The 64,980-nt window shown below is 36.8% G+C and overlaps 6 protein-coding genes and 1 long non-coding RNA gene across 10 annotated transcripts; 3 read left to right on the top strand and 4 right to left on the bottom strand.

Annotated features, from left to right (window-relative positions):
- Positions 1-6,886: 6,886 nt before the first annotated feature.
- Positions 6,887-17,619, top strand: ache (acetylcholinesterase). Its single transcript, XM_046851906.1, has 5 exons — positions 6,887-7,181; positions 11,845-13,295; positions 13,434-13,626; positions 13,765-13,943; positions 15,062-17,619. The coding sequence occupies exons 2-5, from the start codon at positions 11,900-11,902 to the stop codon at positions 15,181-15,183; spliced, it is 1,890 nt and encodes a 629-aa protein (XP_046707862.1). The 5' UTR covers positions 6,887-7,181; positions 11,845-11,899; the 3' UTR covers positions 15,184-17,619.
- Positions 17,620-18,834: 1,215 nt separating this feature from the next.
- Positions 18,835-32,009, bottom strand: LOC124388001. Of its 2 annotated transcripts, none has more exons than XR_006926313.1 (5): positions 31,276-32,009; positions 27,315-27,426; positions 21,541-21,663; positions 20,694-20,828; positions 18,835-19,512 (listed from the first exon to the last, which is right to left on the bottom strand). It is a non-coding gene; the product is annotated as an uncharacterized LOC124388001 (long non-coding RNA). The 2 variants fall into 2 exon arrangements; XR_006926314.1 differs by lacking the exon at positions 31,276-32,009 and adding an exon at positions 27,686-28,231.
- Positions 19,643-23,956, top strand: zgc:92664 (uncharacterized protein LOC436695 homolog). 3 transcript variants are annotated; one of them, XM_046852618.1, is made up of 6 exons: positions 19,643-20,402; positions 20,638-20,732; positions 21,113-21,214; positions 21,470-21,690; positions 21,899-21,973; positions 22,954-23,956. In XM_046852618.1, the coding sequence occupies exons 1-6, from the start codon at positions 20,382-20,384 to the stop codon at positions 23,016-23,018; spliced, it is 579 nt and encodes a 192-aa protein (XP_046708574.1). In that variant the 5' UTR covers positions 19,643-20,381; the 3' UTR covers positions 23,019-23,956. The 3 variants fall into 3 exon arrangements, with proteins under 3 accessions (XP_046708574.1, XP_046708573.1, XP_046708575.1); XM_046852617.1 differs by having other exon boundaries at positions 19,645-20,402; positions 21,869-21,973; XM_046852619.1 differs by lacking the exon at positions 21,113-21,214 and having other exon boundaries at positions 19,667-20,402; positions 21,869-21,973.
- Positions 32,010-33,255: 1,246 nt separating the features above from the next.
- si:dkey-6n21.13 (P2Y purinoceptor 3) lies at positions 33,256-35,762 on the bottom strand. The gene is made up of 2 exons (XM_046852215.1): positions 35,537-35,762; positions 33,256-34,788 (listed from the first exon to the last, which is right to left on the bottom strand). Exon 2 carries the CDS (start codon positions 34,640-34,642, stop codon positions 33,359-33,361), a length of 1,284 nt encoding a protein of 427 aa, XP_046708171.1. The 5' UTR covers positions 34,643-34,788; positions 35,537-35,762; the 3' UTR covers positions 33,256-33,358.
- Positions 35,763-36,103: 341 nt separating this feature from the next.
- Positions 36,104-40,616, bottom strand: si:dkey-6n21.12 (schwannomin-interacting protein 1). Its single transcript, XM_046850728.1, has 7 exons — positions 40,041-40,616; positions 39,424-39,643; positions 38,013-38,119; positions 37,844-37,931; positions 37,556-37,705; positions 37,316-37,433; positions 36,104-36,776 (listed from the first exon to the last, which is right to left on the bottom strand). The coding sequence occupies exons 2-7, from the start codon at positions 39,631-39,633 to the stop codon at positions 36,676-36,678; spliced, it is 774 nt and encodes a 257-aa protein (XP_046706684.1). The 5' UTR covers positions 39,634-39,643; positions 40,041-40,616; the 3' UTR covers positions 36,104-36,675.
- A 1,170-nt stretch (positions 40,617-41,786) lies between these two features.
- LOC124388150 (ribonuclease kappa-A-like) lies at positions 41,787-43,987 on the top strand. The gene is made up of 3 exons (XM_046852851.1): positions 41,787-41,963; positions 42,337-42,419; positions 43,574-43,987. Exons 1-3 carry the CDS (start codon positions 41,886-41,888, stop codon positions 43,704-43,706), a joined length of 294 nt encoding a protein of 97 aa, XP_046708807.1. The 5' UTR covers positions 41,787-41,885; the 3' UTR covers positions 43,707-43,987.
- Positions 43,988-44,237: 250 nt separating this feature from the next.
- On the bottom strand, positions 44,238-54,146 carry LOC124388151 (polyunsaturated fatty acid lipoxygenase ALOX12-like). The gene is made up of 15 exons (XM_046852852.1): positions 54,010-54,146; positions 50,945-51,088; positions 50,456-50,657; positions 50,283-50,364; positions 49,254-49,376; positions 49,008-49,114; positions 48,542-48,714; positions 47,607-47,720; positions 47,322-47,525; positions 47,141-47,227; positions 46,345-46,514; positions 46,097-46,218; positions 45,801-45,901; positions 44,699-44,869; positions 44,238-44,417 (listed from the first exon to the last, which is right to left on the bottom strand). The coding sequence occupies exons 2-15, from the start codon at positions 51,086-51,088 to the stop codon at positions 44,238-44,240; spliced, it is 1,980 nt and encodes a 659-aa protein (XP_046708808.1). The 5' UTR covers positions 54,010-54,146.
- Between the last annotated feature and the right edge of the window lie 10,834 nt (positions 54,147-64,980).

The raw sequence follows: 64,980 nt of genomic DNA, 5'->3' as shown, positions 1-64,980 counted from the left end.
ACACATACCAGAAATATGAAGATATATACAACCATGGACTTATTAAGTAACATTCCCTTAGCTTCATTTAGTATATGTGTTTCCAAAGAAGTAAAGTTCACCTGGTATCTAATAGATGCAAAGAATATATTTCTTGACTTTATCTATTATTGTTCATTATTTTGCTAGAAAATTTCATATACAGAATTTTTTTTTTACATACAATAAAAATCACGCGTACCGATGGGACACAGTTATTGTTAAGAACTGTTGTTTTCATGGTAAAAAAATAATAATATTATATGTGTGTTCTGGAGCATTTTTTTTCTCTGTGTTTTTATGGTTTTTCCAAGTTCCCCAAGCTTTCTCCCACTGTTTAAAATATTTATCTAAATTACATTACCTATAGTAGAGAAAGTGTGTGTTTGTGGTTTCCTGTGATGAACTGATCATCCAATCTGAGTCAATTCTGTTTCATTGCACCTAGCTTTATGAGTATTGTGTCCAGATCTATCACAACCATTCCGAAATGGGGGTTTGGTGGCACAAGGACTGTGTGCCACTCTTTTTATGTTGCGTTTTTGCCTTGAGGGTTTTACAGATGCACACTATTGCTTCCAGTTGTGAATATGCCATATTCTTCATGACGTGTGTTCTTGGGATAGGCTCTAAATCGATCACGACCAGGATAAAATGTATGTACTGAAGAGTAATGTCCAAAGGTCCTACATAACATTAATAAATGGGTGGAAATTAATAGGCAGTCCTGCTTTGATAAAACAAGAAAATATAAAAGCAAGTATTTAATGATTCTTTATATAACAGAGATTTTGTTAATTGAGAATAATTGCTTGGTCAAACCAAAATATCTTTACCATTGATCTTACACAACACAGTTTGTATAAATGATTTTAATATTTAGAATTATTGTAACTCACAGGGCATTACTTTTTTCTTCTTTTTTTTTTTTTTTACGAAAATGTGATTCCTTTTAAATTTCATGAAAGCCAACATTCAATAAATTTTTTTAAGCATATAGCACTTCAGAACATATTTAGTAGATTGTTTTATCTGGTAATAATAATAATAATAATAATAATAATAATAATAAGTTTAATTTATATAGCACCTTTCCCAAGCTCAAGGACGCTTTACAGGGTACAATATTTCAAGGCAGATGAAATATAATGAACATACATGAATATAAACATATTCGTCGGACATTTGCCCAGGACGAAGGATCACATGCAGCTGCATGAGTTAATAACAGAGACAACACAGACACAAAAACATACAGAACAAGAGAAAGAACACTACATAGTACATGAAACATACACCACATTTCTGGTAGGCATCTATTAACTCATTTGTCCAATATATACCTCAAACCAGTTGTTTGTTTATTGTTTATTATGTTATAAGATAAATACACATAATTTGGGACTTAGTGAATTAGTGGTGTGGGTCGATACAATAGCTAAATCAGTTTGGAAAGAGTGTAGAACGAATGTTGAAAGAGATAGTATTATGATATAAAGGCTTAAAAATCAAATTATATGCCTGCAAAAAAATCTTCACTAAGTCTATGGCTGTAAGGCAAATATATTTTCGGTCACCTGGTTGATATAAAAAGTGCTATTACACAATATTGTATTAAGGAGTACCAACAAATCCACCAAAAACAGATGTGAGTATGCTACTCACCTATTGATATGAAAATTATCAATATACTTGTAATATTTGTTAAAAAAAGATAATTGTAAAGCACATAATTATAATATAATTAAATATAATGTTAAGGCTCCTAGTCTTTGTATACCTTGTATTTGATTGATAACACAATCTAATTCTGATGCTAATATGTAGGTAAGCACTTTTTTTGTGACTTGTCATTTAAAAATTTGGTTAAAGCATCAGTTTTACTGTAAATTTGCAATTATGATGCTAAAACATGAAATGTAGGTTTAGGGCTGCTACATGAATAATGATTAACACAACTTGTTGGGCAAATTAAACAATAAAAAGATTTTATTTAGATCAGACTGCGTAAAATTAATATATTAAACATTTTTTTTTCAAAAATTTTAAAACTAATGAAACAATTCAATCCAATATCCACTCTGATAGTGATCCAATATTGGTCACCGCATGGTGGCAGTATTGAGTTTGTGTGGGGACAGACAATTATAATATAGGAAACAATCAAATAAAACAAAACATGTATCATGAATTTGTAATTAGATTTTGTGGTACTTGTTTTGTCACAGTTCTATATGCGAATTAACCCTGTCTTTTCCACTATAATTTTTATTTGAATCATGGATGCTTCATATGACTTGGAAGCAGACTGAGAGAGTGATTGGTGTGTCCGCCTAATTACTAATAGCCCAGCAATTAGGTAATAGCTTTGGATCAGCAACCTGCTACTTTTAAAGACCCTAATATTGATTCTTCTGAGCAAGCTTTTTCTTCCCTCTGTCATCAGGTATGTATGTATTCTCATTATTCTCTCTCTCTCTCTTTCTCTCTTTCTGGCTTGTGCATGTTTTCTGACTTGTCTTGGAGCTGGATAGTGCAGGAACTACAAAATGCAATAAGGCATCCTTAACTGCTTAGGGCACTAAAATGGAGTCTTGCTTTTTACTACATTAATATGGCAGACCCAGCAAACACAGCAAACCCTCTATGTCCTGTTCTTTTTGTTATTTGCCACAATGGCCTTGTCACCTCATATATATATATATATATATATATATATATATATATATATATATATATATATATAGATAGATAGATAGATAGATAGATAGACAGACTTGATTATTTGTACTTACGGGGTGATAATTTATTTATTTTTTTTTTTCAGCAACCATTTTTTATTTTAGTATATCTTCTCAAGGGACAATACTATAGAAATGAAACTTGGATGTAGTTTAGAGTATTCAATGTACAGATTTACTTTTCTATGAAAATAATTCAACATACAACCATTAGAGTCAAAATAGCTGGCAGCAAAAGTGAGTACATCCTAAGTGATAACAGCTGTACGTCATTTAAACCATGCAAAGCCTCATGTCCTAGTCATGATGTTTTTGTCTGTTTGATAGGACCATATAAATTTGTGTTTCTTGCATTAGAGCAGTTAAAATTTGGTGCTTTGAGTACAATCTCTCATATTGACCACTGGATGTTTAACATAGCACCTCATGGCAAAGAACTCTCTGAGGATTTGAAAAAATGAGTTACAGTACAGTGGTCAGGGTCATACAGAGATTTTCCAAGACGAGTTCCACTCTGTACAGGACTAAGGGTCAATCATAGAATGTGTGTCCTCGTGCTGTACATCATGTGCAGAAGCCGGCTTAAAAAACAGCCACATGAGTGCTGCCAGCATTGCCTTATAGGTTGCAGAAGCGGAAGGTCCACTTGTCAGTGCTCGGACCATATGCCGCACACTGCAAAAAGTTTGTTTGCATGGCCACCGTCCCAGAAGGAGTCCTCTTCTGAAGCTGCCTCACAAGAAAGGCAAACTGTCCAAGAGCATGAATTACTGGAACCATGTCCTGTGGTCTGATGAGACTAAGATAAACTTGTTTCTTAAAATGGTTTCCAGCATGTGTGGTGATGCCCTGCTGATGAGAAGCAAGAAAATTGTGTTTTAAACATGTTGCACATTGACTTCTCTAAAATATGTCCAAGTTTCATTTCTAAAAAAGATTCTGAAGAGAAGATATACTAAAATTATTCTCTAAAATATTCTCAATTGTCCCTTCAGATGATATCCATAAATTGATTCTCACTTTCGTGAAATACACACACACGTATTTTATATATATATATATATATGAGCTCTCTCATGAGCTCCCTCAGCATTCTGCTCCTTCTAATGTAATTGGTAGTTTTGGTGGTTAGATCAGGTAGAATTAATTCTGTTTAAAGGGGTTTACACCATAATTCAAAGTATGCAGAGGCACATAATCAATATTTAAAGTATTTAGACTCTGAGGGTGATTCCATTCAGCCAAGCAACCCTGAATTTTTGCAGAAAAAATATGTTTGGTAGTAAGTGTAAGTGAAAATGTAAGTGTGTTTGCTGTGTATTTTATTTTATTTTATTTATTTATTTTTTTTTTTTATTTTACTTTATTTTATTTTATTTTGTTTGTATAATCAGCTTTTGCTTTGAAAATTAAAAAGAAATGCCTTTGTATGATTGAAAAGTACTGAGCAAGGCTACTGTTATTAGCTACACTCAGAGTTTCTGCCTTTTTAATGTTTTTATTATTGATTACTCCCAGAGTTTATTTATTGCTACAATGAATATGATGGCTTTGTGTTCATTATAAGTAAGTTGAATTTTAAATATGAAACCATTTTTTAAATACGGCAAACGATATATATTTTTGTTTTGTTTTTAACTGTGCCCTGACTGAATCATTAAAGGGCAGCATTAGAGCAATCTGTTTTAGGCATCTGAAATATTATTTATACATTAATACAAAAATCTCTGATTCATTCCTGGTTTATTAAAAATTATTTACCATATGAAAGCTTGTCCAGCTTGGCAGCACTAACAGTTATATTTTTTAATATTACTAATATCTAATACAATAAAATTAGGCTTACATGTTTAAAGGCTAAAACATTGTCACTATTGTCAGAAGAATGAGGGAAATTATTGCCTTACAGCAGCAGCAGGCTACACAAACCGTAGATGGAGAGAAATAAAACAATATTTTTAAGTAATTGTAATTGATATAAATAAATACAATATTGCAAGTGATGCTACAAAAAAAACAGAGTGCACACTGGCAATTGAAAAAGAAAGAAAAGAAAAAGAAATTAAATGTGCAACATGCAATGATATTACGTTCAGTTTATGGCTTTACAGTTCAGCGGTAACACTTTATAGAGTCTATAAAAGTCTTTGATGTGTTATTGTGCACTTGGTGCACTTGAACTATACATGCATGAGATGTTCTCTATATGGAATATGGTTCATAATGGTAACAGCTGAAATAGATGCAAATTAAGCTGTTTAATTATAATATACATGTTCTCCTTGAATGTAATTTTGATCACAGCTTTGAATTTCATTTAGAATATTTGTTCCTGTTTTGCTTTTTTTTTTTTTTTTTAGAAATAGCTGTAACTGATTTTATATTACCTCTATTGTAAAATCAGATTTTCATGATCTTAACAAGTGTTTATATATTTCGGTGAATAAAGAAAACTATTTTGGGATGTAATCTGATTTTGATAAGCTGGCATGTAGGTAATTGGGTGGACCAGTTATAAAATAATTCAGTAATAAATGAAGGCATGGTAAAAACTGTCCGGTCACATACCAAGTGCCATATAAATGCCTTTCAAAAACTGTTCCCTCAAAATTCTTTTAAAACTGTAATAGCTAAAAGAGCTACTGTAATAATATGCTATATAGAGAGCATTGATTTGGAACTGTATTTAATTTAGTTTCTGAGTATACTTCCTTTTTAATGATTTTCAAATTGAAAATGACACCACGTTTTATGTCACTTGTCAGAGACAACATTATATTATATATTGTCACTGTTACTTTATTAATAGTTAAAACCTAAAAGGCTTGTAAGTTAGGAAATGAATAATTACTTTATGTGGCCCCTAAACAAGCCCTATGTATGCCATTCATAATCGTTGTATCTTTGTTTTTACAAAGCAGCAGCATTTATTCAAACTTGAAGGGATATGAAAGGTTTTTGCTACTAAATGAAACCTTCCAACAATCCTCAGTTAATCACTTTGGGTCGACTGATCTGTTGCTCCATTGTTTTATTCTTATTTTAAAAATAAAACATAATAAAACAGTGGAAAATACTTAAGGGTACACAGTGTGCTTCATAATAAATCTGATTACCAGTTTATCTCCAGGACATCGCTGTATTTCTGATGAATGCCATGTGGGTTACTAAATAATCAAATGTGTGGTGGGGGTTTTCTTTATAATAGTCCAAACAAAAATGTATAAGGTTTAAGACTATTCAGTTTCGGCAGTTCTTTGAAAAGAAGAGGAAATGTATAAGAAAAAAAAAGGGCTTTTGATTGTTAGTTTATTGTGACATGACATGAATAGGAAAATGTGTATTTTTGTACATTTTAGATTTTAACCTAATGGTTTTGTGGCCAATTATTTTCAATAGTAACGCATCCAACAACAAAGTTAAAATACCAAGTAAAAGAAACAAACTATGTTCAGGATCCAAGGTTGTGGTGTCAAAGAAGAAGACTTTATTCAGCAAAAATAAAGCTAGGCAGTTCCATTGAAGTACCCATAGACACGGTCAACACACAGTCTTGATACACCCTCTTCAGCCATCTGTGTAACACCCATCTTTTTTGCTTTCCAAACATTCCATTATCTGCCATCAACTCCCAGGTTCTTTTCAATATGGTGGTGGGGCCCAGTTATTATTACATTTTTTTTTTTTTTTAAATAGCACGTAATTCACGTATGGCCTCTTCATGACCCTCTATCCTGGCCACCACTTTAAATCTTGGCTGTCTATTCTTTTGACACGTTTATTACTCTTGACAAATCACCCCTCAAGAACAAGATATGTTGTTCCCACTACTGCTTCAAGTGTGCTGATTCTAATAACACATTAATCACCTCTTGAAATATACTGATTAGGCTTTGTACCGCAGAAATAGTGTTCATGCATGACAGAAACACACAAGAACTAAAGATGCTGCTAGGTAAAAAAAAAAAAAAAAAAGTACTGCAATGGTAGTCGCTGATTGCACCTATTTCATTTGTTTAAAAAACATCTTGTCTACTCTATTAATTATATGGATATGAGAACTGGGTGTTCTTTTCTCGCGAGAATTCGTTGCTGTTTTTTTTTTTTTTTCAAGTAGTCTCCCCCTATCGACACAGCAGTGCAGTGCAGGACGACTCGCCCCTGCTTGAATTCTCTGCGAGAGAGGCGACATCAAGCGTTTAAAAGGCCAACAAGGCAGTAATTTTGGTCGTGACAGAAGAGGCAGTGATTCTCTCTGTCTCCTCTACACCCACTCTCATCAGCACAGCCATCATTCCGGCTTGTTCCGCTCAAGGACAGTAGAAAGAGAGTGCGCGCGCGAGAGAGATAGATAGAGAGAGAGCGGAAGAGAAGAGAGGAAAGAGGAACAGAGCAGTCCGCCTCGCCAACGGGAGTCGCCAGGTACGCTTTATTCACTTTAAGCCTTTACATCAAGTTGTGGGCGAAAGTGAACACAGCGCAGAGACGCGATAAAGCGCAGCGATAAGAAGGAGCCGCGTGAGCGCGCGTGCGTGCCTGGAGCGCGTCTTCACTCACGCGCTATTGCCTGTGCTTAGTTGAGGTTTGCGTAGATCCGCGTTTGTGAAATCGCCGACGTTGTCATTTGATCGACCAGATGTAGCTGTATGTTGAAAACGTTGGGTATTTTTATTTTATTTTTTATTTTGTTTAATAGCCTCTGGACTAATAGGACATTTTTCGTGAGATGGCCCAGTGCACTAACATTTTTTCTTCTAAATGTCATTACAACAAATAATTTAAAATGAAAAATATTTCTGCTTGGTTATTTATTAGTAGTAGTACTAATGTACACACACTAGTTGAAATCTCAGCTCGTTAAATGCGCAATGTATGTCACTTATCAGTGCATATCTTTTTAAAAGGTTCACTGTGAATTAACTTGACGTGTGCATATGAAATAATGCGTGGACGTTCGCTATAAAAAAGCACGCATACACGCCTGGGTTTTGAGCTTGGACTAAAAAAAAAAAAAAAAAAAGGCTTCAGAAATCACACACGAATGCACGATGTGACGGATGTGCCCGCGCGCCCTGTGATTTTATTTATTATTTATTTATTAATTTATTTTTGCAAGGCTGGATGGATAGATGGAAAGTAGCCGTAGCTTGCTGCAGAAATCAGGCGGCTCGTGAACACACCCCAACGCACGCGCACTCGGAGACTCTGCGCTCTAAAATTAAGTGTTGTTTACCTCGAGCACCTGTCTCACATCCTTTCCAGCTCGTCTGGACCTGAACTGCTTAATAAGATGTGCACAAAATGAAGAGCCTTCTGGAAAGCCCATCTATATGGAGTGTACATTAGTGTCGTCTAGACCCAGATTTATTTATTTTTATTTAGTTTGTTTTCAAATGTGTTCATTCTAAAGCTTCAGTCAGAATCCTGTTTTATATATATTTTTTTCCATCACAGCAATGGTGTTAATCATTTTAATTATAGCCCTGTACTGTACTGCTGACATGACAATCTGGCCAGCTGTGGCACGAAGCACAAAACAGAAACATCCCAGTGAATTGTGTTGATCAGTAGGTCAGTGAACTGTAAGTCATTTGAGGGAGGATAGCATATGCTCGCATTTACTGGTAAGGCTTATAATTTTTGCGCAAAGTACATTCAACTGCAAAGATTCTTGCATCACTTAACCTCACTGAAATGTTTAGTATTAAACAATCACCAACAGAAAGCAAAAATGCACAAAGACTAAAGAAAATGTAGGCAAAAATGACAAGTAAATCTGCATACTAAAGCGGCCTACTACATTCACTACACCCGCGAGTGTCGACCCAGAAAGTATATTTTAAAGAATATGTTACTTTTTTTAAATTTTTGACACAGAATAAATTGACACGTATAATAAAGGCTATTTATTTATTTGCATATCAGTATAGTGTATTGTGCCATAAATATTCATGATAGTATCAAAATGTCATATCACCCAATTTTTAGCGTGGGAGGATATGATTGCGCGCTAAGATGATGCAATGGGCAGTATGGCCTGTTAATTCTGATGCTAACCACACACTAGGCATTATAAGTCACTCTTGCAGTGACAGCAAACAGCAGTGTTGTAAATCATATTTTACTAAAGGCTGACTAAGATAAAAAAAATTAAAAACCAAAGTACAGATGCTCCTTGGCAAGGGATTTCTTGTAGAAAACATTCAAAATGAACACTACTCGATCAGTGTGCTTTTTATTTTACTCTGATTTACTTAAACAATGTGATTGGTTATCTGCTTTTGGTCACCAAGCTAAGTATCCTACTATGATAATCATTGTACTTGCTCCACTGGCATCCAAGTGTTTATTCTGCAAGGAAAGAGGCAGACTAGGCGTAGAGGGGAAGGAGAATGTATGGATATGAACGTGCATATTACAGCATGTAATCCCAAGCTGAAAGTGAATCCCCCTGTGAACTTCATACATAGATTCCAGGGTCTAATTTGAGCCTCTCTTCCATGTCTATCTCCCCTGCTCATTCCCCCTTTACCCCTGTCTCCAACTAGCAGCTGTTCTTCTGGATATTAATAAGTCCATTGAGAGACACTGTCAAGCACCCCTGTTTCCTAGTCCCCGGGGCACCACCACAGTCACTCTGTTTTACTGTCGTGTCGAGTACAAAGTAGTCTAAGGAGTGTTTTTCTAAAAAGGGTATAGTGTTAAGGCTAGACGAACCGAAGGGGGTTATAAAAGGGGGCAAGATGGGCACAGAATGGAAACCAGGTGACATCAATACACATACACTGTCTTAGTCCAATATACTAGAAAAAAAAGACTCATCTGACATATGAGAGGCTTCACACATCACATCTGAGATGTTCCTGGCATGGTTACATTAAACAACTCTATGTAAATAATGTTTTCTACACATGCTTCTATTGTGCTATTAGAGACAGATCTTTGCAAGTTATATCTGCCCTCTTGAATAAATGTATTAGAAAAGCGACCTTAAAATGTATGCATACAAAACTTTGCAAATGTGCTCCTTAAATCAAAGGCACACAAAATCAGATATAGACAATAAATTAGGATCAAACATACAGAGTCCATCAGCTAAAAGAGAGAAATTCTACTGTTTATGTGCCTGTTGGCAAATCATTTCATTCTTTCCCAGTCAGCTAATGTACGATGATGGGACCAGTAAATGAAATCCGCTGTAGTGGGCCATGGAGCGACATTTGCTAACAAAGTAACTCACTTTTTTTTCCCTCTACATAGCTACAAGCATGGTTAGTCTAGGACCATGGCCACACAGATTGTCTGTCTATATGTGTTGACAATGTAAACAATGGACTACTTGCACAAACATTTCTGTTCCTGCATTTCCATTTAATTCACTACACTTGAAATGCAGTATTTTTAGTTGGTTTGTACAGAAGCTTCAGAAGGTGAATGTCTGAACAGTGGAATTCATTGTACATGTAAGGATACAAAGTCTCTTTTAGCATGCTAAAGAAAGTCAGCTTACTTTAAGAGAAACTGCGTGCTTCATCATGAAGTCTCTGAAAGAGAGAGAGTAACTATTGAGAGAAACAAACACCTAAGCTAATGTGCTCATACCGTTTACTACAAAATAGTTTTGCAATGCAAATGGGGTGAAAAAATATTGCTCATGTACACATTTTTCAGAATTGTTGCATTTCTTCTACGAAATCCCTACCAGTCCTGCATTCCCATAGTCTTCTTTAGTGTGTGAAATGCAACAGATCAATGCACACAGAAATAAACAAAGCTGCATCATAAGAACTGGTCTACCCTCCCACATTGCACTCTCCCACATTGGGTCATAAGTGTCTTACAACAATCAGTCAATTTCTCATATGTCATATTGTAGTAAATGTAGAAGCAAATGTAGAAGGAACTTTTGAACATGTCTCAATAAATTCAGTTTCTTGTGGTTAGTTAGGAAAATAGAATCAGTTTTATTTAGCTAATTATGCTTGATGTCTAAAAGTGGTGGAAATTAAACATTCACCAGAAACTGCTGCCAACATGACGAGGATCATAATTGCACAAGTGGGGAATATAAAGTCTTTTGTTCTGAGGACCCAATACACATGTACCATACAAATTCGAGGTGTACATTTGCAAAATACACACCGAAAAATCTGTCTGACATAAAATGTATGTATGTTGACTCATATAATCCACATAAAATGTTTTGTATGTAAAACGCATGCAGGTGTTCTGACATTATGTCACAGCAGTTGCAATGGTAATAAAGTAAGAAACGTATAAGTATTTACACAATTTATTGCTTTAAAATAGTAAAAAAAAAATTAAATAATAATCCAAGAAGAGGGTATGCTACACACTGGTAAAAAAAGGGCCCTGTCCCACAGTTAAGATATATAGCTGTGGAATTAAAAATTTGCAAATTTAGCTCTTAAAATGATGTGCTTAGTTTAACCATTTGAAATGTTTTCTGTTATATTGTGAATAAAATAGGGGATTATTCAATTAGCATTCTGTTTAATTGCCATTTTAAAAGTTTTAATTGGGTGCTTGTTATTAACCAAATCCATACCCACATTGGATTGTTAACAAGAAAACCCAAACCTTTCACCTACAAATGTCTAACCCTATGGTGTGCTTGGCTGTTCATCCAACTGAGGACAGGCAAAGGGGAGAGAAGAACAGAAATAGAGTTTCCCCACACAGCTGCAGAAAAAGTCATGTACCCTCCCCCTAACCATGCCTCTTAAACTAATCCAGTCATCATGGCAACCACACAACACATAAAATATAAACAACCCCACAGGTGTATGTGAGTGTTAAGGCCATATAAGACATTTCCATCAAACAAGTGTTCTTAGGTTATGCTGAATGGGGGATCAGCAGTCACATAGAGAGAACTTTTCTAGTGTTTATAAAACCATTTTATAGCACTCAAGACCTTTTCCCCTTTTTTTGTCATATTATTCATCATTTAATAGCATTTGCTTAGGACTTCATGACACATTAGACATCTTTTTCTCATATTTACAATACTTTTATTGTTACAATACTAGTGTTTTTATTATAACCTTATTGTCTTCTACAGATAATTTTCTGAGCTGGGCCTGGAAAACCAAAGTTACCCGAAAACATAAGAGATCATGAAGAGCTTACTTCTCAATATTCTCATTATTTGCTACATCCATCATTCCTTTACTCAAAGTGATTCTGAGCTTATTGTAACAACAAGATTAGGTCGTGTCCAGGGTATACGCTTGCCCCTCCCAGATCGAAGCCATGTTGTTGCCTTTCTGGGAATTCCTTTTGCAGAACCTCCTGTAGGAAAAAAGCGCTTTAAACCAGCTGAGCCCAAAAAGCCGTGGAATGATGTGTTTGAAGCCACAGATTATCCCAATGCTTGCTACCAGTACGTGGACACTTCATATCCTGGTTTTTCTGGCTCTGAAATGTGGAACCCCAACAGGATAATGAGTGAGGATTGCTTATACCTAAACGTCTGGGTTCCTTCTTCCCCTCGGCCACACAACCTCACTGTTATGGTGTGGATATATGGCGGTGGCTTCTACAGTGGATCTTCCTCACTAGATGTCTATGACGGTCGCTACCTGGCACATTCTGAGAAGGTGGTGGTGGTCTCTATGAACTATCGAGTGGGTGCTTTTGGGTTCCTTGCCCTAAATGGCTCCTCTGAGGCTCCTGGAAATGTGGGACTGCTGGACCAGAGAATGGCACTCCAATGGGTCCAGGACAACATTCACTTTTTTGGAGGCAATCCTAAGCAGGTGACCATTTTTGGGGAGAGTGCAGGTGGAGCCTCCGTTGGCATGCATCTTCTGTCTCCAGAGAGTCGGCCCAAATTCACTCGTGCCATTTTGCAAAGTGGTGTGCCAAATAGCCCTTGGGCTACTGTTAGCTTTGATGAGGCCCGTAGGAGGGCTACTAAATTGGCCAGATTGGTGGGCTGTTTTCATGATGATGACACTGAGCTCATTGACTGCCTTAGGAATAAGCATCCACAGGAGCTTATTGACCAAGAGTTCATGACACTCCCATATAGTAGCTTGTTCCGTTTTTCATTTGTGCCTGTGGTTGATAGTGTGGTGCTCCCTGATACCCCTGATGCCATGTTAAGCTCAGGCAACTTCAAGGACACTCAAATTCTTTTGGGTGTAAACCAGGATGAAGGGGCGTATTTCTTGGTTTATGGTGCACCAGGTTTCAGCAAGGACAATGACAGTCTGATCTCAAGGGAGGACTTTATACAAGGTGTTAGGATGAGTGTTCCTCATGCCAATGATATTGGATTGGAGGCAATTATTCTTCAATACACAGACTGGATGGATGAAGACAACCCTCTGAAAAACCGTGACGCAATGGATGACATTGTGGGAGACCATAATGTAATCTGCCCTTTGCAGCACTTCGCAAGGTCCTATGCTCAATACAGTTCTAATGCTGCCCAGCCTGGGACAGCAGGTCAAGGAAACTTTGGTTGGAGCAATTCAGGCCCAGCAAGCAACAGTGGCCACTCACAAGGTAGTGTAACAATGTTTAGAAATGATACTTTCAGGTTGCACTTTAGAGTTACTTTATGCATAAACTGCTACTGCTTTACTGCTATAAAATATGGTTAAATGGCATTTGATTTTAATCTCACACATTTTTGTTGTTTAGTCGCTGTGTACCTCTACCTCTTTGACCATCGGGCATCTAACATGGCCTGGCCCGAGTGGATGGGTGTACTCCATGGCTATGAAATTGAATTTGTGTTTGGCCTGCCTTTGGAGAGGAAGCTTAACTACACTGCAGAAGAGGAGAAGCTCAGTCGGCGTATGATGAGATACTGGGCTAATTTTGCTCGCACTGGGTGAGTGAAACTCATGATTGAGCTTATATGTGAACGCAAATGGTTGCTGTGTGCATAAATGGGACTGTGTGTGTTTTTTTGTTTACCGTAAGTTAGGAGTGCCACTATTACATTTGACTCTTATATTTTCTTACCAAGCAATCCCAATGTCAACGTTGATGGATCCATAGAGAGCAGACGGCGATGGCCCGTCTTCACATCAACAGAGCAGAAGCATGTAGGCCTAAACACAGACGCAATGAAGGTGCACAAAGGGCTAAAAACACAGCTATGTGCACTATGGAACCGGTTTCTTCCACACCTCCTAAACATAACTGGTAACTTACAAAAATCACAGTTGCATGTAACATTACTAAATTTATGTAGTGATATATGATTTTTACATTTCCACTGATAGAGATCCTACATGTTGCATTTTAGATATGCAGTTTGTCTGCACAGACCATGCTTCCTCATGCTATCAGCCATTAAAAAGATTTAACTTTGCAAATGTTGCCATGATATTAACTTGCAGATATTCACTGTCAGAGCAAGGAAACAGGGGAACTGAATGTTGAACTGGGAAACTGGGAATATTAAGCACTAGTGCACAGGAAACAACCCATGTGGTAATGTTGCAGAACTACTCACTTTTGTTTAAAGCTGCTTAGACATGAAGATTGAATGAAAATCGAAGGGATGAAAAAATCATAAACTGATTTGCATCTTTTGCTTTAGTCAGATTCGCCTTTCCTTTCTCATAAAAATGAAAACGCTAAATTACTAATATTTATCTACATGGTAAGCATTGTGTTATGAAACGTCTTCGCAATCTGAGAACATACCATATAGACCGCAAAGTACATTTCGGACCATAAGGAAATGCCTTGTCATTTGATGTGTATCTTAGAAGTAAACTAAACAAGTGTTCATCCTCACTGGAAGTGAACTAGAACATGAAGCAGCTGAAGCTGTACCCTGTTTTCAAGAGCAATTTGGCTGCAGTGATCTGAACTCAAACTGCAAATCCTCCAGAGAAGGTCTAATAAAAGGGTGGGGTTCAGGTTGGTCGTTTAGATGCTGAGTAATCTGTTTAATGGGATCGCTTGATGTATATGCCTGAAAGATCTCTGCACTGTTTGTTCTGCTCTCAACTTGATTTTTCTATTTTTGTATTACACCTTTTTTTTTTTTGACATTCTGTAATTTTTGATTCATAATGATTACTCAATTATTTTTCTCTATATAAGCATAATAGGAAAAAATCACTACATACAATACAACTTCCTGTCTGGAAGTTTGAGCCCCAAATTGGGCTTTTAGTGATTTCATATCTACAGATAATAGCTCACATTTTAGCAAACTATTTAGCCTTTTTAAAGATTTAAATGTAAGTAAAAATAGACCTAATGACTACTTTTTATTTTCCCCTAATTCCTTTCCTCTTTATACCCAGACAACATTGATGATGCTGAGCGGCAATGGAAGGCAGAATTCCACCGCTGGAGCTCCTACATGATGCATTGGAAGAGCCAGTTTGACCACTACAGCAAACAGGAGCGTTGTACAGACCTGTAGATAAGCCTACAGAGAATGTGACGCAGCAAGTACGCAAGAAAATAAAAGTTCATAGAAGAGTGATAACCATGTTGCTCTATAGTCTCAGGAGCCCTCTGATAGAATGTCAATCGTTCTCTGAGCCACTGTAGAATATGCCCTTCATTGATTGGTTCCTCTGAATAACTAGAAGAAATAATTTGGGAAGGTTACGGTTATAAGCTCTGTAGAGTTTCATTTGCCAACTGTATATTGTTCAGTACTGCATAATATTGCATTTAAATACTATTACTGTTGCCATAGGCAGTTGTTTGACAGTGTTGCATGTTAACTGCAGGAAGAGACTATTAAAAGTTACAGTCATGGTTGAGGATGTACGAGAGAAAATGTTTATGGTGTGATATTACCTCTGATAACTGTGTCCTTGTGTAGTAGTATAACTGATGCATAGATGCCCTCATTCACTCTTGTCCTCAGGATCCCACATTTCTCTTTTTTTACTTAAGGGTTTGATTTGCTTAATCTATAACTGCTGCTTAACCATTTGTGCTTTTGTCAATATAACTTTCCTATCATGTCAGTTCTCTCCAATGGTTAAACACTGTGGGGCCTAAGGTTATGTGCAGTTGTTTGCTGTCTCTGTTTGGGTCCAGATCAATTCTATATAATCATATAATATCATATATATATGGGAATAATGAGCGAGCTCAGTCCATGTGTTGGGGCTATACTGCACTGATGTGCTTGTTCTGACTTCTATAAATGTGTATACTACTTTTGTGTATTATACTGATATGTAAAGCATTGTCATCTTGTTTGATACATCTATTGCATGCATAATGGTGCTCACAGCATGTCACACCTCTATTTATGTGTGTTTATGAGTGTGTGTAAGCTACAAAGTTACTGTGTAAAAGTATATTGAAACTGAGCGCCTCCATGGGTTAGTATCCATTATCTACTGTCTATATGTAGCACACCACTTGTGAAAGTCACCTCCACTTTCATTATATTTGCCTGGGACACTTTGTGCATGTGTGCAAGTCCTAAAGAGAGAGGTCTATAACTACTGTCATGCCTGTTTGCCAAAGAGTCAATAACTCCCCCCACCCCAATAATGGCTCCCCTCCCTGTGGTAAAGAATTTTCATTACGGTAATGGAAGGAGTGTAATTTAGTTAGTGCTCATTTGAAACGATGGCCTGCTGTGTCAGCCATCTTAATCCCAACTCTGCCATCACTTAACTTCTGCATTTTGTGGATGATGCAGAAAAGCAGAGTATTTAAATGGTTGTGCTCAGAGAGCAGACATGTACAAGAACCAGCTGAAGTTGATACTCCACTCATTCACATGGTTTAGTAGGTCCTATTTTCTTTTAAGTATTTTGTTGCATGCTTGCACTATTTGAGATGTAGAAGATTACACTGTGTGTTTTCAGTTTGCTCATATCTGATTTCATTCTTATGTACAATATTTATTATATGCTTTATTTTGCTAATGTACCTTTTATTCTTTGTTTTTATCTATCTCACTATATTTGTACATTTTTAAGTGTAATAGTTTGGGTGCGTTCTGTGAGTCACACGACTGATTTACTCACACTTATTTATCTCCACATCAATTCTAAAACTGTGGAAGTGCAGGCCTGCCTGCAGGTATTATGATTAGCTGTAATTACTCTTAACCTCACAAGTTCACAAAGACAAGGGCATTTTACCTTGAAAAGATCTTATAGTTATATTCAAACAAATTAATAAAAATCAAATTACTTTCAAATGAGAACAGATAAGTGAAATGAATGCATGGTCCAGCATTGTGGCTTGGGAACGTGCTTGTCTGTTGCTGCTCTTACATCTTTTGCTCAATGCCATTTTGTCCTCATCTGTTCTGTCTCGTGAAAAGACCTGTTCATGTCCTAATTCTCCTCCTTTACTGGACTCTGCTTATACATTTGACTGACAATAATCCAGTGCTGATGTATATTATATTATATAAATCTATATCTATTAAAGACTATTAGCCCTGAGATTGATGTTAGCAATAAGAATTTATAATCACAATGGAATATATTTGAACTGACTATAATGTCATTGGTAATAATCATGGCTATGATATTGTAATTGATAAATCACTATATCTAGCATTTGTGATTTTTTTGGGATGGCTTTAAAGGTTTATGTGCTGTTGCAGTCAGTCATATACTGTCATTAATGTGAACACTTGTGAACATCGTGTGATCATTATGTTCTAGAGTGAGTATCATCTGTGCATCCTCAAATTGACAGCTTTTTCACATTGCACCCTCATTGTTATTTTGGTTCAAACATTGCCCACTGTGCCAAACCTGTGTGGTGACAGCATTGTGCTAATACTCTGCATGGTACTACTGCTGCCTCCTGGGCATTGTATCTAAAGTCCTCCAACAAAACCTCATTAAAAAGTCTGATTAAAACGAAACTGTGTGATCCTTGCTTGTAAATCTGACAACACAAATTCAAATCTAAAATTATTTGTCACATGACTTGCTTGATCAGTACAGCGGTGACACTGGCTGAATTATTTACTATAGATTCAAACAGTATTCCAAATAGTACTGCAAAACATAGTTTTGTTATGTGTGTCTTTTTTTACTCTAATTTACCAATCACATACATTACAACCAAATCTTTTGTCAGCTGAAGGATGGTACAACCCCAATTCCAAAAATCAGCAACAGGTCTCAAGAAAATTGGGACAGGGCCATGTTTACCACTGGGTAGCATCATGTCATCTGGCAACTGAGGAGATCAGTGCTGATGTCTTGGGAGAAGATTGTTGTCTCCTGTATTTCTGATACAGGATTCTAGCTGCTTGACCTTTCTGCGTGTCCTTTGTTGTATTGGTGTCATTATGCACCGAATGTTTTTAAATGGAGAAAGGTCTAGGCTGCAGTATGCAGTTAGCATTGTCTTGTTCAAATATGCAAGACCCCTGAAAAAGACGTTTTCTAGATGGAAGCATGGGTTGCCCTAAAACCTGTATATACTGTTCAGCACTGATGGAACCTTTCCAAATGTGCAAGCTGCCAATTTCACAAACAATAATGCACTACCATACCATCAGAGACTTTTTGAACTGAGCGCTGATAACAAGCCAGATGCTTCCTCAGCTCTTTAGTCCAAAGGAGGTGGTGTCCATGGTCCAGAAATTACAAGTTTTATTCATCTGATCACAGAACAGTTTTCCACTTTGCTTTATTTGCCTACATTTTAAATTAGCTTTGACCAAGAGGGGATGGTGGCATTTCTGGGTCGTGTTCACAAGATTTAACCAGCATTTGTGGATGACATGGCAAACTTTGTTCACAGACATTGGTTTCTGGAGGTGTTGCTGAGGCCACGCTGTGATTTCAATTACAGAATCATGATTGTTTTAAATGCAAAGCCACGTGAGGGCCCAAAGATCACGAACATCCAATATTGGCCCTTGTGTGAAGAGATTTCTCCAGATTCTTTAAAACCTTTGATGATATGTTCTCTAAATGATGAGATCTAAATAAATAAATAAATAAATATTTATTTACACTGTAATAACCAAACGTTTGTTGCCCCGTCCCAATTTTATTTTCAGACATGTTGCGGCCATCAAATTCATAATTACCTCATTTTTTCCTTAAAATGTTATTTCCTCAGTTTAAACATTTAATAAATCATTTTAAATAATTGCAATCTGTTTTGATTAGCATTTTACACAGTGTTCCAACTATTATTTTGGAATTGGAGTAATGTAAAGTGTGTCCTGGTGGTTTAAAATGAATGCTTGGATTAACACACGGCCAATATAAGTAATATTAAGTGCTGTTGGCCAGTTATCTGTCAGTATCATACATGATCACTGACAAGCTGGTGTTTTTCCAAGGTAGTGTAAATTTCTCTGTCTTACTATAATAATCATTTAATAATTCATTTCACTGGAAGTAGGAAGAAAGGGACTGTTTATATGCATCACATGCAAGCAAGAAAAAATGCAGTAAAATCTAGACGGCTTTGAGTCTACAACAAATACATTAGAAGAAAATGCAGACGCAACAGCAAACATACAAACTGACTACAATAAAGGGCATCTAAAATGCCTAAATACATGTGTCACTGCCATTAACTTGATATATAATATAGCTTACTATATTATTCCAATCTTATTCTGGAATAATTCCAAACTTCACACATTTTGTTAAAATAGTTAATCATATTACCTAGCTTTAGGAGTTCATATACTCAATTATATTCTAGAATTTTTTTTACATTAGCAGGCTTGACAGATCACTGGAATTGAAGGGTGTGGTCTTAATCCAATGACAACTTGAATTGTGTTCTGTTAAGTGACAAAATAAAACAAATTAGTGTTTCAGTGAAATACTCATATCACTCTAAACATTTAAATAAGGTGCCTCTAAACCAAAGTGGACATGGCAACTAGTATGTTGTTCTAATAGAAGCTTTAATGAAAGCTTGTCATTTAGAAATATACATTTAAGATATAATGTATTTCAAACTCTGTCATATGCATAACTATGCACATTATGGTGTGCATTTAAATAAATTAAGTAGTAGATAGTATACACAGGGCTTTGTAGCTGAGACGTGTAGAAACAGCATGTTGTAGTGTACGTTTTGTCCTGCAGGTGGCACTTTCCACTCGCGGAAGTCTAAAATAAAACGTCAAATTCAAACCGTGTTCAAAACATGGCTTCAAGAAGAAACTTGGATTTATGGTAGCGTGCCGGGTGATTACTTTTTTTTAGTTGCGTAGTATTGAAAATTATATATATGAAACAGACCAGCACACAGCCCCATAACCATGCATTATCCCAGTGGTTTATAATCCTCATCCTGGGGTTACCCCCTTGGCCGAGGGAGCGAAGTGGATAAAAGAAATAGAAAATAAATCTTGTATGCTGCGCATTTTTAGCGCAACGTTGATGGTTTTGAACAGATGAAAAATGCCTGACCAATCACGAGACGAGGCAGAACTTGGACCAATGAACATCGGCGAATAGGAGCGGAACCTTTATGGCGCACTAATGCCATTATTTAGTTCAAAACATTAATTTATCGATTGTAAGAGATCATTGCCACCGTGTTGATTTAGAAATAACGGTGCTGTAAAAGTGAATTAACCTGAAAGTGCCGTTTCGCTGAATCGGTTTGCAACTAAATCAGCTGGTTGGATCAGACGGAACAATGACCTCGGCATCAACAAAGGTAGTTGAGTGTGGGCTAATCAGAGCTGCTCTGTGATGTTAGTAACTGAATGCATCTATTTTACGGATTGCATGGTCTTTTAATAAACTTCTGTATAATCAAAATGTCTGCTTGCTACATTTTCCAGCAAATATACGCTTTTAGATTCATTTCCAATCGTTGGTCGAGCATCAATGGTTGTTCATGTAGATCTATCCCAAGCTGCCTGCTCTACATCCCCCGTGTGTATCAACAGGTTGGTGAGATCTTCTCTGCAGCAGGGGCTGCATTTACTAAACTAGGGGAGCTCACCATGCAGTTGCACCCGGTGGCAGACTCGAGTCCAGCAGGGTGAGTAGTGTTGAAGGCGGGGAGGAACTGCTGCTCCACCACACGTTTGTTGTTGTTGTGAAGTGCTGTTGAGTCACAAGAACCTTGTCCCCGTTTCTTAAACAGACAAGATTTTACAGTACGTTTGTCATCGTACAGCTCTACGATGTTTGGACAGACCAAGTTTTTATTTCTCTTGAATTTTTTTCAAAAAAAACCATGGCAACCTCCAATCCAGTCCTAATACTACTATTAATAATAATAATAATAATAATAATAAAAGAAGAATTACATTGATTTAGACTTCAAATGATTTTTGTGCAGACTTAGACCAATTTTAGTTAGGCTGAAGTATAGTCACACCACGGAGCCTGTCCCCTGGTTGCTGTCTCTTCTTGCAGAGCTAAATGGACCGACACAGAGATTGAGATGCTCCGGTCAGCTGTTAGGCGCTTTGGTGACGACTTGAACGCTCTCAGCTCGGTCATCAAGAAACGCACCGTGTAAGCAATCACTTTACTTAACCTTACTTTCTAAGTAGGGCTTGACCACACGGGACAAAGGCTGGTAGTAGTTGTAGTATAGTTTTGCATTGAAATTTCTCCAGAGCTCTTGGAGTTTGTACACCCTTTGTAAAAATTCAAGAGAAACAAAACAGATTGAAGTTTTTTTCTTTCTTTCTTTCTTTCTTTCTTTTACATTTCTGATGGGGATAAAGCTTATTTATGACTTGATACAAAATAACTTTTCATGACTAGGGCACAAATCAAGACCACAGTCAAGCGGAAGCTTTATGAAGACAGTGGAGTTCCTTTGTCTTCTGACTCACCAAAGAAAAGTACCAAGAAGGTCCCGGTTGTTATGGCTCCCCCTCCACCACCAACAGTCATGGCTGTGCCAACATCTCAGGTTGTGGTGACAACAGGCTTACAAGGTCCTTCTACAGGCTCAGCTGGGATCAAGAAGCCAAAAACGGCAGGTGAGCATCATCAGACAAAAGCCATTCCAGGAATCCCATGTGGGAAAAATTTCTTTCCATTAATAAAAGTATTTAATTTATTTGTTATTTAATAAGTGCATTTATTTATATATATATATATATATATATATATATATATATATATATATATATATATATATATATATATATATCACAGATGTTACTCTCAGTGCTCTGAATGATTCAGATGTGAACAGCGATCTTGTGGACATCGAGGGAATTGGTGACAGCCCTGCGACCAAAAAGCTCAACTTTGATCAAGGTACAAAATATAATACTAATTATTTATTTAATTATAACAGTTACTTGATTTCTTCAGGTAAAGATTATAATCTCTAAAGCAGGGTTTTTCTATTAATATTTGTGACTGTCCAGCTAGACAAAAGTCCTAGAATAGTAATCCACTAGGAGGAATAAGTGTCGTCAGTTATCTATCCATTCTAAACCAATATTGATTTGTCCATGGCTATAAACAAGACATTCTTTCTTTCTTTTGAAATGATTTTGTTTCACAGCAGCACTTTACCTCTTTTAACTATGTTTAAACTATGCTTATGTCACAGTTTTAGGTTTGAATAATAAAAACATACTTCCTCATAATTCTCTTTATCTTATCTTCACTGATCAGACCAAAAAAAACATTTGTGATGAGCCTTCAGCCCAATTTATCCCTTAATATGTTTTTTGTGTTCTTGGTTTGAGCTACTGAAATATTTTGGCTGTGGTCTTCTAAGTTCTGTGCTTCCCAAACCTTTTTGTAGATGGTGACCCCTTAAACTGTAAAAATAAAAAATAATATTAATTAAATTTAAATAGATGTACACATAGATTGGAGAAACGTAATTTTTGGCACAATGACACGTGCTATATTCCAGTTAACCTTGGTGCTTTGGCCCCTAAACATAATATTTTGATAACGTAGGATGTGACTTCGACCACTGTAACAAAATATCATGGACCACCTGGCTCTGCTGAGTAGACCCCTCCATGTCCCTCAACCCCACTTTAAGTACCACTGCTCTAGTTTGCCCTGAAGAATATAAAAGAATAAAAGAAAATATTTGCCCAATAGGTTTTGAGTTAAAATGATTGGGTATTTTGAACATATTCACTGTTACAGGTCTGACAAATGTCATTTTAGTGTAGCCTTGCTAATAACAATGGCACATTGTTTAAATGAGTGTATTGTATGACTACTTTGTACAGTGAATTTTTTTTCCTCCACATTTATTTTTCTTACAGAAAGTCTGAATCTTGACTCAAGTCTCATCATGAACTCCAGTGACCTGCCTCTACTGTCCCGCTGAACCTGGCTCTCGACTTAAACCCATAAACTGTAAAGGGGGGGGAGGAAGGACATTACATCAGACTGGGCTAAACCCTGGCAAAACACAGCCCAGTCCAGGAACCAACCCCTTTAGTTTGTATTATATAGATTGTTTCTTAAATGACAACTGCAATGTCAGACTTGTAAAAATTTCTGGCGAAATTTCTTGTTTTATTTTATATTCATTCTGGTGTGTCTGAAAATGGTTTAAACAGGTCAGCAACGTCTCAAACTATTTTTGTTGTATAACAAAAGATGTGATGCTAAAACGTATTAATTTTAATGAATTCATTTTAAATAAAAATGTATGTTTGTTTCATGTATTTGAAGAAACACCTTCAATGCACCAAGTTGTTATATTGGGAAGCTGTTCCCCTGTCAAGTGTTTATAAATACATGATCCTATTTTCCTGTACTGTTTGTCCTAGTGTCAGCTTATATATGTTCTAAATTTTATTAGGTCACATTGATAGAAATCTGCATGCATTCTGCAAATGACTGCGTGCAACGCAAACCTTCTTTACGCTTTGCTTTATTATTTGTTTTCATAAGGTCATCACTGCATGTTTCAGGACTGATACAAAATGAAATCCTGATTTATAAAAAAATATATATATTTTAAATGTTAAATTTGCTTTTTATCTTTTTTTTTTTTTTTTTTAAAGACAGTCTATGCTTTGCTCACAAGGGAGTCTGTCAATCATTTTGTTTCTGATAAATTATACATGAGCAATGTAACAATGTAAAGCCTATTTATTCTCAACAGATTCTGTAAGCGCACCTTTAAACACTGGTCTGGTGTGAAACATGACAATGTTTTCCACAATTATTGTGCATGAATTCATTGGAAAAAAGTCCCTACACCTTCTTCATACAAGTTAGTTGAAAACTTCAATAAACTACCTAATTTTTTTTTTTTTGTGGCTTGCATGACAGTGTGTTCAAAATTATACTTTGACAATGCAAAACACTATTTAAAATTGGAGACAATCTTCACAATTTTTTTGAAGCAGTGTTTTCCTGCTAGCATGCAAAAACAACTGAGGCAGATTATGTGCAGTGCTAAACTGTGGCTTCAGACAAATCTTTGTTGTCACATATACATAAACTCAATTTATCCCAGCCTACTGAGCTTGAATTATTCCAGCTGAGTGCCACTGATAACCCAATAAAATAAACCAGCAACCACTGCCCTTGCTAAATGCAGCTGTGACACAATTGTTGAATGACAGACAACAAAGTTCTCTAAACACTTGCTGGGTTTAAAATGTCAGTTATACAGAAACATCAGTGTGTATTATTTCAAAATTGCCAGGCAAAACCATGTCTTATATGTACATGAAAATGGACAATTTCAAACTGAGTTTTCCCACAATTTTTACATATCCTGCAGAGTGTACTTATCCAAGTGACTACTACATAACTACTGTGTGTGTAAATAAAATTAAAACTTCAACAAAGTTTAAATATACATTTTATTTCTTGTTATTAAAAAATATTTTATTTATTTAAAGCACACATGTAAAAATAATTTATCAAAACTGTTAAATTATTTTAGAGTATCTGAAGGATTTATAAAACTATAAGACTAAATACCAGTGAAGAGCACACACACACACCCCCGAATCATTCTTCAAGGACATGCATTTGTCCTGTCGATCTGCATTCTAGAGAGATGAAGCGTGTGTCTGTCTGACGGGAGCAGCACAAACCATACTGGCAACCCAGGAGAGGGCAGCTGCCAATATTGATGTGCTGCTAATGTCAGGCACACAGAGACAAAGCTGCCATCATGAGTGTGTGGTCTGGAAAAGGAACAGAAATAGGGGGATGCAAAAAAAAAAAAAAAGGATTTGTTCCTTTTACCAATTTAGTTAAAAAATGTGTACAAGGGAATGCACAAAAAAATAAATCTAGTCATCCATCACAGATTTTCTAGAATACTCTAAATTTCCTTCAGAAAAAGATTAAGGGTGATCAGTGTGGTCAGTTACATAATCATTAAATTATCCGGTGTTGTTTAGCTTGCTCAAGAAACCAGTGAAACTTGGGTCGACATAACAGCCTGATCTCTCTAAAGCCCTGCACTACCTAGAATATCAAGCTCTGTGATGTGGCCGATATTAACGTCACAGAGTGACGCATCTGTGCAGGTGGTGGAGCTGCAGAATCGCCAGTGTTCCCAGTAACAGCACACAATGATCTGGAAATCAACCTGGGAATCTACAAACCATGATGTGCTGCTACAGAGCTCTCTGGCTTAGTCAAGAGAGATGCTGACAGTTCTTTAAGAATTTTTTTTTTTACATTTATATATATATATATATATATATATATATATATATATATATATATATATATATATATATATATATATATATTTATTTATTTATTTATTTATTTATTTATTTATTTATTACACCTTTCTGGATTTTAAAAATATGTTTCACCGAGGAGAAAAAACAATTGAACATGAAATGGCCAATTCTAATCATGTTGCACTCCATCATTATAAAATATGAGCATATAAGAGCTGAATATGTTCATGCCACTCTCATAATAGCCTTTTAAACTGAACAAGGGTCCTAAAAAAGGCATAGTCAGAGTGAATGATGAAAATGAAAAACAAAATGGTGGATATAGAGAACAAGTAGAAAGATTTTGTATTTTAAAAAGTTAGACTACAAAACAGAATTTAATAGAAAGCAAAATAAGAACAGAGCTATCCAAATAACAATATATCCAAAATATCCAAATATGATTTTAATGCAGATTTTACTGGGGCTAATAATTAAATAATTACAGTCTGACTGTAGGTAAATGATTTGATGCTACAATTTTGCACCGATTCCTCAAGTGTAAATGTGTTAGGATATTAAATGCATACTATGGAACCCTACACTTTTGCTGGCAGTTTGAAAAGCTAAATTTTATAATACATATTGTTTGACATGGAAATGTCTTTAAATGTTCTTCCATGTGCCCACCTTTGATTTTAATCTTTTTTTTCCCCTCTAGTACCTTTTACAAAGTTATTTCCAAAATTACACCTGGTCCTTATGAATCTCATTTACAAGGGTAATGAGGGAAATTTTTTAGGTATATAGTTTAATTTAATAAATAAACTTAATTAAGGAAGAAATAGCAAAATACAAAAACAGTAAACAGAGAGGAAAGTTTCTAAGATAGTTCTATGATATGTTGGGGGGGGAATAGGAATTGTGGGACAGAAAACAAAGAAAAATGTTGGGGAAAAAAAATTTACCACCATAAAGTTATTTTTTTGAAAATGGAAATGCTACAGAGGGTGTGGTGTAAAGATCAGTGGTAAAAAGGAGACAAAAAAAGAGAAAAAAATCATTATACAAGAAATTCCCAGAGGTGTGACCTCGACAGTGAATCAGTACAATCAAACCTAACAGGCACTCATCTTTTCAATTAGAAATTAGTAAATATTGCAATTAATAATATTGATTTTCTCTGTTTATAAAATGAAAAATAAATGTTAAAATGTAAAAACAGTTGACCTTATCACAAAGAATTAAGACAGAGAGACACACATTTTGACTGTGCACTAGTTGAAGTAACAGGGAAAATAATTTTTGCATTAAATATTTATTACAATTTATTCAAAACTCATCACTAAAGATCAGATGACATATGAACAAAATTACCAATGGAACAGAAAAAAGTATAGAGTGTTGAAAAAGCTTCAAATGTCAATGTATCACGATCTAGTCTAACAGATTTTTGTTGAATTTTCTAACACATCAGGACATTATTAGTTTCAGGAATCTTTTTTTTTTTTTATTAGCTAACTACACAAACGTGCATTACTAAAAAACTGTAAATAGAAGCAAATGTATCTGATAACAAAAAAAAAAAAGCAAACTATTTGTAGTCTCAGTCAAATGATCACGTCAGCACAGCTGAAGAAGGCATTCATTTTTGTCTACTCCTGCCAGCTGTTCACCAAGAGAAAGAGCAAACAACAAAAAGCTCAAGAAATGGGAGCTCAGGAGGCAATAGAGAACACACAGAGAGTGAGCAAGCGAGAGAAATGGAGAGATTGCAAAAAAGGTGCGGAGTGAAAGTAAGGGGGGGAGAGAGAGGGAGAGGGGGAGAGACAGAGAGACAGAGAGAGAGAGTGAGAGAGCGAGCGCGGGAGCACAAGCCCACACTCTCACACACCCTGGCCTAACTTTTTCTTACCCATTCAAACCAGGGGCCATTTTGGTTAAGCTTTGAAGCAGACACAGAAAAGGAACAAACTTACCCTCTGCCTTTTTTCCTTCACCCTCTTGAGCAACAGAGGAGAGGTGAAGGTGGCTGATAATCCCAAAAGGCACTCACTGAACACCAATCGTCCTCTAAAGTCAATTCTGCACCTAGAGGGGAAAAAATACCTTAAATTAATTACTTTAATAAATTTAACTTGTTTTAGTTTTGGAAAAAGGCAAACAACTATTTTAAGACAGTTAGTACGATCTTTCCTATAACTAGGTAAAAGACACCAGTGAAGGGCTGCAACATGCAAATATGTAAATTCTTTACATATAAACAAGAAAATCATCAATACAAAGAGCTAAATCCATTAAAAAAAAATTGTGGCAAAAGATTTTAAAAAGGAATGAAAGCCTCACATACACTTATCAACTGGCATTCCAAGTCTTAATTTGAGATCAAAAATACACCCACTCATCTAAGATTGGGTCTCCCATTCCAGGCTGGGGGTTCCAGGAGTAAAATTAATGCCTAAAGCTTTTGTCCCCCACCATCTATTTTCAGCCCCTAAACCCTTTTTCTCTTCTTATTCCCTTCCAGACCAGCAGTCCATGCAGTGTGCAGCCTCTGCTTAGCTGTAGCTAGTGAGGCTGCCTGAGGAACTTGGTAGGCATAAAAAGCAGGGGTTGTAGCCTTTTTCCCGGGGCATCACATTCTACAATTAAAATGAACATTTTTGGGGGACTCTAAAAATCCAAAAAAAAATCAGTACATCAAGCTGGGGTCTCTTTCAAAGGGTGTAAAATTTGGGGACTGTCGCTTTAACCATTTCCAGGCAAAAAATTAATTTGTGGCACTTCTTGTGTGGAGCGCGCCAGTGCTAGCAGCTCTCGCTTGCTTGATTTCTTGTACCCTTGCCAAAGCATTCACACAGTCAGAAGAGAGAAAAGGAGGGAGGGGGGAACAAAAGAGGCAGCAGGCTTGACTGCAGAAACATAGGGAAAGGGGGAACCGAAACAAGAAAAAAGTGTTGGTTTTTTTGCCATGATTCAGGAAAACTTTTACAACAATTCCTAAACGATCGCAAGCGTGTTAAAAAATAAAATTTCATTCTTGGCCTAGATTCATTTGAGACTAAATGATGAAATTATATAAAAGATACAAGTGCAACAATGGGAAGACAAGAAACTACATGATAAAAAAAACTACCTGAAGCCTTTTTTTGTTATTATTTTAATGTTATCATAGTTTCATCACAACTTGGAGGTTGGCTGTGTGTATCGGCACTGTGGGCTGTGCATAGTACGAGAGACTAGGTACAAAAAGTGGAGAAAATGTTGATCTGGTTCCACAGATAGCTTTACTGAGAAAGACAACTGGGCTTGAACAGTTGCGTGCGCACACACGCACACACAGCCAGACAAGACAAAGACCTCTGCGAATGATACATGACGAAAAGCAAAAGCCAAAAGAAATCAAAGTCAGTCTTGTTGAAAAAGTTCCACAAGCAGACCTATAAGATTTAATCTCTATTTATGAGATCAGCACACAACAGAAGTAGACATTTTAAAAATAACCAATTAAAAAAAAACAACAACAATTAGATCCCCCCCCCATATTGAAATTGATTGAAATTGGCATGTTATTTTAATTTTAAATCTTAATAAATCTTCTAAAATATGAATGCATATTAAAAGAAAATTATAAACATATGCTGTAGTGCTGTTGTAAAAAAAAATATATATATATATATATATATATATATAAATAATGATAATCATTAAACAGTCTTATAATATTAATTATATAAATAAGTAATCTACTTTCTTACATTTCATGCATCATCTCAATCTGCTCAAAACATGTCCTCACTAAGCCTCAGTAACCACACACAAAAACAGGAAGACTAAAAACAGTCCAGAAAAGGAACAGCGTCAGGCCCAGGGTCTAACATGAGAGACACAGTTAAAAATTCAACATGATCAATTCAAGCAAAATGAAGTTCATAATGAGGATGCAAAGAATGACAAGGGAATGTTCAATGGCTACGAAATGAGCAAATTTAGGGTTCAAATGCTCTAAACAGGCTAATAGACAGAGAGAGAAAAGAGAAAATAAACATAACGTGTGTCACAGATTCAACACGAGAGAATCATGGTAATTAATTTCTGTGACTAAATTCAGGGTGTGATGAAGCAGTCAGCTACATTGTACAAAGCATCACATTAGTTTATATTTAATAATAATTTCATATAATGTCCACATAATTACATATAGCTGTTGTTCTGAACAGAATAGTTTAAAAGAAAAACTAAACAAAAACAACAACAAGGGGAGTAAATAGGAGTGCTGATTACAGAAATGCACTAAAATAGCATTCTTTTGTGCACTCAGTCCAGAGATATTAAAATCCTGTCTAATATTCTCTTTAGACAATGAGTTATTCAGTAATGCAAAGAGCAATTCTCCCAAACCTGCACCAGAATCCCATATAGCTGACAAACTAGCAACCAAGAACAGGCGTACTCACTATGTGTTCTTCTGGTCCCCCTCCCAAAGTCAACAACCTGTGCTGAAAGTCTACCATCAGTCCTACGCCTCTTCACATTACTCCTTTTACACACACACACACACACACACACACACACACACACTTTATAAACTGTAACTACCGATTTGATCCCTTAATGCTTGTTACATATTTAATCCCTCTTCTGCTCATATCTGAATGATCCTTTATAAAGCAGCACCATGAATTCTCTGCATTTAAACATTTCATGCACTAATGCAAACAAATTATTCTCCAACAAAAAACATTATAATTAAAGCACGTGATCTATATAATATAGCGCATCTAACTGTATATACGGGTACATAAGGTGATTTGGTAAAGGTGGGTGGGGCAGGAGGACCACGCACGTGCCCTGCTCTAATAGTCTTTATAATATACATACGTACATTTTTTTTTTCAGTTAATCCTCGCAAAAAAATGAACAATAAAAATATGAATAATATTTGAGTAAATGGATCACAGCCATGCAGTCTTGCTTGGGGTTTACAAGCTTTTACACGTGCATATTTTTGACTTAAATAATAATAATTAAAAAAAAGCATAAGACATAAAACCCGATTGCCACGAGAAAACGCGCACACGCACAACGAAAAGTGCATTTACTGGCGTGTGAAATCCGTCTATAGGGAAAACTAAAGCCAATTGGTTTGAAGGCGAAAAAAAAAACCCCTTCCCTGGGTTCAGAACCGTGAACAAAAATCCACAAAATGTCAGTGGCTTAATGTATCGCTGTCACATTGTCAAATATCATGTGTGAAAACACACACACACACACACACACACACACACACACACACACACACTTCTTCACTAGTCAACGAAAAAACACCCCATCTAAAACAGGGAGCGTCCCAGGACTGATTCCTTGGGATCAATAAAAAGTCCAATGATTTCACTATTTAACATAAAGCCAAAAAGGAGGGGGGAAAACACTGAAACTAGATAATATATTTTTCTTCATTACAACAGACACCTCATAATGTGGAGAAAATCTGGACACACAGGTGCTACTGTTAAACCACTGGAGTAACTGGGCAGCTCCAGTGAAGGAAACTCCTACAGTGAAAAACTGCCGACACACACACACACACACACACACACAGATCCCCAACAGGTTACTCATTAGCTTAACCAGAAACCAAAGCTGAAGGCTTTTCTACATAATAAACAGCTGAACTCTTTCCTTCTGTCCAACTAAAATGTACTAACAAGCATATACACTGCAATACCCACATGCCTCATTCTCCAACAATTAGCTAGAAATAATCAAAATGACTCGACTGCTAGGCCAGGATTACTCCCAAACTAACCCGGAGAAATTATTTAAAACAGAAAGAATTAACCTAAACCAAAGTGTTAAAAGTGTGTAAGAGGTAAATAAAATGTATATTTATAAAAATGTGTTTTAATGATTAATAGAATACAAAATATTCTGATTTACCTTTTTTTGTTTAAAAGAAATCTTGTCCTCAGAGTCAGGATAATCACCATTAAATGTAAAACGATGAATTAAAAAGAAACAAGAAAAAGTCAAAGTACAAAAAAATGACAATTTTGTGTATAACAAGAGTCGCATTCACTCGGGCTCTGAAGTTTGAAAATGGCGCCAATGCTCCACTGCAGCGCCTCTACTCTGTGATGACACGAGGCACCGAGGAAAAAAAAATAAATAAAAAATTTTCCCCTACAATTTTTTTTTCTTTCGACGCCTCGCCGGTTTGCATTTTTTATATCCATTGCAACACCGGGAGTCTCGGGCGCAAATAATCGCGTTATGAATTTTTAAATAATTTTTTTAGTTCATTTTTTTAACGGTCAGCGCTTATTTTCGCCGCGGTGCAGGTCGGGAAACTGGCCTTGGCTGGTTTTGTTTTGAATTTCCAAACGGGAAATAACGGCTGTCCCATGTGTCGCCCCCTGTTGGACAACAATTCAGGCCACTTGATATTACATGGTGCTTGATGTGGTCGTGTGGAGCTAAATCACTGAATGCCATGGCTCACACCACCCCTTTCTGGATAACAGAGTACCTTATTAGTAAGGATGATGCCTTATTTTAAGATTTATACCACGTATTCCAAACACAAGGCTTTAGTGATATATCACAAATATCACAATATTAAAAGAAGTCAGAGCAACCTGAACTTTTAATGTCCTCTACCTTAGCAACACCACTGACCGCAATTTCCATTTATGCATAATTTCTATTAATATAATGCTTGATCTTTGATCAAACACTAATTGAGGAAACTTGTCTTTTATACCAGGAAAAACAAAGCATAATTCTAAATGACACTTTTATTTAAGTTGGGGGCAGTAGTAAAAGTTTATCCCAGATCTACTTCAGTTTTCTGGATTCAGTGCTTAGGTAAATAGCAAGAAAAAACATGGATAACAGGAGGCACTGAATGTCTGCTCTTCATGCTCCTTACCTTGCTGTGTTCATAGCAAGGGGCTAGCTGTGGTGATGCATGGTCAGAGTCCAGCACAGTTAGTGATTTCCCTACTCAGTTACACCTATTAGCTCTTAAGTAGGCTAGGAGTTTTAAGTCACATCACCAAAGTGTACTGGACACTTACACTTCAGGCAAATTTAGGATCCCCTACTCAGTTTAAAAACAGTGGGGCACTGGATTATGCATTAAAAAATAATAAAAAAAAAGCAAACGATTTCACAAATGTTAACGTGTTTAAAGTGATATGATAGTTAAATGAGTACAACTTGTCCCTAATTGTATAGTTGACCATTAAGACAAGGGAAACGATTAACTCTGCCAAATATGTAACCTCTTTCCCTCTTACATGAGAGTGGTTTAAAATGGACTTTGACAGATATTTAGTTGACCATGACCAAAACTTTTTAATGTTTTCATACCCAGATTTGCCACTATTTATAACCCCATTAGATATTTTACAAAAGAAACACACACATTGAACTGTTCATTTCCCCCAGTAAGCTCAGAAGGACATGGAAATATAATTTATTTACATTTTAATCATGTACAGCTCACAGATTTCACTGATATTATCAAAACACCCAATCCCAGTTTCGAAATAAACATGTCCTCATGTAGTTTGGATGTTGTATCCCAGCATTTTGGAATCTCCTGCCTAGTAATTTGGGCAAAAAGGACAAAATATAGATCATATTTAATATAATATTTCTGTATTAAATTAATTAAAATGTATAACTGCTATTTGATAACAATCACACTATTATATTATCAGTTGACAAATGTAATTTTCCTGAACATTTTATTTTAAGACACAAGAAAAAAAATTCTCTCTCTCTCTCTCTCTCTCTCTCTCTCTCTCTCTCTCTCTCTATATATATATATATATATATATATATATATATATATATATATATATATATATATATATATATATATATATATATATATATATATATACACACACACACACACAGATTTAACCCACTACATATAACTTTATATCCAGACCATTTATATTACTAACATTACAAACATATGTTACATTATTTATTTATTTATTTTTATCTCTCAAGGTAAGTCTGTGAATATGTTATTTTCTGCCTTAAGTTCATTGTTTTTATGCTTCACTGCCTCTTCAACATCCTCCTCCTCATGCCCTCCTTTTCCTAGCATCCGTAAAGGCCAAAAGAGCCCATGCTGGGAAGGTGGTGGTTTGTTGCAGCAGGATCCACTTTTCTCCTTGGTGAGGAAATAGAGTAATGCATTAAGCCAGGCATTGAAGGATGCTAGTGGGCGAGTGATTTTGTAACAAATGGAAACCATCCGCATTGTATGGCACTGTACCCTGCTAGTCACCTTCAGCACTAAAAAAATTGTGCGGGTAACGTGAAAGGGGAAGAAACAAAGGACAAAGAGGAGAGTAATGGTTATGATGGTTTTGATAGACTTGCGACGCCTGTTTACATAAGGTGAATGAGCCCCGAGAATAATGGACATGCCTTCTCCTCCTGTCCCTGCCTTGCTGCCTTGTCTTGTCCTTGGTCCATTAGCAGGAGGTTGGGAGTTCAGTGTTCGAAATATAGTCATAACCACACGTGAGTAACACCATGCAATTATGGTAAACGGCACAAAGAACCCCAGGAGATGGAGGGTTATTCCATAAGGAACATAATCTTGGAACTCCTTATCAATAGCATCATCCCAGCAGTTATGGAACATCTCAGAACTTGAACTTGTGTTGGACTTGTGTGCATCACCATTAATTTCATGTAAATCTATTGCACCATCGTCCTTTCGCCGTGGAAGGTGCTCTGTTTGGGCAAATCGAAAAATTGGACACGTGAGTGCAAAAACAGCAAGCCATACCAAAATACAAATGCCTTTCACAGCCCGCTTGGTCTCTAAAGTGATGGTCCTCATGGGATGACAGATGCCCAGGTATCGATGCACAGAAATGCAGGTGAGAAAAAAAATGCTACAATACAGGTTGAAGTAGAACAGAAAGCGCACTAAGCGACACATGAAGTCCCCAAAGTACCAGTTGTCTTGCTTGATATAACTGGCCACTAGAAATGGCAGAGAGAGGCCATACATAAAGTCAGTAGTAGCCAAGTTCACCATATAAATTAGAGACACATTCCAGTGTTTGGTACGGCGAAAGGAGCGATAGAGCACCACAGAATTAAGGCTGATGCTAAAAACAAATGTGAAGGAGTAACAGATAGGAAGGAAAATGTACTTGTAGGACTCATCAATGTTGCAGGCGGCAGCACTAGAGGAATTATATGAGAAGTCGTCAAGGGTAGTGCCTGGTCCAGTTTTGGACAGGCCAGTCGGAGTGTCTGTCACCATTTCTGATTGCTTCCTAATCTCTTTTTAAGAAAATGTTTCAGTGTCATCGTCACATTGAGTATCCATAAAAACAGCTCCCGATTCTAATGTTGGAATGTGTCTAAATGTCCAAATGTTTTTTCAGTCAGGTAGTCCAAATTGATGTTCTGTAAAAAAAAATAACAGCATTGACAATATGTTTAGTATAGCATAAAACATTTCTGACAAATTACACAATATTTCAGTGATTTCATTCTTGAATCGTTCAGGATTCCAAGATGGCTCTTTTCTATCTACCGGGTAATCTCTTTTGCCACCCCCATCACCAACATTTCTTACACAATCTGTAAAGCTGTTTGCCCTGCCGCATGAGTATATGCTGCTGATTCAGACTCTTTTCACTTCAGTAACTAATAAATCAGTAACCACACTTCCCCTCTGTGTTCCATCATGTATCTCCCTTTCTTACCCTCACCTGTTACCCCATTCAGACTCTTTCCTCTTTTTACCCCATTTTGTACACTTTTATTGCACTGCATAATTCTATATGTTTTACAGATATATAAGAAAACCAAAGATTTTAACTGTATTCACATGCCATACGATGGTTATCCACTCTTCTTGTAGACTGAGCATTAAGCTGAGGAGCTGTAGGGCAAAAGGCTATATTGTCAGCACTTGAGAAACATATAAAGCATTGAGTCAACAAAGTGATGAGTTCACTCAACCAGGTTATGATAGATCACCCATTTCTGCTTTAATGGGGACAAAGACAATTCCAGGAAAAAATATTTTATGTCCTCATTGTCCGAATATTAAAAAAGCTTAGTAACTTGAAGTTCATAAAGATTCTTGTCATAAAAGTACATGAATACTACTAACTGGTTTCGTTGCATTAAAAATAAGAAAACTTACCGATTCCACAGATAAGCCGTTTTGAAAAACAGAATCCCAATAGTCAAAACACAGAATTCCAAAATACTCCTAGTTCATGGTCATGCTTCATCAATGTGAATATGAAAGAACAGGTAAATGTGGGAAAAGTACAGAAACTTGTTCTTCTCTTGCTCACTTCCAGACCATAAGCTGTTCCTGTACTTCACCTCAACTGTTTGTTGTACCTATTGTGGACCATTCTATGCATCCCTCCCTTCTTCATGGTCTCCCCTCACCTCTTCATCTGTCCCTCCCCCTGTCTATCTTCTTTCCTCTATTTCTGCTGAGCTGTCCTTTTGAAGATACAAACTCTGACTAGGCAGGACAAAAAAACGCCTTTTTCTGTGTACGTATTAGGTACTAGTTTAAAAGTAAAGCATTATGGATGTCTAAAACATCTAAAGTTTACTGATCACCAGCTCAGTAAAAACATATTGTGAATAAACTGTAACTTTATTCAGAAAAAAATAAAATAGAAAATAATAATAATCCACCAGTAGCACCATTCACTCAGGTGCTGCCTGATATATGTACATACAAACACAATTCAATTATTCTAGGTAGACTTTAATGAGCATGTTTTAGGCAGCTTTGATTCTCTAACTGCCAATTTGCATAATGTACATTTGTGAGCACAGGTGTGGTACATGTAGTGACACATCATCCCTTCAGGAGATTATTGCTTTATCCATTAGCTCTACAAGTGTCTGCATGTGACTGTAAACTATTGAGTATCAAATTATAGATGCAGTACATCATTAAAATGTTGTAAATATGACACAAAGGTAAAGGGGCTACAACAATAAAAAATAATGATTGGTCGAAAACAATTTGATTCTGGAAAGCGGTTGGTCCTAAGCAGCCATAAAAGCTTAACAATCAATGCCTTACAACAACTTTGTCAACATATTAACAGAAACCTTATAAAGCAGCTAAAACAAAGGCAGACTTGGAAACAAATCCGTGCAATTTAAGTCCTTAAATTCTTTAAACAGTCCTTTGGTGTGGAAAAACTTTTCACAGTAAAGTTAATTCTTCCAGACAACTCTCCCAGGTTTGTAAGTTCTCAAGTTATTGAGGCATTGGTTTTGTCCCTTTAATTGAAGTGACAACTTCAGTCAGAGTGATGTCATATCCTGTATCTCCAGCAGCATGGCATCCTGCTCAGTTCTTAACTGGTCTCTTGTAAGAAGTCGACCCACTAACTCAGAGCTGAGGTCTACACACACACACACACACACACACACACACACACACACACACACACACACACAAACAAGAAAAACACATAATAGAGGTTATTTTAAATGTGAAATGGGATGTTCAAATAGCACAATTTTGGCCATATAGTGTCCATGTCAAATAAAAAAAAAGTAATGAAGTGAAAATGATGTTTATATTGGATTATTTTAAAAAGAAATATGAAAGCCATATATATATATATATATATATATATATATATATATATATATATATATATATATATATATATATATATATATATATATATATATATATATAATCATGCTGAATAAATAAACTGATATGAACACCATTTTTGAGAAAGTGTTACTGGTTCTTCAAGAAGCAATGATGACTTGTTTATTAGCCAAAATACCACCGTTATTTTAAATATACGATACCAGAGTTAGCAAAAACGGCAAAGATTAGCAAAACCTCAAAATGCTGCACAACATTATAGGTTTTTAATTTGGGACAAACATTTAATACTGTTTCAGATTTAAAAAATAATCTTACTATGAATGTCTTTGCTTAGTGAGGTCTTAAGTGCATTCAGCTCCTTTATACTGAAATTCTGCAGGTCGCTGCGATTATAATGAGTTCTCTCTTTAACTGCATCACTGGGAGGTTTGGTCTATGATAGAACAGTCAAGCAGATTAGTATTTTTTTTTTAAACAGACACAGATGTAAATGATTGCATAACCTGATCTTAGACTTAGAAAATAAGAATTAAAGAGATCTTGATGCACGGTTACCTGTTTTTGCTCCAACCTTAGCTTGTGTTTTAGCATGCTAAGGGCAGCCTTGACCTCTTTCTTAAATCCACCAGATTTGGCTTTACTGCTGGATGCAGTGCTGGAATGCTGCTGTGGCTGCTGCATCTGCTTCCCAGAATGTTTATTCAACTGTAAACAGTAAAATACCATGCCACAAAAGGATACTTATAAATAAAAAATAAACAATAATAATAATAATATTTTTTTTTTTACATTTCAAAGTCTTCAGTGCAACAGATTAAATAAAGATTAAATGTCATTTGAAACCTCTTTTTTTTCCTTGTCTTCCTCCTCTTCATCCTCACTCTCACTGTTGTTGATGAAGCAGAGCTGCAGGTTCATATGACTCTGAAGTCTAAAATAACCAGGAAAAACCCACTAATATTCAAATATTACAGCTAAGTAAGAAATGGAAAAGAATTGATCTGGAAAGTACCGTGATGTTAGGGCTGTCAGGCGACTATCATCCACATCCTCACAGCTGTCTTGATGTCTGGTGAGGTTATATAACTCTGGCCAACTTTCTGTCCATTGAGCCATATCCTTAAATATACAAAACAACAAAGGTGCCACTTTAACTGTTTCATATTAGTTTCAATATAAGCAATTTCTATACAACACAATAATGTAGAAGTATTTTTGCTATATTTTAAAACTCTTTAAAATCTAGGGTACCATTTCTCTTGTGTTTAAATGTTCATCAAAAACTCTAGGCAATAATGAAATTATGTCTGTATCATTACAATGGCAGTCTTCTATTAGGAAGAGTCTAAAAGTGTTAATTTGAATATCTGTGGGTGGGATGAATGACAGTACAAACTCCCTTGTCAATTTAAGTCATGCCAGTCAATTGTATGCATCGGTGAGCACATGTATGTGGAAAAGGGGAAGTTAGTGATGCTCTCTAAGTGTGGTTAACTGCTCTGTGATGCAGCAAGAACAATATGTGATAGCTGGCTTGAGATTTCTTCAAGTTAAAAACTGGTATGTGATGGGAGAGATGGGTACTTTGTGGCAACCTAGTCAGATAAATAAGTAATTGCAAAAATCGCAGCTTGGCGATCTGATGCCAATTTTTATGTGATTTTGTCGAATAATAAATTGTTCGATATCACACTAGTCAATTTTCTTACCGCTTAGATGTTATCTGTTTGTTTTTTACATTTATTTTACATTTATTTTGCCTTTGACTAAAATTCCTTGACTAAAAAGGTGAAGCTGGATGTAGCAGAGCTGAAGATGCTGAGATTTTCAATGGGAGTGACAAGGATGGACAGGATTAGAAATTAGTTTATTAAAGAGGAACAGTGCATGAAGGACTCTGTGGAGACAAGGCGAGGAAGGATTGAGACGGTTTGGACATGTGCAGAGGAGGGACATGGGGTACATCGGTAGGAGATTGCTGAGGATGGAGCCGCCAGGAAAGAGGAAAAGAGGAAGACCAAGGAGGAGGTTTATGGATGTGGTGAGAGAAGACATGCAGGTAGTTGGGTTGAAAGAGGCAGATGTAGAGGACAGGGGGGTATGGAGACGGATGATCCGCTGTGGCGACCCCCAATGGGAGCAGCCAAAGAAGAAGCAGCAGCAGATTTGAATGCTTTTTCCATATGAAATATTTGATTTCATCCATGCTTTTAATGGTAAATTGCAGGTACTTTGATAGTAAACTACAAATTTAATACTACAAATAGTGTATGATGAAAAGTTACACCACAATATGATTATTTTGTTTACCATACTGCCAAACACTAATTTTAGTTGACCATTTCACACACTTATTACATATGTGTACACCTTCGCATATAGTGTGAGCCATTACACTTTTCCATGCATTTTGTAACTCTGACCTTGTTCTTTTCTCTTCGTTCTTCCTCTTGCTTCTCAAGTTGGGCAATACGTAAACTTAATGCCTCCCAGTGCATGATTGGGAGTCCAAGGTCATCATCAGAGGAGCCTTCTTGCCACAGCAAGGCTGCTCCTTCAGCATCATCCTCCGTCTCATCGCTCTCCTTTTCCTCTCCCTTTTCCCTCTCTCGCTCCTTCTCTCCTTCCATCATCCCTGGAATACTTTAGTGATACATTTTCCAAAGTGCTTAGTCTTTCAGACACATGTGGACACATTAAATTCTGCTTAAGCAATGAGATGTGAAACTAACATAAAAAAGTCAATATTTGGATTGAAAAAAAGTTTGAGAAGCATGACAAAAAACTGAAAGAAAGACACAGTCAACACTTGAATTTCTAATGGGAATAACTTCTTTAAAATAGCATCCAAATTAAGAAACAATTCTACTATCAAATACTTGAAACCTGTAAGCAGTTTTCTAGTTTTTATTACAGCAAAGCTAAACAGGCCCAAGTTAATAGTAGGTGAGGTTCGGCCACGTAGACTGCTGAAGTTCTGTCCATTTGGGTTTTAAAGTTCTGTGTATTTTAAAACAAGCTGCCAGGTTTATTCTCCTACCTGTATGGCTGTGGGAAACTTTATCGCAGGAATGAAGTAGCTCTGTGCTTGCAAAACAGTCGCTAAAAAAGGCCTAAGTTCCCATAGTTTCCCCCGAAGTTAGATGTCTCCTCCTTGTAGGTCCCGTTACTCCCCGTCTTCATTCGCCTTTTTTTTTTTTTTACATTTCTTTCAGCCTGCGTTGTTTCTTCCTTGTAGATCTGAAACCCCAATCCTAAGTCTATGTAGTGGGGGAAAAAAGCAGATAAATTCCCCGTGTGTGACTTTAATAACGCCAGAAAAAGTAGTAGTTTGCTCACGACCGCCTCAAATCTTGAGGAATTTCGCAACGTTTTGTTACAGAGAGGGGAGGAGAAAAAAGCCGAGCAGAACCACCAGGTGTCCGATTTCACCCATTCACACACCATTCAACTTCTACAGCATTAAACCCCCACTTCAGATATTCACCTGGACTCCAGACACTGAATATCACATGCCTCTGTCTCTTTTTTTTTTAATTCAATGCTGATAATTTGTATCCCAGGAAAACTAATGGAAACTGAAGCTTAATACATGGGCAGAAACAACGAGTCTGGACATGCCTCATTTGCGACAAAACAGCACTGGGAGCGTCCTGATTTTTTTGTTTTTGTTTGGGTGACTTCTTACAGTGAATCCTAACAGTGTATGTAGACCACATCTGAGTGCACATAGCGATATGAGAGTCAAATGAATCCCCAGCCGCTGCTTCTGCAGTTCACCTGAACATGGAGGTCTGTGGGAAAGTGAAGTGTATCAGTAAACATACAGGGTATAGCAAAACATCCATTTATCTTCACTTGTTTACTAGAAACCAGTAACAAATCCAATCTAATGGGTAATCAAAACTAATAAAATCAATAGTCAATAAAAACTCTAAAACTCTAAATCTGCTCTTCCCAAACCACAAAGTCCTTTTTTTGTGGTGCATCAGCAATTATTGTTAGTAATGTATTGTAACATTGAATTGTGCACAGCTGCAATCTAAGGCTGAGGATAGAGAAATCTGGACTGACCTTTGCTACTGAAAGCCCCTAACAAAGATTTTCTTGGAATCCAAACAATGCATGTTTTTTAAATTCTGGTTACACACTTCATTATCGTTTGTCAATAACCAGACAATAGTTATATAGAATAATCCTAAACTATTTATGTTTCTTATTTGCATCTACATGCATATAAAATTCTCTTTGGTTACACTTTAAATGCTCAGATCCTGCAATCTGGCCACTCATTCAAGCTTTGTTGCAAAAATAAAAAATTAAAATGAAAGCAGAAGTTAAATGTTAAAGTATAAAACTAAAACAATTTCCCTAATTGTGTGAGGTAGGCCATGTTTTTTTTTTTTCTAAGTACTCATTTTCATATCTTTTATGTATTTGGCTCATAATTTCATTATCTATCTATCTATCTATCTATCTATCTATCTATCTATCTATCTATCTATCTATCTATCTATCTATCCAACCACCTGTCAATCTATCTATCTATCTATCTATCTATCTATCTATCTATCTATCTATCTATCTGTCTGTCTGTCTGTCTGTCTGTCTGTCTGTCTGTCTGTCTATCTATCTATCTATCTATCTATCTATCTATCTATCTATCTATCTATCTATCTATCTATCTATCTATCTATCTATCTATCTATCTTACTTGCTTGAAATATACAATGTAAGAACTTTTATTTTGAAATACTGTGTCGTGATCGGACCGGAAGTCATCGCTAAGTCACCTGACTCGTGCAGATGACTATTGACAGACTCAGACGTAGGAAGAATTTTGGGTAACTAATATAAAGTTGCTTTTGTTTGGTCTGTACGGAAAATGGCTTCTTTTATCTTCTGTGGTCCGAAATTGGCAACATGTATGCTGGTGTTGAGCATGTGGGGAGTCATTATGCTGGTAAGAATCTGATCTTTGTTTTAATGAGCTGTAGCTTTGATACTTTTGACTGCGTTCCGAGTATAAAATAAACTGGTTCTCCAAACATCCACAGTTTATGAGTATGTGAAGTGAGAGTTTGACTTGTTTTTATTAGAATCTACTGTACAGGCATTATTAAAGTAAACGTGGTGTATTAAATGGTTTATATGGGCATTACACTAAAACACAACACTTTCAAAAGAGTAAACACACAATAAACGCTTTGGTAAAAGGATAGAGATATAAGACATATATATTCTCCTGCAAAATCCATAATGTTCTCTGACAAGATGATTTGGAGGAATGTCAGTGTAAATTCTGAGTTCCTCTTCCCTCTGGGTTCCTCTTTTAGGCAATGCTGGGGATTTTCTTCAGTGTTCATTCAGCTGGACTTATTGAGGACGTGCCTTTAAAGGAGGAAGACTACCATCAGATGTGAGTTCAGTTTATGTATTCAGAAATAAGTTATATGTATCCTCCATCAGATTCCAAAAAGCAGTGCTTCAGGGGCATCCTCTGCTGCTTATAGAGAACTTGTGCTGATACTGGTTTGATTGTAAAAGGTTGAAATTTGGAGTAGCATCTAAAAAGACCCTATGCTCAGTATGAAAGCTGATGCTGTAGAGATTTCTCCTCAATTTGGTGCCAAATAAATCAAATCAAGTCTAGAAGCTTTTATTGTCATTTCAACGATATATATCTGAAGCAGTACATGGTGAAATGTAACAATGTTCCTCCAGAACCCTGCTGCTACATTAAACAACAATCATAGAAAAAAAATTATTCTTTACAGTCATTGAGGTGTTTGTTATATGAAGCAGCAAGTGAATAGTGAGTTCTCGAAGTTGATGTGTTGGATGTAAGAAACCTGGGCAAGTGTTTTTTAAGGATCTGAATGACTTCAACAAGGGCCAAGTTGTGACTAGACAACTTATTAAGGTTAAGGTTTTAAGCACCTTCAAAACAGCAGGTCTTGTGAGTTGTTTCTGGACCACTTTTGCTAGGTCCACCCAGCAGATGCCCAGTGAACCGGCGACAGGCTCATGGGCACCCAACGCTCACTGATGCATGTAAGGAGTGTAGACGATGACATACAAGAGCCATACATAAAACTGCTGGAAAAGTTGAAGTTGTCGCAAGGGTAATCTACAGAACGTGTTTTAAAATAGTTGAAGTGTAGTAGCCATGGATGCTTCTTGTTTAATGCCATCTAACAAATATTAGGTATATCAGACCAAGATGTACCATCATAGTTATTGATTAGTGATGAGTTTATTTTCCATTGTTCCTGAATGATTCCACCCACAAAATCCAAAACATACACCACATTAACATGCAGATTTCTACAGAAACAAAGCTATTACATAAAGATCAGGGATCTTGGTGGTTATTTTATAAGAACTATGGCTATGGCACAACACATGCCACATATGAAATACCTTTTCACTTCACTGATGTAAGATATTATGTGGCACACGGTTTACTGGCTGGATGTTATTTTTAAAAGCGTTATTTTTTGTTTAATTATAAATGAGAGTAAACTGGTCCTAAATAATACTAAACATGTGCTTTGGTGTTTTTCTTTGCAGTCAGGACGTGTACGCTGTCTACAATAATGTTGGCTACAACTGCTTCATTGCTGCAGGAATCTACGTGGTGATCGGCCTGGTGTCTTTTGTTCAAGTCCGACTAAACAAGCGTAATGATTATCTTGTGCGTTAGCGCCATCTGGTGGCTGGATAAATCCAACTCCTTGAAAGTCATTTAACTGTATATTAAAGAAGAAAAATGTTTGATTTTTAATTTGTAAAAAGCCAACATTTCCACTTTGTACAGCATTCTCAGGTTTATATCTTAAATAAGATCAGTGTGGGATTATTATTTATGGAAGGAGGATTGTTGTATTTAGTTCATTCTTTACATTTTCTCACCAGGTGTATTGTAGACCAAATGCTTTAAGACTTTTAACAATAAACATGTGCCACTGTCAGGCTAAAAGTAAACTGGATTTGAAATAGCAAACAATAGTATCACATTTGAATAATGTTTATATTTACACATAAAACACATCAGAAATGACTTGAGTTACATTTTGTATAGACTTTTAAATATTTGTGACAGTGAATTACAGAAATAAAATAAGTTTTCTGTATTTCCTAAAACTTTTGTGATTACATGCATTAATAATTTCCAGTTCATTGACCGATTGTAAAATCAGTACAACATAAGCATATAGCACCGTTTCAAGTCTGTCTATATGGTAATGCTGTTCTCTATATTGCTTGGGCACAAGTAGTGATATGGTGGTTGAAATCCCTTAGTCTTCTTTTGAATTTCCTCCTCAATGTCCTTGAGATCTTGCTTGAAGTTGTCTAAGATGTTTTGGGCTGCTGGCTCAGTGAAGTACTGTTCCTTATATTGTGCTAGAGGTATCTGAACATGTTGGATAGAACAGAGGGTAGAAATAAGTAAACAAAAATTTTTTAGGAAAAAAAAAAGAGGAGAAAATATCATTCTCTATATATAACTTATAATACTGAAAGAAGTAAGTAAGTAATGATAAGAAATATTTTGGAATGATTCCATTATTGAATCCAGTGTTCTATAAAGCTACATGCAACATCCTGTGCTTTATTTCTGCATTTTATTTTGACATGTTCTTTAAACAGAAGGAGCAGGAGCACTTGAAGTGTTTCATGGAAGTGTTGACTCACTGCGTCTGGCTGAGGTCTTCCTAAATGCCATGTGATCGCCATCTCCATACATGACTGGCTTATATCTGGGAGTGTGTTCATGACCAAGTCCATTGTGACACTGTCCTTGTCTGTGGGTGGAGGTTGGCGCATGGTGCAAGGTGTATTGGGCACCCACGAACAAAAGTCAAACTAGAGTACAGAAGGAACAAATACACAGTATTAATCTGAACAAGAGTAAAACACTGAAGAGGGTGTTGTTAAAAGGGACCCACTGGCTAAAATGTAAAACTGATGAACAGTACTACATGATGATAATTGCCTACTTGCTTGCTGCAGCAGTAGAGGTAGAGCTAAAGCTTTCTTCATTTAAATATTCTGAGACATTTCTACTGCTTTGGGTGGCTTCCCTAACTGCCACCTACACCACAAGTGTTTCGACTGTTTTTAATAACACTATTACACTTAAGTCTTGCATTTACTTGATAATGCAGTAACGATAACACATTGTGTTTTAGAGCTGAACGAATCTGGATTCACACGGTTAAATAACTTGAACCTTTATATGACTTGGGATTCAGGAATCATCTTTTTTTACTCGGATCACTTGAGTCCTCGGTTATCTTGCTACTAACAACAACATATATAAATACAAATTGTAAATTACACAATTTAGATTTTGTTAGCAGGAAACTAACAAGTATTTGACATGTTCAGGGAACTTCCTGCATGGTCAGAAACACACGCGACACAGTTTCATGTGTCCTGGCTGATCCACCTGAACCATGGGATTCAGCGGATCCTCCAGACTCGTATCGCAGAGCAAAACAGCTGGATCCGAGGGATTTGAGTGGGATGATTCGGTGAATTCTAAGGATTCGGCAAGTTCCTTCTAGTGAAATTCCATAGCAAAAGCAGGCAGAATCCCTACTCGGATCCATTCAATGAGTGATTCAGAAGGATTGAATCCGTAAACGAATTCGAATTTCTCATCTCTATTGTGTTTGAATACAATCAATTTAAAGTTGTCATTTTGCTAATATAGTAATAATTATACGTAGCACTCAGCATTAAATGTTAGGTTTATGGTGAAAGAAGAATACAACAGTGATACATCACTTACCTGACCATTGTTGGTTGCTGCATGTTGTGCAGTGCTGGTGAAGATGACCACACTCAAAAGTGTGATCAGCTCCTGCTTTTTCTTTAGTTCATTAGGCAGCCCTGAAACAAATCAATTTTAAAAAGAGCATATTAATTCTGATGTTTAAGTATAAGGTTCATCACAGTTGCTGCATATAATGCAATACTGCATTTAAGATCATTAATTAATACATAAGTAGGCCAGACCCATAAGATCTGAGCAGCACAGTTATTGCCAAGACACCAATATTACATATATTTGTTCAGGCAACTAACCAAAGTGAGGGACATTTTCAAAGCCTTCTTGAACCACTTCCTTAATCCATGCCTGCAGTTCTGAATCCTGCACTACTTCACTGTCGTTTTCATAATATAGAGACACTATGCTGGAGACAAACCTGTAAATAAAAAGGAGAGATGTGAATACTTCTTGCATCTCCAGAAGTTGGATAAATATAATGTTAGTGCCTGATGATGGCAGGAAACAGTAGCTCAACAGCACTACATCATGCTTGGACTCTTACTTCTCGATCGCATCCCAGAGCATAAGGCTGTGCTCTCTGTAGAAGTATTTATTGAGTTTAGTGACGCCCCGGTCTACGAAGTCGTAGCAGGGTTGAAGAGAGCGGTAGGTCAGGAGTTTATACTCTCTCTGAGCGAGCACCAGCAGCCCGTCACCACCTGTGGATGCCACCTGCAGGAAAAGCACGGTCGCTTATCTATGGCTGATCCAATTGGGGTCCAAAATATGTTGAACAAATATGTTGCACCAAATACAAAATCAAGATACAAAGAAAATGTGTAGAGCACGATGAGCACATACAAGGTGGTATCAAAAAGTTTCGAGACTAGCTTTGTTTCCAAGAAAGTACTTTATCACACTATCACCTTCAAAATAGTCCCCTTGCACAGCAATACAGTGCTCCCAGCGTTCCTGACACTTCTGGAATGTGTCCTGGAAGTCTTCTTTTCAAAGTGTGTCAAGCACCTTCTGCTAATCACACTGGATCTCCACAATGTCAAAACACAAAATATCAGCTGGATCTTCATCTTTATTTGTGGCACATGTGGTCAGAATAGCTTCAGTTGCACAGCTTCCAATGGACCCTGTGACTGTGCGTGCAGTCTTGTGCTGCCATCTATTGGCATGCTAGAAAACTAGTTGAAACTTTTTGATTCAGCCTCAGATAAAACACAGGATATGCACAAACAAAGCCAAGTATATATATATATATATATATATATATATATATATATATATATATATATATATATATATATATATATATATATATATATATATATATAGCTGAAGCTCACCCTTTTGAAGACGCCATTTTTAGAGATAAGCTGTGTGCGTCCACGGCAGTTTATCTCCAGAGTGTACTTAAAATGAGGAGTGAGTAACTGTAAAGACAGAGGGGAAAAGAGGGAGAAGTTTATCCATATACTTAACATTTTGTAGATTTAGAAAAAAGTTCATCCATACTTTCATGCTCACCTTGTATATAGGGTGGACTGAAGGAAGGTGACGCAGTGTGGCCACACAGAACACCTCCACTATAAGATGGGTTCGCAGGAGGTGTGATAGTATTTCGAACATCTGAAATTCAGCATGACGGACCCACATTTTTGCCAATAACCAAGCCAGAGGTGGATCATTTGGGAGAAATATGGGCGTGTCCTTTGTAGGATTCTGTACAAGCTGAGAAAAAGAAAAAAAAAAGAATGAGCGTTTTCATTAGCTTTAAGTTGCCTCTGGTTAACAGATTTGGGAAAAAAATACCTGTATGGCAATGGGAATAAGGCCGTTGTCTGGATGTTCATACAATAAACACAAAGGAGCATTCCCAGGGAGTCCATCCATTATTGCATAGTCAACAAGGTATATATTTCCAGCCTTCAGCGAAAGAAAAAAAAAAAGAGAGAATCTTAAAAGATTTTAAGATATTAGGACAGAGAGGTCCAGAATATTTTTCTGGTAAAATTTATTACAGCAAGTTTTTGTGCTAAACCCAAACTAATCATCCTGATGAAATCATTACACGCATGTATGCAAACAGGGCTGTTTCCAAGATATAAAAAACTTTTGGGGCTTTTAATGACTTTTCTTCTATGCATGATTTTAAGAATTTATAAGAATAAAAAAAAATATGAGGGATGCTTAATTATTGATGCAAATCAGAGCCTTGTCATTCGCTACCTATTATTTAGTCTCTGAACAGAATAATAAGCTCCATAAAACACACAAAGGACTGACTACAAAGCAAAATAACAGAGTGCACAAAATCTTTCATTAATGCAGTGTAGACACCAAGCCTGGTTCACATTAGTGAGTGGTTCAATTATGGAGTCACCAATTCCTTTCCTCTTTTTGTAATCTTCTGTACACAAATAGTTTCTGTTTTATACTGAAGTTCAAACAACCAAGCAACTTTGTAATGAACAAATATAGATGATTGCAAATATTAAAAATGAAAGCTTGAGCAACACATAATTCTGCAACCAATTAAACACAAAAATCCATTCAATAGTGACTTCAATCAGTGCCTCAGTTCATATGATCTGATCATTAACCCCTTTAGTGTTAATATCTGTGTTTCTGGTGCCCTGTGATGAACTGGTGGATTAAGGATTACCAGGTTAAAGTGGTTACTAAAGATAAACATGAATATTTGAATGGTGTATAGCATCACACAGAAATAATGCACAATACCGAACCTTGAGCTCTTTATCAAGGGTGGTTTTAGAGCTTAAGAAGGCCTGCACCATGTCGCCAGACACAGGGAAGTTGGAGGGCAGTGTCCTGCACCTCTGGATCATCCTTGGATTTGACCCATTCAGAAACTGATGGCCAAAGAACCAGTCCTCCTTCCAGTGTTCCATAGTGTATTCTAACATTCATAACACATTTGCTTTCAGTTAGTTAGTAGTATTATGCTTGAGTGCTACACAAGTTTCAAATAAATGTTTTTATTTACAGTTAGGTTTTATTATGGCTACTGTAACTTAATTGAAAAAGAGTTCAAATAAAGGACGATATTTAGCATAAAAAGGGTCTCATAACAGCTGTAAAGTTACACTTATAATCTCATGATTATACAAATGCTTTGTAATTTTTTTTTTGCAAAAATAAGGAAATCACTTGATAGTAATGGGATGAAAAAGTTGATCACAGTTACTATACCAGCAATGGGACTCCGTAATTTCCAAAATATTTGCTTAAAATCATCCAGATCCTTCCATGACCTTCCAAACCAGATGGCCAGCTTCTTTAGTGACAGCTCTATAAGCCTGAGGGTAAAAAAAATAAAACATATGTACAAATGTGTTCAAGTGTTTTTTTTCAGATTGATAAAGCATTTTGGTTAAGGTTTAAGATTTAATGAATACATTTTTTAATGAAATAAAATTAGAATAACAAGCTGCTCACGCATATTGAAGTGATCTTTCGAAGTCACAGCGCTTCTCATTGGCAAAACGAACATCCTGGGGTAGGTCTGCCTCTGATTTGGCATCTATACATTTTGGAATTCCTGTAGCCCAGGCTTGCCATCTGACAAAATAAATGAATGCTCATGAACGTGTTTAAAACTCAACAATTGAACATTATGATAAACATTTTTTAACACACAGTTTTGTGTAAGTTATTGCAGAATCAACTGAACATCAACATTTTTCACAGATTTCTTGAACATAATGGCAAGTAATGCATTCAAGTGAACAAACTTCTTCAGCAATTTAAAAACAATACAATAGCAAATATTGTCTGTTCTTCAGAGAGAACTGAAGGTGCAGTAATGTACCAGTTTCTTTTTTTTATTCCTTTTACTTTATTTCCACTGTTCCTGATGTTTCAAATAATAAATAATAAAATTATTCCTTTTGTGCTTACATTTTGCCTCACCCTCAAATACAAGCAGACCCATGCACATGACAGCAGGCATTTGTTGTTTCTCATCATAAGTATTTGTAGAGTGGTTCACAGGTTTCATCACAGTAAATATTAAACACGCTTAAAAATGTTGGAGATGGTAAGTAAAATTCATACTTAACCATTGCTAGAATGCAAACCCATCTAGACCGGTATCATCACATAATAATAATAATAACGTTTGTCAATTACACAATGTTAGTGAGTGAGAGAGAGAGAGAGAGAGAGAGAGAGAGAGAGAGAGAGAGAGAGAGTCTCATTTAGGCATTCTTTAGATAATATTGTGCCAGGACATTTCTCTCTGCAGGAGTAATACATTTAGTTAGATTAGATTTGGAGTAGAACAGTATATGGATTGGTGGTAATGCTCATTGTGCATTTTTTTTATTAACTTTTAATTATTTGTGTGCCTTTTAAATTTACAATACATTATGTGCTCTTTAAATTATGAAGAACAGGTATTATATATTATTAATTACATTTTCTATCTATCAAACTATCAAACACCTAGTGCTGGAATATAAATACCGGAAGGTTTTCTGTCTCTCCTGCAGCTGTGCCTTTCTATGAGCCAGCTCCTGGGGCAGGATCTCATCACACAGCCTCCTAGCTGTAAAAGAAACATAGAGAAAATGCCGTCCTTAGGAGCATGAATTAGGACGAGATTAAAACTTCTTCCTGGGGCAGATGTTAAGACTGACCTTTGCCATCACGGACTTCTACTTTTATATTCTCCACTAGCCAGCAGTAACAGGGGAAGGTCTGTGTGACTTCACCTCCTGGTGGGGTGACTTTCACATAATCGCAAAACCAGTTATCTTCCACAAAGTATTTCTGCTTCTCCAAGCGTACCAGGAGAACACGACCCAGGGAAACTGAGCTCCGGACTATGTATTCATCAACCTGTAGAAGAATTAAAAAAATGGAACAAATACAATGTATTTACAATAACAATAACATGTATACTGAGTCACAGTAACAACTATTAAGGAAGCCATTATTATGATACAGGTTAACAAGACAAATGCCTTTTTAGTGTCCAAAATGGTAGGAGTTTAAAGCCCAAGACTCCTCCACCTCTGCTATAAAGACGTTTTTATTGTTCATTCAGATGCCTGGTTTGCATAGTTGTTATGTAACTCTTAATATAAGCAGTACAGTACATTTCAGGCCGCAACAATGTCACTTACAGTGTCTCTATACAGATCCAGGCCTGGTTTGTCCAGCAGCGTCCTCTCACTCTCGCCGTTCTCCCCCACCAGAGTAAGATACACATAGTTACTAGTACCTGAGTACTCTAAGTTGCCTGTAGCCACGATCACTTTGTACTCCATCTGCACACAAAATTCACATCAAAATATTCACACACAGACTAGGGGTGTAACAGTACACATATTCATACTGAAATTATTTGGTACAGGGCTTTCGGGTCGATATGGAGGGGCCACAGTGAAACATTTTAAGTGGTTTTCAGCTGTAAGCACAACAACCAAAACAAATGCTACATGCAACTGACATTTATTGCACATAACTTATAAACCTCAAGGATGAAGATTAACAAACTGCAGAGCCACTATCAGATCATAATCATATCTACTGTAACATAGATGATGAAGGCCAAGATAAGGATTTCTAAACTGAACAAACTCATCAAACTAAATATAAAATGGAATAGGGCTGCAGCTATCAATTATTTTAGTAATCGATTATTCTACCAATTATTCCATTGATTAATCGGGTAACTGGGTAATATACAAAGAAAAATAAGACACGTCTCTTGAAATGAACAAGTAATTTGTTGCCTTTTCAGAAAATTTTAAATTTTTATTGCTGAAAGTACAATGTGTAAAAACTAAATCCATTTAATGCATTTAATTGCCATATTACATCAAAAGCACCAGGTCATGGCTGGTTTATGGTGAAATGATGTTCTTAACATTTCCGCATTATAGCCCCAACCATGCTCACTAAAACATTTGAAATAAGCATTTAAAGATTGTACTATTGTATTTTCTAACCCATCTAGTAAGTCAACTATAGAAATAATAAGGATTGAAATCATTTTAACATAAAAATCGTGATGCTAAAATGTATTAAGGATAAAAGTCAAAACAATTAGTGAACATTTTCACAACTCCACTTTCAAAAGGAAATAATGAATTTCCTGATCTAGTGCATATGTGTCAAACTCAAGGCCCGCGGGATGATTTTATATAGCTCTATTATTATTGTTATCAATGGCCCAGCGATATGAAGCGCTGATAACACAAACTACAGATCCTATAATGCAGCGCTTCAGCTGCCTTACCGAACGCTAGACTACCTGGGAACATTCCTGCGTCAATCAAGTGGAGCTTCTGTTGATGTATTTAACCCTATTGTAAAGTTATTGAAGCCCCTCACAATGGCGAAGAGAAAAGTTGATTCTGAAAACAGAGCCTTTCAAAACCAATGTGATTCTGAGTACCGTATTTTCCGGACTATAAGCTGCTACTTTTTTCCCCACGCTTTGAACCCCGCGGCTTAAACAATGAAGCGGCTAATTTATGTTTTTTTACTGTTTTACAAGAAAAAACTGAGCCCCATAACATTAGACCAATAAAATTGCAGAACGGGTTCAGGTGAACCAATGAAACTCTTTATATTAAATCAGATGTGCTCCCACTGAATCAGGCCGCACCACATCATAAATATGAATGAGGTTCCTCTGATGTTTGACCTGCCGCTGACTCGGACTGTCAACAGGAAATGCGAATCATTCGTCATCCTGAAAACAACCGGGCATAAAAAAAACGCACTTCACCTGTGTTCTGAGCTGCACGGCATCGGGAGAAAAGATTCACAGATGGTGATTTTTAAAAGCACGACGATGCCAAAAGATAAACTCCAGAGAAAAATTGTTGTGAAAGGAAGGAGGAAGACAGTGAACAATGACTTTCTTAGTAGGCTACTGTTTAGATACAAGCCGTGTAACAGGCACTGTCTTTCGTTAAAGCCTGTGTAAAGTTCATTAGTTTTAATGTAGAAACCTGTCTATAAGCCTGCTTATTTATGTTCAAAATAAAAATCTTTGTCAAATTCAGTGTGTGCGGCTTATATTTGGGTGCGCTTAATAATCCGGAAATTACGGTATATGTTTACTGACACTGGCGGTAAACTCGTGTGTTTTATTTGTGGAGCGAATGTGGCTGTAATTAGGCAATTGAATCTATGACGGAACTATGAGACAAAACATCAGGATAAGATGAAAAACTTGAATGCAGAGCAGAAGATACAGAAAGTAGAAGAGTTAAAGAAGAATATGACATTTCAGCAGACGTTTTTCACCAGAGCAAAATCACAAAGTGAAGCTGGTGTGAAAACAGAGGAGAAATCAGAGTCACATCAGCAGGTTATTTACTGAGGGAGAGTTTCTGAAGAGCTGTGTGATGAAGCTGTGAGAGGTCTGGTGTTTGACTGAAGATATTTTTATGGAGAGCAATATATTTTAGGCAATTTAAAGTTTTTTTTTTTTAATGGCATAAGAGCAAAGAAATCTAATTGTTTTGATTTGTTGTTATTTTAACGTTTATTTAAAAGCACAATTTTATTTTATTTTTTCAGGGTATTTTTTCGCAGCATGTTCATATATCTAACTTGTATAATTTTGACAGAATATATATTTTTATGGAGAGCAAAATATTTTAAGTTATTTAAAGTTTAAGTTGATTTATTCTGGAATATTATTTCTGTCTTTTTTAAAAATTCATATTTATGTTAAAAAAAACATTTAGTTTTAGTGGGATTGACACCCCTGGTCTAGTGGTTAGGATACGGCGCTCTCACCGCTGCGGCCCAGGTTTGATTCCTGGTCATGGAACCAACCCCAGCCATTAGGGTTGCACAAGCCAGTGCATTCTTAGTGCAGTTCCAAGCCCGGATAAATGGGGAGGGTTGTGTTAGGAAGGGCACCAGCGTAAAAACATGTGCCAAATCGAACATGCGGATCATGAATACGGATGATCTCAGCACTGAACTCAGCAACACTGCGTGTTTATTAGAAATAGCCGTTAAAGACCTTGAAGTGCGACTTGAACTGTTAAATCACGATGTACATTTCCATTTAGTTAATATGAGCTACAGTTCTCCATCTACACATGCAAAACATATCCATGTGATTATACATGGTTCTTACAGGCAGAAATATGGGTTTGTGCCCCAAGACAAATTGAAGTTTCACTGTTTAAACATAGAAAAGTTTGTAATGGATATTTACCTTAGAAGGATTGTTAGTGAAGTCCTATGCTTTACTTTATCCTGTCCGCAGCTTCCTTCCGCTGTTTTTGCGCAATTTGTACGGTATTTTTAGGTTTATCTCAGTGCACTGTTTACAGCTGACTTCTGTAAATCGTGTCTTCCAACAGACTCAGAGGTCTCTTTTTTCCTCAGCCTCTTCTCTTTTTCTCTCTCTTTTTATCAGGCTCATTTCAGTCCTCCCCTTTCTCTCTGCATAGCTACGCCCAACACCTAAGTCAATGCATTTCATCATTCCATGAATGTTATCAGCACATCTACAATAGAAAAACCCCCCTTACACTACCCCACATTATAAACAGTCTCTAATTTGTAAAAAACGTTCTTTTTTTAAACTTGCTTTCTGGCTCAAGGAAGTAGATTGTAACAAGTTCCACACTGCATTTTTATAAGGCCTATGCAAACAATTCTTTTTTTCTTTTTTTTTCTTTTTAAACAAGCAAAGACACACAGCATCCATTATCTTACAGACTCCCATACACTTCATATCTGACCATGACCTTCATATGTGCTTGTTCTCTCTAATTTGCTGCTATAGCATAGTAACTCCTATTCTTCTGGGAAGGCTACATTTCCATTATATTGATATATATATTATATCCATTGAAGATGTTGATACAGTATAAACAAGTTTAATGGCCAGGTATCCACAAACCTTTGGCCAAATAAAGTACAGCACCAGTAGGGAAATCATGTCCTCTATTTGGTAGTTTCATTTGCAATTTACATTTGCATTGTACAAAGAGAACCCAGTAGAAAGTCAGATTTCAGTCATTTCCACAGGACCTGTTAGGGGACTGAGACACTTATAATACTTCATCCATGGGGCTTAGAGCCTTTACATCTGCAACATCAAGAGCATTGTGATAAGAAACTTGACCAAGCAGGACAGGCAGGCTCTCCAGAGAATACTTAGCTCAGCTGAATTCATCAGCACTGGGCACTCCGACAGTCTGTAGTCTTTCTATAGCAAGAAATGCTAATTAAGACAGGAAAGGTAATGAAGGACCCTAGCCATTAAAGAAAAGGATTCTACTCTTTGTTTTGGTCAAAAACACTCCCTAAAAGCCTACACAGAATGAGAATGAGGAGGAGCATGCATTTTCAGCCCTCAACCAAAAGAGCACCAAGGACTTGTTTTTTTGCATTCATGCATATATTGCACAACACCCACTACCTTCATCTGTTTGAATTTAAATTTACATTTGGCAGATACTCTTATCTAGAGCAGAAAGTGCTTTGTAATTTTTGTCAGTTGCCCAAGTTGTGGGTCTTCTACCTTTTAATCTTCAGTTTGATAAATGCCTTCAGGTAGGTGGGGGATGGCCAGATTCTGGCTTTGTTGTCTAAAATAGTCTAATAATGTTTCAAATCACAAGTGAAGACCTGCCAAGACCAAGCTGTAGTAGCCATGTGTTACAATGACATGGGATTAAACCAGCACTGAAGTGGCCTCAGTAGAGAGTTGTCTCTTAATCATCCTTATTTTATATAGGAGAATTTTACATGACCATGCAAGGCCAGCAACATGAGCAAACAATGATAGTGGTCCAGAAACGTACCCTGATCTACTCACCTTTTGAGTATGGTACAGCACACACAAGGATACAACAAACACAGGCAAATGAAAGAGAGTAAATGCAGAACAAGATAAGGATTAAATACAACAAATAATTACCAGTGAAATTGAAATAGGTGCACATTCATGTGAGGTTCAGTGGCTGATGGGAAATGTAGTCTATGTCCATAATCCTCACATGTTGTTTTATAGTATGATCTTGATGTGTCCAATAGATAAAACAGATTTATTTTACTTCTTGATTACAATAATTCTCATAATGTAGTATCAGCAATTCAGCTATACTGTGAAACATGTATATTAAGTCATATAATGAATAGCACACAAGGCTAAAACATGACACAGATCATGTGGTTTAAATATAAGCAACAAACAATCCCCATAATTTCATAAATGTTTGTGCAACAATACACTTTTTAGAGAGCTCTATAGGTATGACTACTACTTTTACAATAATTATAGTTTTAAATTAAAATATATGTAATTGGTGTCAAAGGACTAAAACTACTATTGATACACACAGAAACGTCTAAACCCATTTTAAAGTGTATTGTTGCACAACCTTTGAAAATGTGAGTATCAGAGATCTGTGGGTATTTTTGAATATGTAAACATACTTTGTTCTTCTTCTTGCCTCTTGTTCTAATAAGAGAGTCTATTTTTGCATCATGTCATGCATTTGCTTGTGTTGATTGAACCATGAGATCATAGTTAATATTAAACACAAGAGATGACTTGCACTTGCTGTTCACAGGTAGTGTTCTGAAAAGCAACATAATGTTAGTGCAGCTCTGTCATTGCACTATTTGCCTATTATTGAGGTTTAATGAATGAATGAATGAATAAATGAACGAGGATGGGTAAAATGAGCTGTAGGTTCAGTGTGACATTTTACGTTTCACTACTATTTTCCAAAAGTGAGCTGTTTCATCAGAGCATCTTTATTTGTGTCACACAGTGTTCTTTTCACTACTGTGATGCTGGAGCAAACCTTTTCAGGGTAGATCAAAACCATTTCAAGTAACAAACTGTCTGTTAATAGTGTAACCAGAAATATGCACTTAGGTGTGCGTGCAAACAAAGAGGTGCCAAAAGTGGAACACACCCATATAAGTGCATAAGTAGAACAAGATTTATTAAAATTCAGAACTAGTACTAGATAATATTTATGTTTTTGCAATGTGGTAAAATTCAAATTAATGTAGTCTAATGAAGTCTTAATGCTGTGAAGAAAATCCTCTTTTCTAAACTCACTCAAATTAAAAGTCTAAATTAGAGGAGTTCCCCTTTCCCCTTCTAGATTTTTATAAACCATTAATGAGATGAAATATTTAAACAAAATATCATTCATTATAAAGGGAAATCCCCAGATCTGAAATACAATTCTAAAGTGCTTTGTACAAATTCTTCTATTGCTTTGCTAATCTCTACATCCAAATTCATTAAAATTAATGCTTAAATCGCAACAATATGCTGGTAAATGTTTAAAGAATAAAAGACAGTCTGAATTTTTTTGTTTAATTACAAAATTATAAGTTGCTTAAAGATTTTTTGTCAGGCATGGCCTTGGTGCTCTTTTGGCTGAGGGCTGAAAATGCATGCTTCTCCTCATTCTCATTCTGTGTTGGCTTTTAGGGAGTGTTCCTGACCAAAACAAAGAGAAGAATCCATTTCTTTAATGGCTAGGGTCCTTCATTATCTTTCCTGTCTTAATTAGCATTTCTTGCTATAGAAAGACTACAGACTGTCAGAGTGCCCAGTGCTGATGCATTCAGCTGAGCTAAGTATTCTCTGTAGAGCCTGCCTGTCCTGCTTGGTAAAGTTTCTTATCACAATGCTCCTGATGTTGCAGATGCAAAGGCTCTAAGCCCCATGGATGAAGTGTATTATAAGTGTCTCACTCCCCTAACAGGTCCTGTGGAAATGACTGAAATCTGACTTTCTTTGTACAATGCAAATGTATATTGCAAATGAAATTACTGAATAGACACATGATTTCCCTACTGGTACTGTACTTTATTTGGCCAAAGGTTTGTGGATACCTGGCCATTAAACTTGTTTATACTTTATGACCCTTGATCACAGACTTGCAACAAAGCTGAAGCTCAGAATTGTCTAAAATGTCATTTTGTTATATATCATAGCATTATAGTATTCCCTTCATTCAAACTACAGTGCTCACACCTGTTCCATCTTGGAAAAACAAGGTTCATGAAAACACCATCTGCCAAGGATTGGGTGGAAGAACTCGAGTTTCTTGATCTCTACCTTAATGAAACTACTTTTTCACCTGACATACTCACTGGACCTCACTAATGCTCTTGTGGCTTAATGGACAATAATCCCCACAGCTACATTGCAAAATATAATGGAAATGTAGCCTTCCCAGAAGAATAGGAGTTACTATGCTATAGCAGCAAATTAGAGAGAACAAGCACATATGAAGGTCATGGTCAGATATGAAGTGTATGGAAGTCTGTAAGATAATGGATGCTTTGTGTCTTTGCTTGTTTAAAAAAATTAATAAATAAAAATAATTGTTTGCATAGGCCTTATTAAAGTGCAGTGTGGAACCTGTTACAATCTACTTCCTTGAGGTAGAAAGCAAGTTTAAAAAAGAATGTTGTTTACATATTAGAGAATGTGTATAATGTGGGGTAGTTTAAGGGGGGTATTTCACTGTAAATGTGCTGATAACATTCATTATTTCATGGCCCAAGATAATTTGTGCAGACAGAACTACAGCTTATACATACTTGGAAATAATGCACATGTGAAACTTTATGGGAAATATAACTGGGGACAGTAATATTGTATTTATATATATATATAGTTAATATTATAAATGCCGTTTGCCCGAAAAAAAAAGACAAAATAGAACCTTTTGAATTCTGCATATCGCGGTTCATTACTTGTTTGCTTACTTGTATTCACTTAGTTGTCACACTCTTCTACTGCTACTGCTTGTTTTGTCATCTGCTTATTTTGACATTATTTCTGTGTCTCATCCTCGTCAGGTTTCTTTATTTTGTGCCGAGGCATTGACTATATGCAATGCTTTACTTTACGCACGTACTCCATCCATCTCCCTCCCTCTACCCCCACTTACTCTAAAGCCGACTCCAGCTTCGCCTGTCCTCGACCCTACGCAGAATCCCTCTCTCTCCCTTCCTACACTCTTAGGGGGACCTGCACCAGTACCTTTCTTTGCTCCCAGACATCCTCTGAGCTTAGGCCCTGCTTTCCTTGGCTCTTTAGAAAGCCACCTTCCCCTAGGTGCTCCTGTCCTCCCCCACACCAGCAGTTGCCACTTGTACCCAAGGTGAGTTGCTACTCTCCTCCTCTGCCCAAGCAGCTGAGCTAGCAGGACTAGCACACCCTGAAATGCAGCAGCAGGTGTTTGTGCGCTATGACAAAGAGGAGCCTGGAGATGTGGAGATATCTCTGGAAAGTGATTTAGATGACAGCGCTGGAGATGCAGAATGGAGCTGCTAACATGCAAAGTCTCCCTCCACCACCAGGCAGTGCTATGCCTGTGCCAAATGCCTGACTAGGAAATGAAGCCGGCCCTGTTGAAAAATCACTCTCTAACGATATCCCCACATCCATTGGGCATCATCTGATGCCACCCGATTCCAACATCAACCCTTTCCCACGGTCTTGTCAAACAGAGCAGCTGGTTTCACTGGTGCCACCTCTGAACTCTAATGTTGTGCCTATTCCAGTATTCTCTAGTGCAGTGGTCCCCAACCCCCGGGCCATGGACAGGCACCAGTCTGTGGGTCAATTGGTACCGGGCTGCACAGACAGAATAAATAACTTACATTATTTCCGTTTTATTTATTATCTGATTCTAAACGATGTTTTATTTTGGATTTTTACCGGATTCTGTCCGCCACATCTGTCTATGACTTACTCTTGATGCATGTCATGATGCCTCCTCACATGTCTTACCTACAGCCGCTACCTTCTTAAAGGGGCTCCGGCCGCTAACACATAATACATTACTGCTAAATTCAAACCCCCAAGCTAGCAAAATGAACAATAACACAGTGGATTTACGATTATTATTATATTTAGAAAATTCCAGTTTTTATGCCAGTCGTATCATTTTATTTTGTTGTATTTCTCCACCACAGCTTAAAGGCCGGTCCATGGAAATATTGTCCGACATTAAACCGGTCCGTGAAAATATTGTCCGACATTAAACCGGTCCGTGTTGCGGTCGTGAAAAAGGTTGGGGACCACTGCTCTAGTGCACTGGGTAATTCCCTGCCTGCTGGTGCACAGCTTCATAAATAAAGGACATAAAGGACAAAGGAGGCATAGAAGAGATTAAGAACATTGGTGCTGTAGAGAGGAATGAAAGTGTGGTGGGATAGCATCTCTCATTTATCAAAATTTGTTTAAGGATCCAGTTTGCCCTTTAAGACATAAGTACTTATATAAGTACCCATAAGTACTTGACAAGGACAGTGTCTGAGAGTATCAGAAATTATCAGTAATCAGTAATTAAATATATACAGCACATGAAATGACCAGTCTAAAACACTGCTGTTGTGTATGCTGACAGAAGAATAAAGAATTCAAGAAAGATTGAGTCGTGTTAACTTACATTGTCTTTACTCAGAACTGCAACTACTAATACAGCACTACATGAGTCACCACTAGAGGGCAGGTTTAACACAGAATGCTGATACCCAATAATACATACATTACACATTCCTCCCCCTTTAGATTAATCACCCAAGAAACAAGAAATGCACAACTACAAACTCACTGCATAACAATCACAATTAACCCGAACAATGTTGCCAACTACAACACATCACAAATCAAGCCTTTGGGGAGGTTTCCTACATCTCACAGGGTAACATCTCTGCGAACCCTTGTGTGGTTTAGGTGTAATTGGAATCGTCACATCTGGTTTATCATTGTGCGGTTCAGAATCGTTCATGGTAACTGAGGTAAGAGGGGCAGTCTCAAAATCATCATTGACCTGGCCATTTAAATCAGGGACATCGTCAGATAAATCAGGAACAGATAACAGTAAGGATTTTGACTGATGATCCACCAGCTGATCTGCATGCCGTCTCCATGTGTTGTCACCAACCTTTACTGTGCACATCAAGGGACCGGTTCTGGTGGTGATGGTACCTGGCTGCCATTTTTCCAGTCTGTAGTCACGTGCTAAGACTGCATGTCCTACTTGGAAGTTTCTTGCTTGTCTATCGTTCATGTGCACAAACTGTTTGTTTTCCACATCTCATCGAACATCAGCTTTGATGAGATCTAAGCGAGATCTTAAAATCCTCTTCAAGAACATCATCGCTGGTGTTTGACCAGTCGTGGAGTGGGTTGCATTTCTGTACATGAAAAGGAAGTTGTCTATTTTGTGTTGGAGCGAGATGGTGTCATTGTCCATTCCATGTATTGCTTTCTTGAAGGTTTGTACAAACCTTTCTGCCAAGCCATTAGTGGCAGGATGGTATGGTGCGGAAGAAATGTGCTTGACCTTGTTCAGCTTCATGAATTTATGAAAATGTCCTTCATGCAGTGTGTCCAACATCTTACTGCGCAATTTGAAGGGAAAGACGACTTGTAAGCCACACATTAGAGTTCCTTGACACACAGAAAGCTTTTCTCTTCTTGCTGCGAATGCCGGATACAGTGAGTTCCCTTGTGTCGGCCAATCACGTACTGTAAGATCATAGACCTTAGACAATGTCGGGTCATTGCGGGTTTCTCTCTAAATAGCGGCATTTGTCACAGGAAACTGACTCACGATTGAGGTTTGAAACACGTCAGCTGGATCCATCGCCTTTGACTCTTCTGTCAACTTCAGTGGAAGACGCAACAAGTCATCCGCGTTACCATGTATTTTGGTGCCTTTGTACTCATTATCATATTGGTGAGCACCCAAGAAGAGTGACCAACGCTGCAGCCGTGCTGCGGCCATCGCTGAGACACCCTCCCAAGCATTGACGATCGAGACCAAGGGCTGATGATCTGTGATAAGGGTAAACTGTTGACCATACAGATAATGGTGGAATTTTTTTACACCCCACATGAGACTAAGTGCTTCACGGTCTATTTGTGCATAGTTGCGTTCCGCTGTCGTTAGTGATCTAGATGCGAAGGCTATCGGTTTTTCAGTGCCATCTGGAAACTTGTGTGACAGCACTGCGACAATTCCATATGGTGATGCATCGCACGCCAGTCTGATAGGCATAGATGGATTGAAGTGTGTCAGCACTATATCAGAAGTTATGAGCCTTTTGGTCTTTTGGAAAGCTTGTTCACAGCTGTCTGACCATTTCCACTGTGTCCTTGTTTGCAACAGTGCGTTCAAAGGATGTAGTACAGTGAAGATGTTTGGAAGAAATTTGTGGTAATAGTTCACAAGTCTGAGATATGATCGGAGTTAAGACACATTTTGTGGGTGTGGTGCATTTAGCACAGCTTCAATTTTGTCTTGTGACTTGTGTAGACCATCTTTGTCTATCACATGACCAAAGTAAGAAATCAGAGACTTAAAAAACTCACATTTGTTTTTGTTGGCTCTTAGTCCATACTCACACAATCTAATCAGCATTGCAAGTTTCGGAGGCGATCTGTATCATCCTTCTTCGTTACAATGATATTGTCCAGGTAACACTGCGTTCCTGGGATACCCTGCAACACCTGGTCCTGCGCTCTATGCCACAAAGCAGGGGCAGAGGCAGAGGCAATTCAAAAACAAGATGGTTGTACTGATAAAGCCCTTTATGACAGTTGATGGTCAAGAATTTCTTTGATTTCTCATCAATCTCCATTTGGAGGTAAGCTTCGGCTAGGTCCATTTTTGAGAAGTGTTCACCAGACAAGGATGCAAAAATGTCTTTAATGCGTGGCAGGAGATACTGTACTGCATGAAGTGCTGGATTAATGGTCACTTTAAAATCCCTGCAAATACACACATCTCCTGCTTTCCCCTTTTTGATCACTGGAAGTGTTAAGTGTTAAGTGTTCCTATTCCTTTCTGAAACACAGGTTTTGCATTTTCTATAATTTGCACTATGGACTTTTGTGTCTCTGTTTGTGACTTGCTGGGACACATCCAGTTTTTTTATAGTGTGCCAGTCTAGAGGTATTTTTTCTCAGCCACTCACGTCCAAACAATGCAGGCCCCCCTTTTTTCAACACATACAAGTACAATTGCTGCTGATTTCCTTTGTACTTTACAATTACTGGTAATTTCCCTTTCTGATACACTTTTTCACCAGTATAGGTCTTTAATATCACTGATGTGCTTTGCAGTGGTATTTTTGAGAACAGTCACTGGTAATCAGCTGCTAAGATGAGCGACAAGGCTGATCCAGTGTCTAACTCCATGACACTTCCCAGTGTCTAACTCCTGACACTTCCGGTGTAAGCCACATAACTCTTCGGTCTGTCTCCTTAATATTGTACAGTTCCAAACATGAAAGATCATCTGTACCTGAACTCGTGTTTGTTTCATTTTCAGTTACTTGATATACAGTGGCGGCTTTACATTTCACCTTGTGTGTTCTGTCTTTTTGTATCCTCTGTCTGTCCATTTTGCATACACGTTTGATGTGCCCCTTTTTATGGCATTTCCTGCACTCTTTATTTTTGAACCAGCAGTCATTCACATCATGAGACATTTTTCCGCAGCGATAACATTTCTGTTTTATTTCCAATTTCCAATTTCCAATTTTCCAATTGCTATGTTCAGTGTACGATCTAGTGTCAAGTCTTTTTCTGTCAACAGTCTTTTTTGTGTGCTTTCATTGTGCATTCCACACACAAGCCTGTCTCTTAATGCATCTGCCAGTCCAGCTCCAAATTGACAATGTTCTGACAATCGGCGTAGCTCAGCTATATATTCAGAAATCCTTTCTCCTTTTGCTTGGTTACGCTTATGGAATCTGAATCTTTCCGCAGTCAATAGGGGTTTGGGGTTCAAATGTTTATTTAGAATGTCGACTATTTGCTGAAACGTTTTATCTGCTGGCTTTTCAGGGTTTAACAAACTATGGAGCAGTCCATACGTCTTTGCTCCCATCCAGAGGTGGGAAGTAACGAAGTACAAATACTTTATTACTGTACTTAAGTAGATTTTTCTGGTATCAGTACTTTACTCCACTATTTCTTTTTCAGACAACTTTTTACTTTTACTAATTACATTTTTACACAAATATCTGTACTTTTTACTTTTTACATTTTCAAAACAGACGATGAGACAGAGGGAGTCAGTGATGTAAACATGACTGAGAACAGACACATTCCTGATCATCATCATCTTTTCTCTGCTTGTGTTCTATTTGTGGATCTTCAGCCTGGACACATTCATTAGGTAACAACATTTGTAATTTGTTTTGTATTAATTCATATATATATATATAAAAAATTATAATAATAATTTCGTGCTGTTAAAATAATTTTAATTTTGACAGCCAAATATATATATATATATATATATATATATATATATATATATATATATATATATATATATATATATATATATATATTTATTTGGCTGTCAAAATTAAAATTATTTTAAACGGCACGAAATTTTTTCCTTTCTTTACTTAAATATAAAATAAATAAATTAACTCCAGATAAAAATATTTTTAATCAGTAAACTTTTGTTTTATTTCTGAGTCTCAAATCAAACACCAAAATCTGCCATGATTCTCACAATTTACCCTCTGGGTGGCGTTTTGTGGGGTTTTCCCTCATAATGGTGACACAGACTTAAATTACTGTCTTTATTGATCGTACAGAAAAAAACAATACATCATTTAAATCTGTAAAATGTCTATAATTTTATATATATAAAAGCTTCCTGACTTGACTTGAAGAGGTGCATTTTCTCCAGTATCACCTCATTAACTGTCCGTGTGGAAACACAGCAAAGGCTCTAAATTATGTCCACACGTCTCTGCACTGATATAGCCTTTATATTTAATCACTGCACATATGATTACATATATATCACATGCTGTACATGTTTAACACCTCTAAGCTGCCAGTTTTGGGCACCTGAGCAAGCCCTTAACTCACTACTGCTCATTTAGTAAATTAGATCATTAAGAGTCGTTTGGGATAAACACTTCCAACAGGAAGTGGCTATATCTCGCTATCTTTGTCTCTCTATTTTCTCTATCTAATTGTCTCTGTGTCTCTTTTAGTAAATGTCTCTGTCTTACTGTATATGTCTCTCTCTTGCTGTCTCTCTATTTGTTTCTCACTCTTTCTAAAGCTGTGTCTGTGTCTTTGTCTTTGTCTTTCCTGCTTATTTACATGTCTAACAAAGTTTCGAGTTTTGAAATAATGCCATTAGTG

Source organism: Silurus meridionalis, chromosome 6 (assembly GCF_014805685.1).
Source record: "Silurus meridionalis isolate SWU-2019-XX chromosome 6, ASM1480568v1, whole genome shotgun sequence".
NCBI classification, from domain to species: domain Eukaryota; kingdom Metazoa; phylum Chordata; class Actinopteri; order Siluriformes; family Siluridae; genus Silurus; species Silurus meridionalis.
Note: the sequence above shows the minus strand (reverse complement) of the source record. Positions and strands in the feature narration are given on the sequence as shown.

What these genes read in the sequence shown, in the direction of transcription:
- ache (XM_046851906.1), top strand. Translation starts at nt 11,900, where the DNA reads ATGAAGAGCTTACTTCTCAATATTCTCATTATTTGCTACATCCATCAT. An exon ending in CAACAGTGGCCACTCACAAG is followed by an intron (nt 13,296 to 13,433) that starts GTAGTGTAACAA and finishes TTTGTTGTTTAG; the next exon opens with TCGCTGTGTACCTCTACCTC. An exon ending in ACACCTCCTAAACATAACTG is followed by an intron (nt 13,944 to 15,061) that starts GTAACTTACAAA and finishes CTTTATACCCAG; the next exon opens with ACAACATTGATGATGCTGAG.
- zgc:92664 (XM_046852617.1), top strand. Translation starts at nt 20,382, where the DNA reads ATGACCTCGGCATCAACAAAG. An exon ending in GCAGACTCGAGTCCAGCAGG is followed by an intron (nt 20,733 to 21,112) that starts GTGAGTAGTGTT and finishes CTCTTCTTGCAG; the next exon opens with AGCTAAATGGACCGACACAG. An exon ending in GTCATCAAGAAACGCACCGT is followed by an intron (nt 21,215 to 21,469) that starts GTAAGCAATCAC and finishes TTTCATGACTAG; the next exon opens with GGCACAAATCAAGACCACAG.
- si:dkey-6n21.13 (XM_046852215.1), bottom strand. Translation starts at nt 34,642, where the DNA reads ATGGTGACAGACACTCCGACTGGCCTGTCCAAAACTGGACCAGGCACT.
- si:dkey-6n21.12 (XM_046850728.1), bottom strand. Translation starts at nt 39,633, where the DNA reads ATGATGGAAGGAGAGAAGGAGCGAGAGAGGGAAAAGGGAGAGGAAAAG. An exon ending in CTGACAGCCCTAACATCACG is followed by an intron (nt 37,932 to 38,012) that starts GTACTTTCCAGA and finishes TGGTTATTTTAG; the next exon opens with ACTTCAGAGTCATATGAACC. An exon ending in AAGACAAGGAAAAAAAAGAG is followed by an intron (nt 37,706 to 37,843) that starts GTTTCAAATGAC and finishes TACTGTTTACAG; the next exon opens with TTGAATAAACATTCTGGGAA.
- LOC124388150 (XM_046852851.1), top strand. Translation starts at nt 41,886, where the DNA reads ATGGCTTCTTTTATCTTCTGTGGTCCGAAATTGGCAACATGTATGCTG. An exon ending in TGTGGGGAGTCATTATGCTG is followed by an intron (nt 41,964 to 42,336) that starts GTAAGAATCTGA and finishes TTCCTCTTTTAG; the next exon opens with GCAATGCTGGGGATTTTCTT. An exon ending in GAGGAAGACTACCATCAGAT is followed by an intron (nt 42,420 to 43,573) that starts GTGAGTTCAGTT and finishes TTTTCTTTGCAG; the next exon opens with TCAGGACGTGTACGCTGTCT.
- LOC124388151 (XM_046852852.1), bottom strand. Translation starts at nt 51,088, where the DNA reads ATGGAGTACAAAGTGATCGTGGCTACAGGCAACTTAGAGTACTCAGGT. An exon ending in ATTACGGAGTCCCATTGCTG is followed by an intron (nt 48,715 to 49,007) that starts GTATAGTAACTG and finishes TATGAATGTTAG; the next exon opens with AATACACTATGGAACACTGG. An exon ending in AAAATGGCGTCTTCAAAAGG is followed by an intron (nt 46,515 to 47,140) that starts GTGAGCTTCAGC and finishes CTTTTCCTGCAG; the next exon opens with GTGGCATCCACAGGTGGTGA.